This window comes from Ursus americanus, chromosome 16 (assembly GCF_024610735.1).
Source record: "Ursus americanus isolate L20-20 chromosome 16, mUrsAme1.1.p, whole genome shotgun sequence".
NCBI classification, from domain to species: Eukaryota; Metazoa; Chordata; class Mammalia; order Carnivora; family Ursidae; genus Ursus; species Ursus americanus.
In genome coordinates this window covers 5,569,534-5,626,226 of record NC_142142.1, presented here as the reverse complement: position 1 = coordinate 5,626,226, position 56,693 = coordinate 5,569,534, and the positions used below count along the sequence as shown (strand labels likewise).

The following is a 56,693-nucleotide window of genomic DNA, read 5'->3' as shown; positions in this document are numbered from 1 at the left end:
AAAATAGAAAAAAAGAAGTCTTTCTATTTTTAATTGATTTAATTATGTTTGCATTTGCTTTTATTTTCAATTACTTAGGCTGAAACTTTGAAACAAACTCCTGCACTTTTTCCATATCAATATCATACCTATAAATATTCAAGCATCTGGAAACCTGGTCATTTTTCCTGTTAGTTTTACCTATAGAAATAAAGCATAGAATAATTAAATAACACACATAAACCCCAACCCATTAAAAAAGAAAAACCTTCATGTGACATAATTTATTTTTATAATTAATTTCCATGTTGATTTTTTTATATTATGTGTTGATTTTTCAAAATATGAGTGATAAAATCAGTAAAAGTGATACTGTCATTACATCTTAGCTAGTGCTACAATAGTTCAAACATTAACAAATAATTTCTTTTTTAAAGAAATAATTTCCTGAATAAAATTTGAAATATGTCTACTTGAAAACATAGATGTCATTTATTAGGGAATAGATACCAATACTTCAGGAAATATCTTAAAAACAGCATAGTTGATGTGGAATCTACAAAAAAAAAATTTAATAAACAAAGAGCAGACTCAGATCTATAAATAGAACAAACTAATGGCAGAGGGGAATGGGGGGATAAGAAACATGGTGAAAGGGAGTGGGAGATACAGGCTTCCAGTTATGGAATGAGTAAATCATGGGAATAAAAGGCACAGCAGAAGGAATATATTCAGTGGTATCATAATAGCATTGTATGGTCACAGATGGTAGCTGCACTCGTGATGAGCACATCACAACATATGGACTTGTCAAGCCACTAGGCTGTATAGCTGAAACTAACGTAACACTGTGTGTCAATTATATTCAATCAAACAAAAATAACATAATTGGAGGAAATGGTCTTAGCACTTATGTCTTTATTTCACAATGAAGGGTTGGAAGAGATTATGAATGATTGGTTGAATACACTTAGGTTTAAGTGTTTTGTTTAAGATCGCAAGCAGAAACAAAATAGTGATGTAACTGTATTCAGATAAGTGAGATTGGGGAAGAGGGGAGGTAACATAACTGACCTAAACTCTATCTGGAAGAGCATGAGATCAAAACACAATGTCGTTTGTAAAATAATATTATTTAAAAGTATGGCTATACGCAACTAATGAATCATCGAACTTTACATCGGAAACCGGGGATGTACTGTATGGTGACTAACATAATATAATAAAAAAATCATTAAAAATAAATAAATAAATAAACAAATAAATAAATAAATAAATAAAAGTATGGCCAAAAATTAAAACTCCAGAAGAAAAATTAAACAGAGATTAACGAAGGATTCCTTTTTAGTAAGAAAGCTAGAGACAGGGAGGATTGGAACAAGAGACTATCCTTTCTTTGCTTTCAGCCAAAATTAATACTGTGCTGTTTAAAAAACATGCCACTGTAAACAAAGTTATCTTTTTAGAGATGCAAACATATTTTTGAAGAGCAGATCCCAGATGAATCACAATGTATGCATTTCCACTCGTTGATGTATAGACCTATGTTTGTTCAGTCCGCTATTGTCATATTCTTGGCCGTGAATGTCTACTATACCCTACTACATTCTTTCATAAAATGCCTAGTAAAAAGTGTCCCATAAAGCATGTCTTTTTAGCTGGGGGAGTGAGTCAGCCCCTCATAAGGAGGACCTTTAATAGGGAGACAGACTTCTTTGGGGATTAGAATACTAAATAGGCACATTCTTTCTCTCTCTATATATACATATATATATACATACATACATATACATATATAAATTTTCATCCGTACATATGAAATATCTTTTTGACATGAGTCAAGAAGGAGAAGGAGGTGGAAGAGGAAGAGGGAATGACTCATTGTTCATAGCAGCTGGGGCATCTGAACATACCGCACACTCACAGTAACTCAACGTATTGCGTCACACCAGACTAAGGCCTGGGACTCTCAATAGACATAAAGTTCTGACCTACCACAACATGCGATGCACCTCGTTTAAGCTACACAAATACATACGCTGCAGGTTCGTATACACACGTTTTAACCATCTTTCCTCCCTTTGCTTTATCCTCCAGAATATCTTGGAATTCACTCTCCCCTCCTTTGGAGCCATTTTCCCCTTCTGATTTCAGCACTGAGCCTCTAGGACCACCAGCGCAAGCACCCAGGCCACCATCACCACAACGGCACCATCAATGTAAACCTCAAGTATGTGCTTAGTCCTATCGTTAGCTGCTTCAATTTTAATACTTCTCGTGCCTGTATGTCTAGCCCTTTTAGTGAGAATGTCTTTTATTTCAACTAATTTTATTTTTTTCTAGTCACTCTTTAGTCAGATTGGGTGCTTAATTTCACCACATAGGACTTACTCATTCCAACATCAAAATGTCTGTACACTTCCTGATAGGATCTCAAATGTGATCATGCTTTACCTCCACTGATGGTAATTAAATTCATTGATTAAAAGCTAGTCTATACCCAACATTCTATAAAATAGTTTTTTCTTTTTTAAAAAATATTTTATTTATTTATTTATTTATTTATTTATTAGAGAGCACGCACACAGGTGGAGAGAGGGGCAGAGAAAGAGACAGAAAGACTCCCTGCTGAGCAGGGAGTCCGACATGGGGCTCGATCCCAGGACCCTGGGATCATGATCCAAGCCGAAGGCAGACACTTAATTGACTAAGCCACCCAGGCAACCCTGTAAAATTTTCCCATGACTATTTCATATTCCAAGAATTCCTCAAGCCATTAAATCCTTACAAAATGTACTTTTTTTCCTCAATAGCTGGCAAACACCGTATGATTTCATATTGTCTTCCAACTGAGTTTTCCTTATGCAAACTGATTTTAAACACCTTTAAGGTTGCGATTGCACCCTTCACACATGGGAGTAAGGAGAGCCCAACACTCTGGACATTAAAGGCTCATAGTAAATTTTGTTTAAACAAATAAATTACTTGTTAAGAGATTCTTACTGTAGCATAAATTTGCTAACCCCTAGTGAAGATTTAAAACTCACCAGAAATCCAGGATCCCTCTTAAATTTTGATGTACAGAAAGTTTTGGGGGGTCATCCTCCTCACTGAGGCTCATACAGAACTGATGTACTGTATGGTGACTAACATAACATTAAAAAAAAAAAAGAACTGAAGAATAGCGAGAGAGGTGACAATCAGATGGAGAATAATCATTCTGGTATTTATCAATCTGCTCAATTTCCAGTTATCCTTTTGCTAGAGTTCCATTTAACTGTGGTAGATTCCCCAATCTAGCCAGAAAGATCTCTTGCAGGCTATTCCTGGAGAGAAAAAAGACATTTAACTACAAATTATATATGCCCCACCTCCAACCGCCCAAGAAATCCTTTTAAGATGTATCACTTCTCCGGTCTTCTCCCAGAGCCCAAAATCAAACCTTGGTCTCTCACTTATGTACTATGAATACCCATTTTTTAACCTTGAACTCCATAACATACTTCTTGGCTCCTCAATCAGGTGTCTGTACTCTCATCTTTTCCCAACTCTTCCTTTTGGGTTCCTTTCTAAAGGCATTGAGGTTCCATGACCTTCATTTTGAATCTATGGAAAACCTAGATGGAGCAACTCCTAAAGCTGGTTCCTCATCTTTGTTCTTTTATTTTTTTTTAAGTTTTATTTATTTAAGTAATCTCTACACCCCACGTGGGGCTCAAACTCACAGCCCTGAGATCAAGAGTCACACGCTCCTCGACTGAACCAGCCAGGTGTCCCTCATCTCTGTTCTCTTAAAGAACATACATTCAACAGGTCTTCTTCTGGGCGGTACGACCTCCTCACCGTGCAGCCTGCACCTCAGCATGGATTGGCAGGTGAACTGAGAGCACAAGTCTTCTCTGAGACTCGTCTTCCTTGGCACAGAGAATGCATGGATGCTCAGAGGATGTTAGAAGCCTCTGATACGGGTATCCGCCAAGCACTGGACTTATTTACTGCCACAAGTAGAATAGCTTAGATGTCAGGTGCCAGAGGGAGAGGATCAAAATATCCTCATGAGATAGTCATTTCAATGTACCTCACATGAGATATCACAAAAAACAAATCACTTGGAAGCAATGACGTGCCAAACCTGCTTTTCTCAATGCTCTGAAGTCCCTGTAATTAAGCACACATTCCAGCATGAAACCAGTCGTATCTCTACTGTTCACCACAAACATGTGATAAGCTCTTTTTTAAGAAGTAATTTTTCCTGATAAATGACCTTTTGTATCCAGACTTAGTTTGGATCATTTTTGGAGGTGAACCATTTTGAACTACAATTTTTCATTATTTTTTTTTAAGATTTTATTTATTTATTTGACAGAGAGAGAGACAGCCAGCAAGAGAGGGAACACAGCAGGGGGAGTGGGAGAGGAAGAAGCAGGCTCCTAGCGGAGGAGCCTGATGTGGGGCTCGATCCCAGAACACAGGGATCACACCCTGAGACGAAGGCAGACGCTTAACCACTGTGCCACCCAGGCGCCCCTATTTTTTTTTTTTTTTTTGAGAAGTTGAGGGTTGGACTCAACTTCTCAAGGTTGGACTGTTTCTTTCAGGATCATTATTATGAATGTCCATTATTATATTCTTTCTCAACATTGTAGTGCTATAGTGTTTTTGGTTTTTGTTTTGTTTTGTTTTGTTTTGTTTTTTGTTTTGAGAGGTACAGGATCCCTTATGTTAGAATGAGTTAGCGTAGCTTTATTAAAAGTTTTGGGTCTTCCCCCCTATGTCTTTCCTGTGGTTGTAACGTTTTCCTCTCCTTCCAAAGTTTTAATCTCTATTTCCTACTTCATTCACAATGTCTAGAATGGTACCCACTGTATAGAGGCATTCAACAGATCCTTGATCAATGAAGAATAATCAGTGATGAAGGCTTCCGTTTTGGGCCAAAATGGAGTAAGGGGGATTGAATCATCTCCCAATCTCAAACAATCAAAAAATTAGACAAAAGAAATGAAGCAATAGTTTTTAAGACAATGAATCTCTGGCAACAAAGGACTATAACCTCTGAGAGTCAGGGAAACATACAAAATAAATCCTACAATGGCCCCAGCTCACTACTTTGAGAGAATTTCCAGGCAGAAAACCAGACAGAGCCTGTGAACTTCCTGAGTTGAGGAACGATTGCTGAGAATACAAGAGGACAAGATGGTGCATATGTGTAAAGAAACTACCTGAGACCAAAGAAAAACCCTCTGAAAGGAAAATGAAATAAACTTAATGCTCACATATGGGATGAGTAAGTGCCTGTCCCCAACCACACTGGAAGCGCTCAGAGTCCACAGGGCACTGGGCCAAGCATTTAGAAAAATAATGTCCCATTAGTGTGGAGTAGTTAATAATTAATCCTAGGCTAAATGCTGTCTTGTCTTGCCTCATAAATCTTAAGCACAAGAATTTAAGGATCAAACTATTTCCAGGTAATCTAAATGTCATATCAGAACAAAGCTTAAGAATATTTATAAGTATATAAATAAGCTTTAGGAAGATACATTTTAATATAAATTTTATATAAATTTTTTAGTAACTATAAATTCTACTCTTACACCCAACAAGGTAAAATTCACGATGTCTGACATTCAGTCAAAATATGCATACAAAAAAGCAGGAAACTATAGTGACTACCAAGAAAGAGGAAAAAATCAATAGAAACGGATCCAGAATTGACATAGATCTTGGAAATAGCAGACAAGGGTATTACAACAGTTGTTTTAACTCTATTCCACATATCAAAAATTAAATATCGACGTGGAATTAGTATAATCTGAAGTATATATAAGAAGATAAATGGAGAAGTATATTTGGTAACTGTATTTAGCTTAGGAAAGATTTTGGTTGGAGTAGAGCTGTAACAGTCATCAGATGTCAAACACTTTCAGAATGAGAATAATATATCAGAAAAAGAAAGAAGTAGTAGAAATTATCTTGAGTGAATATGTGTGCGTGTGGAGGTGTGTATGTATCCTACACGTACGTGTGCGTACAGTAAAGGAGTCCATAAAGGAGGAGCAGATTGGGAGTAGACCGGGGCACATTTACTCAGAGCCATGTAAGACTTAATTCCATAAGAGATATCATTGCTGGAATTAAATCTCTCCACCATTAACACAGAAATAATAGCTTGTAAAGGGCTGAAATTGCATTGGAGAGCAAGGAGATCCCTCAAGGACGAAGTATGGTAAAGGGGGTGAAGGAACTGATCTTAGAACAAGGAGAGGTCCCCCCACGTAAGAAACATGACAAAGAGGAAAATGCCTTAGAAATCGTTTTAAGGAAAAGATTCCTGACTATTGGGAACAATATTGTTGAAAGACCAATAATACTTAGTCATTGAAAGAAATTTTTAAGAAGGGTGAGATTAGGTGGGCAAATAGCATAAGAAAATAAAACAAGACATCTGATTTTTTTTAAATAAAATTTTTGTATTATGTTATGTTAGTCACCATACAGTACATCCCAAGTTTTTGATGTAAAGTTCAATGATTCATTACTAAGACATCTGATTTTCTTTTTTTTTTTTTTTTTAAGATTTTATTTCTTTATTTGACAGACAGAGAGACAGCCAGCGAGAGAGGAAACACAAGCAGGGGGAGTGAGAGAGGAACAAGCAGGCTCATAGCAGAGGAGCCTGATGTGGGACTCGATCCCAGAACGCCAGGATCACGCCCTGGGCTGAAGGCAGACGCTTAACGACTGAGCCACCCAGGCGCCCCAAGACATCTGATTTTCTAACACAGAAAGCAGTTTTATGAAGACCATGACACTAGATTTCTGGGGATTAAGACACACTCGTGAAGAGCAAGGAATGTTTAAAAAGCTTAAACAAAACTTTGCATTTACAAAAGACCTATATTAATACCTGTTCTTGCTAAACAAAAGAAATCCTCAGACGGTTTTCACTGTTACAAGAAAAGGCAAAAAGTGAAACTAGCATTCAGTGTCTGTGCTGTAGGAGCCAAGCCCTTACAGAGGCAGCTCAGGCCCTGAGCTGCCAGAATGGTGGCACTACCAGGCTCCTTCCCCAGGAATGACACTCCTTCCCCACACTCAGCATCTCAGCGTCAAGGCTTCATGGCTTTGAACTGTGTCTGTGAGCATCTGCGTTTATCTCCATTTATTTCGTGCATCTGTTAGCAAGATGTGTCCTAAGGAATCAGAAAAGCTTAAGAGGCATTATGTTTTTAGATCTGGGAATGCTAACATTTTTTTTCATATAAATTAATAGTAATTGCTTTTTCACTTTTCACCATCTTGGCTTCCAAAAGTTTTCATAGGAATGCTTTCGCCTTTAGATAGGAGGAAACCCGTATTTGTCAAGAATGTAAGATATTAGAGACTCAGCGCTTTCTCTATCCCTAATCAGACTTTATCTGGCTTCTCGACGGCCTTATCTCATTTCTGCAGGGCATGAACTAAGCATATTACACCAGTGTATCTGGCTTTACTATACAGAAGTACACTGAGCAGGGAATTTATGTGCTCACTAGAGGCTAGTATGAACCTCATAACAATGGTTTCCATGAGGGCCACTCCTAAGATAGGAAAGATCAGAGGAAAGCGTATTTCATTGGTGTGGGACCCTATCGGTATTAACAATTTGATCTTAAAAAGGCAATACAAAATCTATGGGTCTACATGAGGTATAGTTATTTATCAGTGCGGACTTAGAGTAACGCGTAGAGAAAAAGTACTTATACATCATTTATTCTTCAAATCAGTGAATGTGAAGATTCTATATAATGTTCAAGCTCTATCTTTTTCTGTTCAGATCCAATAACTGTCTTTGTGTTCTTTATTACTACGTGAACTCTTCCTTGATAATTTCGTATCTTTCACCATGAGAGAAAGGAAAAGTAGCAACACAATTACACTTGAAATACCACGGCTCTTACAGAATCTCTTTGTATTGATGGACAGTAGGACTTGCTGCCTTTTCGGCTCCCTAAAACCACTAGTAAATGTTTGTTACATCATCAGTCATGACCTGGAATCATCCACTGTGTTGCTGGAGTGTACTGGATTCCTGGACAAACTGCTTGTGGGCATCAGAAAGGACCAGGGCTAGAGTTATGGTACAAAGCAGAGACAATCTTTGCCTGATTACACCCGACTGACGCTATATAGTGCAGTGTATCCATAAAGGTATAAAGATCAATCCATTTTCACATTGATTTATCCTACTCCTTTAAACATAGGGTCCTTCTCTCTTGGGATTGAGCCCCACATCGGGCTCCCCATTCAGCAGGGAGTCTGCTTGTCCCTCTGCCCCTCCCCCTGTTCATGCTCTCTGTCTCTCAAATAAATAAATAAAATCTTTTTTAAAAATCCTTAAACACGGGGTCCTTCTTTATAACCTTACAATTGTGGATTAGGTGGGTGCATAAGGCAGGGTTGGATCCTTGCCCTAGAGTGTAAGTATAATCCCTACGGTCCTATACTATTCGCATATTTCACATACAAAAAATAAATTACACTGAACACTTCCTAGCTTCTAATGAATGGTTTTAATTCTGGTGGAAAAGCACTTCTTCTTTTACTTGATCACTCTAAATTTGTATTAATAATAGGGGGTTGCCTAAGAAGAGCATGAGATTTGGCAAAAGAGAATCTGCATTTAACTTTCAGCTGGATTTCTTACTATATGTGCAGGTAAACCAAGTGACTGAACTTTTTGGACTTCAATATCCTCATCCAGCCAATGGCAAAATAAGAGCAGGAATCTTTGTGGTTTTAAAACAATTGTTACATTAGAAATATGCTTTAGGGGCGCCCGGGTGGCTCAGTCGTGAAGCATCTGCCTTCGGTTCAGGGTGTGGTCCCAGGGTCCTGGGATTGAGCCCCTCATCAGGCTCCTCCACTGGGAGCCTGCTTCTTCCTCTCCCACTCCCCCTGCTTGTGTTCCCTCTCTCACTGGCTGTCTCTCTGTCAAATAAATAAATAAAATCTTAAAAAAAAAAAGAAAGAAATATGCTTTAAACTTGGTAAGTTTCATGGCAAGAGTAGTTGGTCTTAACGGGTATTTTTTCCCACATGTGTATCTCCTTTCCTCTACTAGACAGTGAGCAGGGGTCGAGGGTTTTATATTCCTTCATATATTTGTGTTTGACACAGATTTAGCACAGGACAAAATATTTCACTATAAATTGCTCTGTTTCTGTCCCCCATGGACTTTAGGCTATTTTTCAGGATTCTTTTTTTTTTTTTTTTAAGATTTTTTTAGATTATTTATTTATTTGACAGAGATAGAGACAGCCAGCGAGAGAGAGAGAACACAAGCAGGGGGAGTGGGAGAGGAAGAAGCAGGCTCCCAGTGGAGGAGCCTGATGCAGGGCTCGATCCCAGAGTACCAGGATCACACCCTGAGCAGAAGGCAGACGCTTAACTTGACTGCACTACCCAGGCGCCCCAGGAGATAGTAGATTCTTAAGGATCCTATTCCCTTGACACTAAAAAATAGACCCTCCTGCTCGGACAGTCACACTCTCACACAAACTCATACACTGAATAAGTGGAAACCTCAACAACATCCCATATTTCTATGATTTGTGTCTATTAAACAGTCTCGCTGTGAATCCCTGTCATTGATAGGGCAGCTATTGATTCCCTCCTCCTACAAGCCTACCTACTTATCCCATCGTTGGTTCTTTCTTGACCTTACTAAAAGGATCAAGGTCTCAGAAGACCATGGCCGCTTTATTAGTTTCCCCATTTCTCCTGGGTTTTAGGTCTCTTGGGATAGAGAAAGTTATAGAACGAGCCTCTGAGCCAGCGTTGAGACCTCAACCAAGAACACCCAGCCTATCTTGCAGGGCCTCTGTGATTCTGCAATTGCTGAACGAAGGAGGTAATAAGTCTCTGGTATTTCATATTGGACAGTAAATGACTGCTGTGTCCTGAAGGTGTCCTGTGAATCTCAGGTTTTAGATAGGTGTACTCCTGGTGTATATGCCCATGGGGTCATGGTTTAAGCAGATCCATGGTAGTGGTGGAGGCATGTCCAATGCCTGTGAAGTGATACTTGTTATTTATATGAGTACCTGGCTACCTGGCAGACCCTGCTCTTGCAAGCTGATGAGAGTTCATGGAAAGGTTGTTTGTGGCTCTTGACACAGCCAATCTCTGTGAGGAAGAATTATTTCAGAATGTGAAAGTTAGGTTAGTTCCAAAATGGGCTCAGCAAAAGAAAAGGGCCTGCTTTGTTGCCCAACTTATCTGTCAGTTACAGATACGATTTCTTATAGATGAAGAGAGATCCTTGAAATTCCTTTTTTTTTTAATTTTTTAATTTTTTTTAGGTTCTATCCCAAAGATTTCTGTCTGTTTGGTTTTCTTTATTTACTTTCAAGTAGCTGGTTAAAACTTTTTTGGACCAATTTAGTGCAGAAGTGTTTCACCTCATTTCAGCAGAAACAGAAAAGGAGTTGAAACACAAGGTTAGCTGTAGTGGGTATGGAAGCCAGTTTGATGGAAGCTTTTACTTACTGTTTTTTATTTGGGGGGAGAGGCTTATCTATATATTTGGGGCAGGGAAGAATTAAGGTGGTAAATAAAATGGAAATGATAAAATATGACATAAATCAGAAGTCAACGGTATGAGAAAGGTATAAATGGTTGAGAAGAAGGAGGGGAAAAAAGGAGAGCATTTAAGTGAAAATTCCTTCTTGGTAAATAAACCCATGAGCTCTATTGGACTGCATGTGTCTGACAAAGTTCTGGCTATCTCTGATAAGAGGGGTACAGGTTTCTCCGGTCATTTGGCTCATTGTCCGTGGCCTTTCTTGCCATAGTTTATGGATGTGTTCCCACAACTGCAGCAGAATGTTGCTTTGAGTAAGGTAAGCAGTATGAGAGAGAAAGGGAAATGATGTTAATTATAATAGAAGATACTGGGGTTCTGGATGATTCCTAGAACAGAATTAAATTTCTCACAGTGAGAAAGGAAGCCTTGACCATAGACTATGAGGGCCATGTCATCTCTGCTTATTAAGAATTGTGGTTGAGTTGATATCTAAGCTGGTTTTCAAAATTAGCTCATTTTATGCCTTCACGGGATTTATTTTAATATATTAGTACACATTCATTTAAAACGTGGTATTCTCAGTACTTCTGAAAGGAAAGTGAGTAGAGTGGGCACAAGAGAAGAAGAGATGAATGTGGAAGATCACTGCCTACCTGGATTCCTAGAGGAAAGAGATTGGAAAGACCAAGGACGGAATCTCTTACCTGACTGGCATCAGCTGAAGCACCCTCTCTGACCAAACCTGATCTTTCTTTTGGGGATCCTTGACATCTCATAAGTCTTTATGAACCATTTGTCCTTCCAGCCATCATTTCCTTCAACTGCTGGACAATGATGCTTTTCCTGTGATTTGATCCCCTTTCTCTGTTTGGCTTTTCTTGATTCTGGAAAGTTGAACTTTCCTGGTGAAAAATCAGTTGCCCCTCTGGTCCTGTGTAGTCTCTCTTTCTGCCAGGATACCCTTAGTTCTACTATAAAATCTTTCTTTTTTCTTACCTTAATAGCCATCACTACTGTTGGGCAATTGTTTATTCACTCTTATTTTCTGCTCTACGTATCTATTTCTCAATAGTATCTCTTCCAGATTTCTCCTTCTTTTTTCCCCACATGAGCTTTGGAAATAACTCTAATAATCATTGTCTTTCATTTTATTATAAAGATCTGGATCAAATGTGAGCCTTGTGAATATCTTCCATATGTCCCTTAATATTTCTTTGACTACTCTTGGCTTCAATGGAAGAAGAAAAACACCCATATAATAACCTGATTGAGTTATCTTTGTCATCAGGGGGCCTTAATTCCAAAATTTGTTCACTTTCTTGCTTCAAATTCTACTTCACTGCCAAACTCCTCTGACATAAATGGACATGTTCATCTCTTGTTCCAAAGAACACTTCCCAGTACCTTTTGATCCTTCCAGTTAGTGTTTTCCTTTCCTTCAGTGCCAATCTTCTTAAGAGTTGTTCACCACTGCTGTTTTCAGCTATCACATAGCCAACATCTTGCAATCCCTAATCAGACTTTACCCTCACCAATTCCTTGAAATCATACTAGCCACTAATGGAAGTCTAATATTTTTTCATTAGACCCTAGTGAATGTCTAATATTTTTATTTCACATTCTACTCTCACCGCAAAAATTGGGGAGTGACAATGAATCATCATCATCCCCATCATTACCACCACCAACACACTGGAAATTACAAGAAAAATAACATTGGAAAATAGACTCAGAATTGTGAAAATTGTAGTATGTAGATGAGAATATAATGGGATAAAGGCTGATGAAGGAGAGGAAAGTTTGAAGAAGGGGCTGCTCACGAGTGACGAATGAAACAGTGTGCTAAAAGCATGGGGTTTTAAGCAAGAAAACTTGTTCGAATCTTTGCTTGGTTAGATACTAGCTTGGACAAATTATTCAAACTACTTGTACTATAGTTTCCTAAAGTATAAAGTGGAAACCATACTAGTAGCCATTTTGTTGGGTTCTTATTATAATTAAATGGCATTTTGTGAGCATTAAATTATACAAAGTGGTTAACACAAGATATAACTCATAGTAATTACTCAAACATTGGTTAAACAACGTAAGTAATGTGGGGACTACAGCATTTTCTTTGGGGTAAAAACCCAGGTGATGGGAGGCTGTCACTGTGATCAAATAGACTACATGTTGGAGATACAGCTAGAGAAAAGATTTAATACCAGAACTCTTCTCTTCTTAAGTCTTTCTTTTTTGAATCTAATAGAATGACTTATAGTTACACTAAACTGAAATATACATCCTGATATATAGGTATGTATTTTTTTTTAAAGATTTTTTATTTATTTATTCAACAGAGATAGAGACAGCCAGCGAGAGAGGGAACACAAGCAGGGGGAGTGGGAGAGGAAGAAGCAGGCTCACAGCGGAAGAGCCTGATGTGGGGCTCGATCCCATAACGCCAGGATCACGCCCTGAGCTGAAGGCAGACGCTTAACTGCTGTGCCACCCAGGCGCCCCTATATGTATGTATTTTTGAGCTCCAGGTCCATGATTGGATTTTAGTCTTTTGTACCTAGAAGAGAAGTAGCTATGCGCTAGTTCTGTTCCAACCTATATGGACAGAGAGTTTGGAATGGCAAAACGCCTCTACCGAGGTCCCAGTTGCTTTTCGTGGCATAGCCGAGACTACAGCTCAGAGTGCCACGCCCAGTCCAGTTCTCTTCCAGTGCACTATGCAGGTCTGAGATAGTCGGCCAGATTTATTCCCTTAGTTGTTCCATAGATACGTCATATATTAATAGTTTCAAAACAATTGCTTTAACTTTCTCTGAGTCCTACAGCCTCTACGTTACTCCTTATGTTGGTTAGTGGCACCACATTTTTCCAGAGAGTATGTCTCAAAATGTTATATTGCCTTTCATTTTTGCCTCATATAACCTGTCACCTGGGGACGCCTGGGTGGCTTAGTCCATTAAGCACCCGCCTCCCACTCAGTTCATGATCCCACGGTCCTGGGATTGAGTTTGCCTCAGGCTCCTTGCTCAGCGAGAAGCTTGCTTCTCCCTCTGCCTGCTGCTCCCCCTGCTTGTGCTCTCTCTTTCTCTCTCACAAATAAATAAATAAAACATTTTAAAAAATAACCTACCACCTGGAAATCTCTATTTTATTTGCTTTTTTAAAAACACATTTCTTCTCTATCCCCTGTTTTCACTGTAAAAACCATGTTCCTAGTTCTGCTTGGTTTGTTTCAAAAGCTTCCTACAGTAACTGGTAGTTACCCTTCACCTTTTCAGTCCATCTTTTTGCCTTTTATGCCACATTTGCTCAACAAAAATATATTAGATATTGGAGATAGAGTGATCATGGAACTTCAGACATATTGGTGAAAAAATTACAAAACATGCAACTAGGAATTATATCAGTGTGCTATTGGGAAGTAGAGAATAAAAAATAAGCATATTGTCTATCAGTAAAGACTTATTTGAAAGGGTAAATCTTAAATTTTGATCCCATTATGTTCTCCTTGAAACTGTGGTAAAATACTATAGAGATTCCATAAATATTGTTGAATAAGAAATCAATTCTTCGGGGCTCCTGGGTGGCATAGCGGTTAAGCATCTGCCTTCGGCTCAGGGCGTGATCCTGGCGTTATGGGATCAAGGCCCACATCAGGCTCCTCCGCTATGAGCCTGCTTCTTCCTCTCCCACTCCCCCTGCTTGTGTTCCCTCTCTCGCTGGCTGTCTCTATCTCTGTCAAATAAATAAATAAAATCTTTAAAAAAAAGAAAAGAAAAGAAATGAATTCTTAGTGTAGAGAACTAAACCCAAAGCTGTTAGCTTGACTTTTAAAACTCTGAATCTTCAAGGTGCAATCTGTTTGTCCAGTCATATTTCTCATGCGTCTAAGCCTTTGATACACTACATGACTTGATTTTTTACAATGACTGAAGCATTCCTCATTTTAAGTTTTTATTTGTCTTCGTTCTTTTTTCTAATGGTAGTTTCTTGGAAGCCTAAAGGTTTTCTGATAAACAGATCTACGGACAGCATTTCAGTGAATCTTTGCATCACCCCCTAGTTAAAGGTAATGTCTCTTCTGTGTTATATACATGGGCTGCATGTCTCCCATTTTTCTTATCCTGATCTGCTTTGAAGGGTGGTTACTTGTGTCTACGTCCCATGATCCTCACAAGGGTAGGAGATCCTTGAAATAGAGGATAGGTATCGTTTAGATTCAGTTCCTTCTTTAGCATAGTATTAGTCACAGAATGACCTTTAATATTCATTAACTTAAATTCTTGCATGTGTTTGCACATTTTTTTGTTGTTATTTCTTTACCCATGAGCTGCCTTTTCCTTTTTTCCAATAGTAGTATTCAAGTTTGACCAGAAAGAAAAAAAAAAAAAAAGAAGGGAAGGAAAGGACAAATATTCGAACACAAGCTGGAAGGAATAAATGGGAGAAAAAAGCAGTGGAGAAAAGAGAGAATGAAGAGAGGATGCAGTGTATGTGGAAGATAGGACACTGTCTGTTTGCACAGTATTGTTTTAACTGAAACATATGCATACGAGGACTATGGAAAGAGAGAACATGATTCCATATGCATAATGTTAAGTTATGTGTTAAGTTATGAGATAGATTTATCTATCTCTCCAAGTTATTTTCAGTTGGTGATGAAAGACTTTATATGGAATTACAGAAATAATGGTTGTTACTGACTTAGCGGTTGAACTCTCCAAAGGCCACACCAGTATTTCAAACACTTTATTTCTAGAGTGTGTGATTAATCACCAGAAAGAAAGTGAGATTAATCACCGGAATTACCAAACGAGAAGGAAAACCACGATGTGCAAGAGCATTTAAGAGACTTTCAAGTATGATGCTGTCGATAAGTATAATGTATCATAGTGTCTAGACCAAACTATAAATCCATAATTTTTTTTATTATTTTAGTTATAGCCATTAGCATTACCAGTAGCTTCAGCTCTATAACGTCATTGTAACTTTCATGTCAGTGAAGTCTATCTGAATCATCCTTGAATGATCATCCTTGAATCATTACTGATTACCGATCCTTTCTTAAAGCAATAACTTGATTCCAATGCCAAGATTCATACTCAAACCAGATAAAATAACTCTAATTTTTCACTCTCTCTCTCTCTTTTTTTCAATTCTAGCATCCAGTATCAGAGAACAGAATAAAGCATGACAATCTCTTCAAACCACACCAACCTTAGAGATATTTGGTACACCATGATTGGGATCCCAGGACTAGAAGATGCGCACACATGGATTTCCATTCCCATCTGTTCCATGTACATAGTTGCTGTTGTAGGCAACATCCTCTTATTATTCCTGATCTTTACTGAACGCAGTCTTCATGAACCCATGTACCTTTTCTTGTCCATGTTGGCCCTGGCAGACATCTTTCTCTCCACAGTGACCACACCAAAGATGCTAGCAATCTTCTGGTTCCAAGATGGGGGTATTTCTTTTGGTTGCTGTGTGTCCCAGATGTTTTTTCTACACTTCATCTTTGTGGCAGAGTCTGCCATATTGCTGGCCATGGCGTTCGACCGCTATGTAGCCATCTGTTATCCACTAAGATATACTACCATCCTAACCCCCTCAGTCATTGGAAAAATGGGCATTGCATCTGTGATTAGGAGTTTCTTCATCTGCTTTCCCTTGGTTTTTCTGGTTTATCGGCTTACCTTCTGCGGGAGGAATATTATTCATCACTCATATTGTGAACATATGGGCATTGCCAGGCTCGCCTGCGATAGCATCAAAGTCAACATCTACTATGGGGTGATTGTGGCGCTTTTTTCTACATGCCTGGATGTGGTGCTTATCATCATCTCCTATGCCCTTATACTCCGTACTGTGTTTAGAATTCCTTCCCAAGATGCCCGACTGAAGGCTCTGGGTACTTGTGGCTCCCATGTCTGTGTTATCCTACTATTCTATACTCCAGCCTTTTTTTCATTCTTTGCTCACCGATTTGGGGGCCACAATATACCACTCCATGTACATATCCTCCTTGCCAATCTTTATGTGGTCATACCACCCACTCTCAATCCAATCATTTATGGAGTTAAGACCAAACAAATTCAGGAGAAGTTTATGCAGGTGTTTTCTATGAGCAAGAAATTGTGCTGATATTGACTATATATAACTTAATTTTTCAGTTTTCTATGTAACTCCACTAATTGTAGAGTACTTCAAATTATATCAGACATCTTACATCATGCCAGCATTAGGAGAGGACAGTAAGAATAAATTTTTGAGATCATGTTAAAAACTTATTTATTTATTCATTTATCTTATTGCTGATTTTGTCAGGACAGTATCAGATCAAGGACACCTTAGACTCTGTGTAAATTTTGAGATTAGTTACAACAGACTAAAAGCACAATGACTTAATAACTATCTTCAATTTCATATTGACACAGAAAAATAGGAAAAGTAAAATAATAGGAAAAGTAAAAACACAACCCACACACTAAAAAAAAATGGATAAAACAGAATCCCAAATCAACTTAACAGGTTTTCTTTCCATTTCCCTATATTACCTTTGTAGTTAAGAGAAAATAGTATGTATTTAGCATTATGATAGATTAGTTGAGCATTTAAGCTCTAAGTTCTGAATTTCAGATTTCTTGCCTTATTAAAGAGTATTCACCCTTTCTGGGTTTCTATATATTTATCTTTATAGTGAGCATAAAATATTACATATTTTATAAGGTTGTTGAAAGTATTAAATAAGATGATTTACACAAAGCTTGTAAAACAGTGCATAACACAGTGAGAATCAAAGAATGTCACCTGTTGCTATTATTATCAGTAGTTTATTCAGTCTGCGTCCCACAAACACTGGACCTGCAGGATAGAGAAAGGAGGCTCCTTATATCACATAATGTCAGACATTCCGGGACATAATGATTTAGGTAATCTTGGGGGCAACAAACCATTTTAATTTCTCAGTGTGAATGCAGAAGAAAGATTTTGTCCGAGATAGACATTTAAGAATTATCAGATCTATATGAGCTGAAGCATTAGAATGGATCAAAAATCCGTATCTGCTCCTCAAATGGATATTAAAGTAGCAGTAACCATCCTGGTCTTTATGTGAATGCAGTGAACTACATTTTTTTCATGATAGGAGCAATAACTATTGCTGTTATAAGTAACAGTAAAAGATATTCCTTAGGGAATTAAGGCAACAATGGCATGTCAGATGACATAAATATTTAACAAAATAATAAATAATAAAGGAATTTTGCATGTTCACTTGCACGAGTACTCACGCAAATTTACAAATGTGTGTTTGTTTGCTCGTACCATTGCTGTTGAAGGTGAAAACTAAAAACATAAATGCACAGGAAGAATGCATTACAATACACTTAAAATATAGTGTAATTATTATTACAGAAAATTACAACAAAGTGGTAATACGGAAATAAGCGAAAATTTTTTGTTGTTTATTTTTTGTTTTTTTGTTTTTGTTTTTGTTTTTTTTTAAAGCAAGAAGGAGGGGGAGGGGTAGAGAGAGGGAGAGAGAGAATCCAAGCAGACTCCATGCCCAGCCAGGAGCCTGATGCGGGGCTTGATCCTACAACCTGATATCATGACCTAAACCAAAATAGAGTCAGACAATTCAACCGGCTGAGCCACCCAAGCACCCCTAAGCTTAATTTTTTTTAAAGATTTTTTTATTTATTTGAAAGACAGACAGAGAGAGCCCAAGGGGAGGGACAGAGGGAGAGGGACAAGCAGACTCCCCGCTGAGTACAAAGACTGAAGGGGGCTCAAGCCCAGGACCCTGATATCATGACCTAAGCCCAAGTCAGATGCTTAACCCACTGAGCCACCCAGGTGCCCCAAGCTTAAAATGTTTTAAAGAGAAATTACAGGTTATAAGATGGAACATATCAGGTAATTTCAAATAAATGGGTGTACGCACACATACATAATCATATAAGGAATCATATATACATGTATATTTGCACAAAAATTCTGAAAGAATATATAGAATTCTATTAATATTGTATAAATTTTTGAAAGAACTATTTACTTGATTCTTTTATTTTAAGGGACATATTGAGGTTGGGAATTGATATAAATGTAGTACAGTAGAGAAAGCTTACTTATGCCAAGAATACATAAACATTATTTTATAATAAATAGAAGTTGCCAAATTTGAGAAATATTACCATGAAGAGTTAGTTGAAACCTATCAGCATATATCTGTATATCTATATTTCATAAAGATATATATATATATATATATATATATATATATATATATATATTTGAAATACCAAGGTATTTTGCTTTTTGAAAACCATTGATTTTTCTTTTCCTGCACTAAGTCTACTGTCATTAAGTGCTTCTGTTAGAGGGTACCAGCTAGAATAAGGGTAGAGAGGAAGGTTTAGATGCAGAGGAAGGACCTTTTAGACACAAAAGAGGAGTAGGAGAACCCCTTTCAGCGTGAGATGGGGAAGAGACACAGATGGGAAAGGAGAGGGAAGATACAGTCTTCAAGGTCCTAGTTTCAGCTGCATACTCTCTGACCCTCATTAAAAATAACATACAAAACCCATAAAAAACATACAAACCCAATGAGTTTTGAACAGGAAGATAAAAGCAGGGGGAGATGAATACCTTATTTCCTGCTTTAATATCTGAGGGAGATTTCTTAGCAAGTTGTCTCGTACCATCATGGGAAAGCAGTGTTAGCGTAAAAATGATCGTGTGACGTGTTCAATCAGAGAACTGTTTTCCTTCTGTCTCACAAGGGCAACAAATGAATTTGGAGTTCTTCACAGCACTGTGGGGAGCATAAAGATCATGGCGAATGCTGACTAGGAAAGTTGAAAATGCAGTTGCTTTGGCTAGGGAAAAAAGGTTCTGTAGCCAAGGGCCATAGACACGGATGTTAGAGTTGGAGAAGTAAGAGAAAATGGGTCAGGTTTCAGGGCTTGTAGATTAAGATCCAATGTTTTGGAGGCCTCACTAAGGAGATCCAGGAGAAAATTATCAAATTTCAGCAGAAGCTGCAGAAAGAATAAAGGTCCATGCAGAGTAAGGAGGTAAGATGAGGTTCGCTCAACAAGGCTCAGCCAAGTACTACAGACGCACACCAGGGGCCCATCCAGTTCTCTCATCCAATTCCTCAGTGTTGGCTGGACATGTTGGCTTCCCCTTGAACACAAGCAACAAGGAATTGTATGGGAGTGGGAATGAGTGGCAGAGAGCTCTCAAGGAAAGAAATAGTCTATCAGAGAGCATCAATTTCCAACTGACAAGAAAGTTACTGAAGTAGATACAGAAAATACATTTTTTAAACTCAAAAACTTTAATTGACCTGTATAAGTGGGAAATTGGAGTTTCAGACAACCATTGACACAGATAGAATCTCTTGGAACAAGATTAAAAATCAAAACAAAGGCAAAACTCACCACATTTGACTTTTTGAGTATAAAGTACACAGACTATTACGTAGGATTTCGTATATCATAATCCTGGCTGAGAGAAGAATGGCCTATTAAATAATTGGTTCAACTGGTAATGCATTTAAACCTGTATTTACATCAATACACAACTTAAAATTCTTTTTTTTTAAATTTATGTTCATATTGTCTGTGGTACTTTCTTTTTTTTTTATTATGTTCAGTTAGCCATGTATAGTACGTCATTCATTTTTGATGTAGTGTTCAATGATTCATTGAAAACTCTTAACTCACATCATGAACGGAACCACCAACAAAAACAAGCTGAACAATGGGATGTGAGGCGATGTAAAATGAAACCATAGTAACAGAGATAATAGTGGTGTGAAGCTGTACCGCCCTGTAGAACTACTCTGAGGATTAATAGCAAGAATCACTGTCAGGGTAGTGTTGCCACGGTCCCTGGCATAAAATAGGCATCTGGTGAATATAAACTAAACATTATTTTTACGGTGACGATGATGATGATGATTACTATCACTGCAACGATTGTCATATTATTAAAAGTAAAGATATAAACATCAAAGGTAAACTCTACCGGTTTGGGGAACACAGTTTTACAATCGTATAGTATGTACGCTTATAGCAGTTTTATTCCAAATGAAAACTGTAAAGCACAAAATGTCCATCAACTGATACATGAACACACAGTTTACTCTATGTGGTACCATGGAGTAAGATTCAATCATAAAAACAAACTGTGCATATAGGAAATATGAGAATGTATCCCAAGAGCATTATTGCAAGGGAAAGAATCCAGATATAAAGATTACATTATTTACAATTTAATTTACATGACCTGCTCTTAAAGGGAAAACTGAACGACAGATTGATCAGTTTAGTGACTTCCAGAGCCTGGGGTTGTGGGAGAAGATTGACCACAACGAGATAAAAGGGCACTTTTGGGAGTGATGGAAATATTCCATATCTTGATTATGGTGGTGACTACATGACTATAAATGTGTTTCAGAGCTCATCAAATTGCACATGCACATCTAAACAGAGCAAATTACACTTTGTAAATGTACATCAAAAAAACTTGCCTTAATTATATTACATAGATTACATAACTATAATTGTAGCAATAATATTTTGAGGAAACACACATACCCACAGAATCTAAATATGTACACTATGTTACCATCCATGATTTACTTTAGTGATCTTTCTGTTTTTATTCATGAGATATTTTTATGATGGTTGCATAATCATTTTAAAAAGTACAGAATGAAAATAAGAAAGCAGGAAATGTCATGTCATTTGAAACTAAAGCAAAGAATATCTCCAACTTCCATCACCTACTACTCCTCAAAATTTGACATATCATTTAACTTTCATGTGTTTTAAACTATTCATATATGTAATAAAAATAATACCTACCATAGAGTCCTGATGTGGATATAAATTAGGAACATGAAGGGGTGCCTGCATGGCTCAGTTGGTTAAGCATCTGACTCTTGATTTCAGCTCAGGTCATGATCACAGGGTCCTGAGATCAAGCCCCGTGTTGGGCCCCTCGTTGTGTGAAAAGCCTGCTTGAAAGTCTCTATCTCCCTCTCCCTCTGCCCTTCCCCTGCTGTCTCTCTAAGAAATAATTCATTATTTTTTTAAAAAAGAAACACATTTCTATTAGTTGGCCATAGTAACACTTTATGCTCTCTCTCTCTCTCTGTTTTAAACTGGGGCAGGAAATTTAAATGAGATGCGGACTCATAGGAAGTATTTTCAAAGGGTTTTCAAATGGTAGTTGTTATTTGCATTATTTGGATAAACAAACTAATCACAGAAGTCTACTTCATTCCACCCTGGCAATTACTGTCTGTCAGTATCTTAGTTCAATTACTAAGGAAGTTTCGCTAGGGAAAGATTGCTTGGCTGGTGAGTAACTTGGTATCAAGATTAGTTTTTTGTTGTTTGTCTCACTACTTTTTAAATGATCCAAATAGTCCAGTTTCTTTATGATATTTACTCCATTACATGACCATATGGCTAAAGTGGTTAGCGGGGAGAATGGCTGAAAAATAAACAAGAATGTGGCCTAAGTTAGTGGAAATGGACTAAGATCATTGTTGACCCTTTAATAATTACTTGAAGGACTTTAATCAGTAAAATTCATCTTCTCTATAATGAGTGGATCCCAAACTACCTTCACTCAACTGGATATAGTAAAGTATACATTTTAATGGTGAATGTGCCTTATACATTAATATGATTCTCAGCCCATTATATATGCATTTTCTGATTTATAAAATTGATCACAATATAACCCATATGAGTTTCACTGACTCATGGTTGTGGGGGAAAATGGAGAGGGAGTAACATGGAAAACATACAAATAAAAGTCATTCAACACATTTATATTTACTGACTCTTACTCTTTCAAGCTCCACTTATTGACTTTTAAATACATTCACATTTGATCTCAAGACTTACATTCTTTTCAGATAAAACAATCTCTGGACTCTCCTTCGTATTTGTTGGGTCTTGATACTGTAAATAATGGGGTTCATCAAGGGTGGGAAAAGGATATAGATGTTGCCCATGAGGACATGAACCAATGGTGAGAGGTGTTTTCCAAAGCGATGGACCATAGTCAGACCAATGATTGGGATATAGAAAACTGAAACAGCACAGATGTGAGATACACAGGTCTGCAAAGACTTGATTCTCTCCTCCCGTGACGCAATAGCTAAGACTGCATGCAAGATCATGATATAGGAGATAAGAATGAGCACTGCATCCAACAATAGGTTGCTGATTACCAAGGCTAGACCATAAACGCTGTTGAAGCGGATGTCTGAACAGGCCATTCTAATTAAGTCTTGGTGCAGGCAGAAAGAGTGAGAAAGGATGTGGGGGCGGCAATAATTTAAGAACTTTAGGCGAACGATGACTGGAGGTATGAGTAAAGAACTCCTACATAAGATTGCCACCCCAATTTTCATGATTTTGTCACTAGTTAGGATGGAAGAGTAGCGTAGGGGGTTGCAAATGGCAATGTAGCGGTCAAAAGCCATAGTAAGGAGGACAGAGGACTCCATGAAGGACAAACCATGGATGAAGTAGGACTGGGCAATGCAGGAATCCAGGCTGATCTCACGAATGATCCCCCACAGGACCCCCAGCACCGTGTACATAGTGGACAGCCCCATGCACAGGTCAGTGAGCGCCAGCATGGCCAGGAAGTAGAACATGGGCTGGTGCAGGCTCGGCTCCGTCCGGATCACATGCAGCACCATACAGTTTCCCAGGAAGACCATGGCATAGATGGAGGAGAAAGGGATGGAGATCCAGAGATAGTGAACTTCAAGGCCAGGAAAACCAGTGAGAATAAATCTGGAACTACTGATGTTCAAGATAGAGATGGGAGACATTAGTAGATAATTGAAAATATTCCCTGAGAGATGTTATAAATTAGATCAGTTTATGATCCCCTGATTTCTAATAATGTTTGCCTGCTTTTGAGAAGAAAATAAATTAAAATATTATACAGTTTCCTTAAGTGTCATAAACTCAGAAAAACCGAGACCTACTTCTGTATTCTTTAAGGCAAAAATCCATTGTCTAGACAGAGATTTTTGAGGACTGGTGACTAGATATGCCAAGAGACTAGGGAGTTTTATGCAGAAACAATGATGTTAATAGGTCCATGGGATTTGGATTTGGGGCAGAACTTCTGGGAGTCTCCATTCATTCCTCAAGGAAGATAATATGTGATCTGTGTGTACTGTTGCCAAGGCTGTCATTATCCTCAGTAAAATGTGAAATGCATTGCTAATTTTTCTCTTGGGTACCACAACTGTTTTTTCACTATTCCCATGGGGCTATAAGACCCCAGAGGAAATGGACTGATTAAAGTAATCTAACTTTGCAGAACATTACAATTTAGCCACGAGAATCCTAACAACCTAAGAAGAATCAGAACTTTTTTTTTGCACATTCCACATTGTTTAGCTCCTCTCTAAATCATTTACCCTTTTTAGTTGTACTTCATTATATTTTCTTTATTTTTATGTATCTTGTTATTCTGTATGAGATTTCTCCTTTTTCTGACCCTCCAGGTGTTTTTATCTCTTATATCTTTTTATATAACACAAATGACATTTTAAACTGCAAAGTACTAAACAAATACTTCATCTCAGGTAATAGCTAGAAAGAGAATAGCTAAATCATATGGTACGTATTTATTTAACTTTCTAATATACTTGCCAACGTGTCTTCCAAGGCAAGTTACCATCTGGCTTTCGGATCAGTAATGTATGAGAATTATGGTTCTTCCACATCTAGGCTGATACTTGGTATGATCAGATTTTTGTTTTCTTTTGTTTTGCTATATTAATAGATATGTAGTGATATATCACTGTGGTTTTAACTTGTACTTCCCTTATGATTTTTTTGCATCTTTTCATGCTTCTTTGTTCTATACACACGTCTTGGTGAAGTGCTTGTTCCAATAATTTTCCCTTATGTGATGAAGTTCTTTTCTTACTGAGTTTGGAGAGTTCTTTACACATTTAAATTACAAAACCCTTAGCAGATACTTGATTTGCAAATAGTTATTTTCGGGTTGCAAATTGTCCTTTATTTCTCTTAACAGTGACTTTTGCAAAGCAATTTTTTTTTAATGTTGACAGACTCCCATTTGTATATTTTTTTTCTTTGAAAGTATATGCTATGTTATATCTACAAACTCAGTGTCAAATCCAGGGTCACAAGTCTGCCCCACGTTTTCTCCTAGAAGTGTTACATTTTATCTTTGGTTCCATAATCCATTTTTTTTAAAGATTTTATTTATTTATTTGACAGAGAGAGAGACGGCCAGCAAGAGAGGGAACACAAGCAGGGGGAGTGGGAGAGGAAGAAGCAGGCTCCCAGCAGAGGAGCCTGATGTGGGGCTCGATCCCAGAACTCCAGTATCATGCCCTGAGCCGAAGGCAGACGCTTAACAACCGCGCCATTCAGGCGCCCCCCATAATCCATTTTGAATTAATTTTTTTAAATGATGTTGAGTTTATTTTCATCTTTCAGTACTTCCATTTTGAAAAAGACTACCCTTTCTCAATTGGTTTGTCTTTGAACTTTTGCCAAAAATCAGTTGAATGCATTTATGTGATGTATCTGACCTCTCTATCCTGGTATTAATCTACGTCTTTCTTCTTTCATCCCACTACCCTACCTTGATTATAAGAAAAGTCTTAAAATCCAGCAAGGTCCTCTAAATTTGTCCTGGCTACTATTGTTCCTTTGTCTATACATATAAACATTGGGATGCATTTGTAAGTATGTACATAAAACTTGCTGAGATATTCATTGAGATTGTGTTGAACCAAAAAATAAAACTGGGGAAAATTAGCTTGTCTTCCAATCCATGAAAATGGAATACATTTAAATCTGTGTATTCTTTGTTCTTCCCATTACTATTACGTAGTTTTCATTCTAGCATTTTGAACTTTTTTTTAGATTTAATGCCAAATATTTGATTTGGGGGATGTAATTATAATGGTATTTTTTTAATTTTAAAATCAAATTGTTAGGCTTCTGTTTTCCGTTCTAACATGTAAAGGCCTTGGAAGTTATTACTCTCATTTTTACAGCAACGACAATATAAACTAAACAAACTGAAAATCACACTTCTCTTGAACCCATCAGAAAACTGATGTTACAAGGCAAACCAGGATCCAGAAATGCAAAGAGAAAGGTGAATAAAGAGAATGACAAAAGAGGCTGAGGGAACTATAAGTACTTAACAAAGCAAAATAAAATACTTAATCAGCATTTTTGATAAATTTCAGGTGCTCAGTATGGGTTAGCATGACGGAGTTCTGCGGACTCTAATAATGTGGCGATGTATTTTCATGAACTTTAGCTGTAAGAAACACACAAAGTTCTTACAGTGAAAAGCCAGGGGAAAAAATCATCTTATGTGTGTAGCAGGTGGAAGGAGAAATTAGCCATTCTGAAATACATCCAGCGTGGTGTCCACAAGAAAGGCCTGCTCTCCAGTGAGAGACTTTGCCAGTGCCTATCTCAGGCAGACGGAAAAGGGGAATTACCCAGCTCCAGCTCTCTGTAGCCTTCCTATCTCACCCAAAAGGGAGGGAGAGGCAAATTAACACCAGTGAATGGCTCAGCCTAAAGACTCAGGCCCACCAAAAGACAGATTTACTGTAAGGTTAAAGAATGTTTTCCCTCTCCCATTGCTTACACAGTATCAAGAGGGCCTAGTATATAAACAGTGGTTTACAGCTGAAAAGCTGCAAGGGGCAGACTCTAATTAAGGCATTCTTAGGAAACCTAAAGACTACAGCAGAGACAAAAATAAAAAATAGAGGAATTGAAGCCTCGGCACATATGACTCTGGCAAATGCTAATTTGATATAAAACCACACACTGAATGGTTATGGCTCTTAGTACCTATTATTGATGTATTTTGTCCATCTTTCAACAAAAGTTTATTGCTAAATTCCTGCTAAAAAGAAACCAAGATACAACCTGAAAAGACAAAGCAAACATCAGAACCAGACTCAGATATGAGTCACATTCATAGACAAGGTTTAAAAATTACTATGATTAATATGGTAAGGACACCAATAGAAAAAGTATACAATATAGAAGAACAGATGGATAATGTAAACAAGGAGACGGAAATTCTATGAAAAAATCAAAATGAAATGCTAGAAATAAAAAACACTATGACAGAAGTAACCCATATCAGTAGACTGCCAATGCTGAGTAATGAATCAGTGAATCATATATGTCAATAGAACTTTCCAAAATCAAACACAAAAAGAAAAAATAATTTTTTTAAGTTTTAATTTAAATTTCAGGTAGCTCAGTGTTATATTACTTTCAGGTGTACAATACAGTGATTCAACAATTCCATACATCACCCCGTGCTCGTCACAAGTGCACTCCTTAGTCCCCATCACCTGTTTCACCCACCCCCTCACCTACATCCCCTCTGGTAACCATCAGTTTGTTCTCTGTAGTTAAGAGTCAATTTCTTTGTTTGCCTCTCTATTTTTTCCCCCATGATCTTTTTTTTTTTTCATTTGTTTCTTAACATTCCATGTATGAGTGAAATCATACAGTATTTGGCTTTCTCTGACTGACTTATTCACTTAGCATAACACAGACACACAACTTTAAGAGAGAACAGAATATTCAAGAACTGTGGGAAAATTTGAAAGAAACTGGAATGCCAGGAGAAGAAGAAAGAGAAGATAGAGTAGAAAGACAAGATACAGACGTAGTGAAGAGAAGGGCCATATGCACCCCAATGTTCATAGCAGCATTGTTCACAATAGCTAAATTGTGGAAGGAGCTGAGATGCCCTTCAACAGATGACTGGATTAAGAAGATGTGGTCCATATATACAATGGAATATTACTCAGCCACCAGAAAGAACGATTACACAACATTTGCAGCAACATGGACAGGACTGGAGGAGATTATGCTAAGTGAAATAAGTCAAGCAGAGAAAGACAATTATCATATGGTTTCACTCATTTATGGAACATAAGAAGTAGGAAGATCAGTAGGAGAAGGAAGGGAAGAATGAAGGGGGGGGGTAAGCAGAAGGGGGAATGAACCATGAGAGACTATGGACTCTGGGAAACAAACTGAGGGCTTCAGAGGGAAGGGGGGTGGGGGATTGGGATAGAGAAATGGATAAGGAAGATGTGTGTGCATGTGTGTGTGCTCTCCCCCTCTCTCTCAAATCAATCACTCAGTCAATCAATCCATCAAATCTTTGTAAAAAAAGGATAAGATATTTTGCTATTATTGTTTTTGCCATTTGTGATATGGACGGACCTAGAGGGTGTTCTGCGAAATGAAACAAGTCTGACTGAGAAAGACAAATACCATATGATATCACTTATATGTGGAGTCTAAAAAACAAAGGAATAAACAAACAAAATGCAGGATCGGAGCTAGAAATACAGAGAACCAACTGATGGTTGCCGAGGGAAGGAGGGTATGGGATGTACAAATTGGGTGAAGGGGAGTGGGAGATGCGGGCCTCCAATTATGGAATGAATAAGTCATGGGAATAAAAGCCACGACATAGGGAATACAGCCGATGATACTACAATAGTGCTGTATGGTGACGGATGGTAACTACACTCCTGGTGAGCATAGCATAATGTATAGAGAAGTTGAATCACTATGTTGTACACCTGAAACTAATGTAACATGTGTGTCAATTATATGCAAATAAAATAATTTTGAAAAAATGATTCTTCTGATGGGCATGTGCTTGACTGAGGTCAAAGTGTTACTCGTCCTTCTTGTTTCACTTTTCTGCTATAAAATTAATTGTCCTTTTCCTGGTGTATTTAGTGCCATGTTTTAAGCATTTTTGTGCTTTGGGTGGTAATTTTACTCTTTGAAATGGCCTCCAAGCATAGTGCTGAAGTTTTGCCCAGCATTCCTAAGTGCAAGAAGGCTACTGATGTGCTTATAGAGAAAATATGTGTGTTTTCACGAGATAAGCTTCCTTCAGACACGATTTATGACACTGGCGTAGTGAGTTTATGTGAGTTCAATGTTAACAAATCAATGACATGGTAGTCCCAGAAAAAGGAAACGAGAATTCTCTAATCGGTAGGGGAGGATTCCCCAGAAAGGGCTAAAACAATGTCTGTAGTGCATAGGGAAGCGACGGAAAAGATGGAAAAGCAGGTACATTTGGGGACTCATGAGATGACAGCTGACAAAAGCTGCAGAGTGGGCGTCCTTGTGAGATTTAGAACTTTAGGGTCACCATACCCATTAGGTAGGAAAATGTGAACCCCACGTAGCTAGCACTGGCTGGTTTGCATGTTTCAAAAGGCAATACGGCATGAAAAATGTGAAACTTCAGGCAGGGTAGTCAACAGATCAGGAAGTAGCAGAAACTTTCAATATCTGCTAAATGTTATAGGAAAAGGGTTTTGTGCATGAATGGGTTTTCAACGCTGGTAAGACTGACTTGTTTCACAGCGACATTGAATATAGGGCAAAAGTATACTGAATGTACCATTATATCAAAGACTAAAGAAGTGTTAAAACAAATGTATAACACGATAGTGTTTCTGTTAAATGCTATTAAGTGTAGAATGCTGTTATACTCAAAAATGTGACTAAGGCTTGAAGAAACTTTACCTGTTATTTTCTTAGCAGAAATAGTTGAGTATTTATTGATTCAGTGTTTATGGCAACTTTATAACCATTAATAAAGAGAATTGACTGTGTAAATGTGCATTAAGATTTTCGATATACGTATGTAGAGAAATACATACAGATGTAATAACCTAGCTCAGTTCTGAGACAGCCCGAGAACAGTGATTCCCCTATAGAAATGACCCATCTAGCATCCACATCTTAAGCTTCTAAATAGCAATCTGTATGAAAAGGGCCTCTAGTTTTTTGGGAAAGTGGATGCTTATAGGGCCAGTATACTGAATATAGGGCAAAATTATACTGAATGTACCATTATACCAAAGACTAAAGAAGTGTTAAAACAAATGTCAAAAAGAGGCAAAAGCCAAATTATGGGGCTCTTACTGATTAAATCTGGAACCAATTGAACATTAAAATATGATAGTGACTGATAATTACCTATTGAATAAAAGAAAAACAATAACTATATTTCCATAGTGTCAAATACTCTCTTACAAAGTACTTACTAAAGTCAAAGGAAAATATATAACTTCACTGTAATGATCCCTGGAACACCCAACCTTAGCAAATAATCACGTTGATCGTCATGAGAGTTCAGACAAATTCAAACCACATGCAGCCTGACTCTATACATGAGAAGAATGGAGCCCCGATGTCATTACACAATCTGAGTCTCACCATGAGGATGAATCAAACAAACTCAGATGAGAAACATTCTATAAAATAGTTGACTTGTAATTTGTAACAATTCAGGAGTTATACAAATCAAGGAAATCTGAAGACATTTCACAGGGAAGAAATTGAAAAAGATAGGAATACCAGTACACACATGATTCTGAATTGCATTTTTGTTTACTGTAAATTACATTGATGGTACAATTGGAGAAAGTTTATCTGGAGTCTGAAAATTTGGTGATAGTAAGATGTCAGAGTTAATTTCATGATGATGATTATATTATAGTTACGTTGGAGAATGTCCTTGATTGTAGAAAACACACACCAAAGAACTCTGGAGTGATAGGGCATTGGGCAGAAAACTTACCATTGAATCGTTCATGAAAATGTTCTTCATACTCAAAGCTTTCCCATTAGAAAAAGATTGTTGAAAATGTCTCAAAGGAAAAAATGAAATGTGAAAGAAAGAGTTATCTATAATTTTATTTTCTTGAAGGTATATTTGTTTATTTGAGAGAGAGAGAGAACAAGTGCACATGCATGAGTGGGGGGAGGGGTAGAGGGAGAGAATCTTAAAGCAGACATCTCGCCAAATGGAGAGCCCGACATGGGGCTCGATCCCACGACCCATGAGATCATGACCTGAGCCAAAACCAAGAGTCAGATGCTTAACCAACTGAACCACCCAGGTGCTCCATTTCTTTTTCTTTTTTTCTTTCTTTCTTTTTCTTTTTTTTTTAATTTGAGAGTAAGAGAGAGAACACGTAGGGGGAGGGGCACTGAGAGAAGGAGAGAATCTCAAGCAGACTCCCTGCTGAACAGGGAACTTCCACAGAGGGCTTGATCTCTTGACCCTGAGATGATGACCTGAGCAGAATCAGGAGTCATTTGCTTAACCAACTGAGCCACCAAGTTGCCCCAATTATCTATAACTTTATATACAGCACAGGTGAATTATTATACACATATAAAGAGAAGAAAATATTTTAACTATTTCACCCATGAGTGCATCATTAATGTTGTACTACTGACACACAAGTAAATGGCAATATGCTTCATGTCATTTTTACAGCATTTTTTCCGAATGTTTTATATATGGTTCTTCATATTATGCCTGTCAAAAAGGAGACACATTTCCCAGTGGCTCAGAAAAGAGAGAAATGTTTACTGAGGAATTCAGCGAACAATAAAGTGAAATTTAGGGAAAAACAACAAATAAGCCTCATGTAAGCCTTATGTAAATATTTCAGTTGATTTCAGACTGAAATAGAGACTAAAAATTCTTCAGAATTCTGATACTATCTTTTCCCCTTGCGTGTTTACTTCTTGTGTTCTGAGTAAGTATTAAATTTTCAGTCAACACAGTGATTCTCTCTCCCTCCAGGATTGAAAAGAACTGTGGACTCCAGAAAATGTGTCCACTTACCATTCCTCTCAATCCCAGGGAACACCTAGTTTGCATTGAGTGACCAGGTGGGATCGTTTCACTTGCATCAGCCTCCACGTGGGAATAGTGGCCTCCCAGGAGCCCAGGTCCTCCTGGACCAGATAATCCTCTTCATTCCTTCCTCATAAATCTGAGCGTTCTGATTCCCTGGGCCACTAGCACTGGTGACAAGACAGCGTTCGAGGGCTTCCTTGAAGAAAGACTTGAGAGAATGAAGTTAATGATCTAATCTGCCCCAAATGGTCAGGACAGTGATTTGCTTCTACAACTGAGACCTGCTACCAAGGAGCTTCCCTGGGAAATCCTCTTGAGCTGTGGCTTCTCCTGCAGACTGGAGCTGCCCTGGGATTCTACCACGTGCTTTGCCCGTGCTACAATGTGAGGGGCTGTGCATTCTCCACTGCTCTCACACAGTGGACGGCTGGACAGAACTGGTCAGTAAATATCGACCTTCTCTGGAAAATTACCTTCACATGATCATGTCTGCTGCTTCTTCTATTATCAATTCCTCCATATTCATTCTCACGGGGTTCCCTGGCCTAGACCAGTACTATCCCTGGTTTTCAATTCCCTTCTCCTCCATCTATGCCATGGTCTTCCTGGGAAACTGCCTGGTGCTGCATGTGATCCGGACGGAGCCGAGCCTGCACCAGCCCATGTTCTACTTCCTGGCCATGCTGGCCCTCACTGACCTGTGCATGGGGCTGTCCACAGTGCACACAGTGCTGGGAGTTCTGTGGGGGCTCAGCCAGGAGATTGGTCTGGATGCCTGTATTTCACAGACTTACTTTGTCCACGGACTTTCCTGCACAGAGTCTGGAGTCCTTCTGGCCATGGCCTTTGATCGCTTCACTGCAATCTGTGATCCTCTGCGCTACACATCCATCCTGACCAACAGTAGGGTCAGTCATGTCATGGGGGCCATTTTGATGAGAAGTGCGTTGTCCATTCTCCCCGTCATCATTCGCCTGAAGTTCTTCCATTACTGCCGCCCCCACATCCTCTCCCACTCTTTCTGTCTGCACCAGGACCTCCTGCGACTGGCCTGCTCTGACATCCGCTTCAACAGCTTCTACGCCCTGGCTCTGGTCATTTGTACCTTGTTGTTGGATGCTGTGCTCATTCTCATCTCCTACGTTTTCATCTTGCATACAGTGCTGGCAATTGCATCCCGGGAGGAGAGGCTCAAGTCCTTGCAGACCTGCGTGTCCCACATCTGTGCCGTCCTGGTCTTCTACATCCCCATCATTGGCCTCACCATGGTGCACCGCTTTGGGAAGCATCTCTCACCTTCCGTTCATGTCCTTATGGGCAATATCTATATTCTCTTCCCACCCCTGATGAATCCAATCATCTACAGCGTAAAGACCCAGCAGATCAGAAGCAGGATGAAGAAGTGGTTTTCCCTGAAAATGAAGTAGAGGCCTTGGATTTTCTCGTTGCAATATTTTAAGGTCAATAAGGTCAGTAATGCTACTTCTCCTATGTGCAACAACTTGCAATCTGAATAATAATTATTAGAACATTTTACTGTTTAATGAGGACCTACGTATGAAAAAACCTTAAGAGGCTTTTTAATGTAAGAGGCAAAATAGAATTAATTTTTGCCAATACACAATCTAGAAAAGATTTCTGAATGTCTGCTGTAGAATAATCATGGTCATCATGTAGGAAACAAGTGTCTCTGTATTTTGTTGACATGTTCTTGAAGCATGGCTGCTATACGAAGATTATGACCTTCAGTTCATCAATATTTCCATTCCATGTAGACCCTCTTCCACCTAAATTTTGGAAACATGCTTATTGATTAGATTATGTCATGAATTGGTCCTTATATCTAAATACATAGTACAGTGAAATTGGACTTTCTTCATTCCCACAGGTGAGGTGTGGGACATTTGAAACTATAATACTGAGCCTTCCCCCACCTCTATTACTTTTTCCCTGCTAGTGACTAATGAATGTCTATCACAGGGATTTTGAAATAAAAAGATATGAAATCCCGCTATCCCAAAGATTTTGTTCTTATTTTTTTCCCATGCTATAAAAATATAACCTTTTCCACATAAAATTTTCATTCTTCACTTTTTCAGTGAATATCATTGGGATTTCTTCATGGTATTTTAAATTCTTCATAGTCTACAGAAAATATTTTAGTTTAGAAACTCCTGCAGAAGCCCCTTTGAGAACTGATGGTGCCTCTCTTAGAGCAATGATTGTGAAAAAGGAAATCAGGTAAGGGATAGAATCATATTTAGGACCTATGGACACACCTTAATAACTGCATGTGTCTTGCTGAACAGAATAGTTTCATAGTTGATGCTCATGTTTCTGGTTTGTGAAATCAAATTGATGGCATGTCCTTCAATGAAATAGTGACAAAGTAAGAGTATTATTTATGCAAGTGGAGATAATGGAACCTACATTGAACACATTGAGTTTGAAGTATCAATGGTGCATTAATAAAATCCATTACAAATATTGAGTAAGTACCCCCAGTGTTTCAGACACAGTGCTAGGCACTGCTCAGGTACAGGAAAACATTGAAGGGCAAAAAGGGTGTTTTGCCTTCAGTGTAACAGGTCATACAGACACAAATTATTAAGCATACATCCAAATTAAAAATTCTGATAAATATCAATATTGACAATTCAGGAAAGCAGTGACAAGCCTAACTGGGGACTTCAATCAGAGTACAGAGGAATTGGTGACAGCCCTGAGAAAGGAATATGTAGTCGAGGCTTGAAAGCAACCAGAGGAATATAACAAAGAAGGAATTTTCAGGCAATCAGAAGAAGAAACAAAAATACTGAGACTACATCAGACTGTATGAAAAGCAAGTGAATAAGTGACTATGAGATTCAGGCATAAAAGTTGAAATGTAGACAGGGGCAATGTTAGGAAAGATGAGTTTTAATCCTTAGGGCGATACGCAACTACTAATGAATTGCAATCAGAATGGTGAAATAATCAATCATGTATGTTAAAAGATCAGTCCTGTACCAAATAGATGAGAAGGACAAGAGGTGACAGCGGAAGACAAGAGAGGAGTATCTTAATAAAAGGATACAGTAGCAATTGAACAAGGGTTCACTCAGGGAGTTGCAAGAAGTGGGCATGTATTTAATAGTTGGGGTCAAAAGGTCTGGTGATCGATTGACTGTCAGGGATAAGGAAATGGAGGTGCCAGTCATGTTTAGATTTTTGAAATGAGAAACTACAGAGATCCTATAGCCATGTACTCAGATAAGCAAGGTGTGGGTGAATGGGACTTATTTTTGAATCAGTCTTTTTAATTTATTTGTTCTTCCCAAGGTACATTGAAGAAGAGATGTCCAGCAGGGGTTTGGTAGAGGTACCAGGTAGCTGATGAGAAGAGTAAAGATGGATAATGAATCTGTAAGGCATGGTTATAAACATGGTATTTGAGATCAGGAGGGTGGATGACTTGATCAAGTATGAGTATCCTAAAATACTTGAACATTAAAATAGGATATATTTGAATCACCAAAAATAGGCTGAAAAGGAAGTGATAAAAATATTAGGGGAGCATTATATCAATGAATCCAAATGGAAAGGTGTTTTAAAGATAGGTATGAGTATGTCAATAATCATGTGAGAATGACCTTAATTTAATGAAATATAATTAACACCACCATGGAATTCACCATTTTTAGTTTATTTTCAGTTTTGCAACCATCTCCACAATGTAATTTTAGAATAAGAATCACCCAAAATAGAAAACTTGTACCTACTTAGAATCACTTTTTTCGCCCCTAATCTCTGCCTACCACTTATCTACCTACTGTCTCTATAGATGCTCCAGTCTGGATATGTCTTACAAATAGAACCATACAAGACGTGTTTTTTTTTGTGTTTTGTTTTTGTTTGACTTCTTTAACTGAGCATAATGCTCTTGGAGTTCAACCATGTTGTAACACATAACAGTTCCAATTCTATGCTGAAAAGTACAATATCATATGTATATATGAATAACTTTGTTTTATGTTTAATTATTAAAGAGTGAGCACTGGGTATTATATGCAACTAATGAATCGTTGAACACTACCTCAAAAACTAATGATGTACTATGTGTTGGCTAATTGAACATAATAAAAAAATAAAAAAATAAAGAGTTAATATTCATCAAGACTAGTACCATTTTCTAATGGGTGGAACTGTAATGGGTTATACTGTGGTGAAATGTACAGGATGCCCTTGCTCATCGTTTCCTCAGGACCTGCGTGCAGAGCGTCATGTTTTCCTTCTGGCGTTCTACTGGTACTCTTCGTTAAGTCCAATGCTTCCATGTATTCTTTAGTCCATGGGCATTGTTTCCCCCATTTATTGACTCTTGTGAATAAAGCTGTGATGAGCAATCACGTACACGTCTTTGGGCAGACATATCTTTCAATTAATTCTGCCGTGTAGACTAACACATGACCTAACAGTGGGTCATGTGACAATTCTGTTTTTTAACATTTTGAGAAACTGCTAAACTGTTTTCCAAACTGCTGCAATATTTTCATTCTGGCTATCAGCATATTATGGTTGAGATTTCTTCATAATGTCACCAATACTTATATGCTGTTTTTGAATATAGCCATTCCAGTGTGTGTGAATGGACTGGTGGTTTTGGCACACACTTCCTTAATGACTGATAACTTATGATGGTATGATTTTGTTCATATTTTTATTATTGAGTTTTAAGAGTTCTTTACATATTCTGGTTGAGTCACTTATCAGTTATGTGATTTATAAATATTTTCTCCCAGTCTCTGGATTGTCTTTCACTTTTTTAAGGGTGCCTTTTAAAGTGCAAAATACTTTAATTTTGATTTAGCCTAGTTTTTCTATTTTTGTTCTCTTATTGTTCAGGCTCTTGGTGTTGTACCTAAGAAAGTATTGCCTAATCCAAACTCATAAAGATTTATACCTATTCTTTCTTTGAACGGTTTCACAGTTTAGTATTACATTTGAGTCCGTGATGCGCTGATAGGAAATTTTTGTGTATGGTGTATGTATTCAGGGGTTTAATACACTTTGTGTGTGTGTGTTGAGAGCCAATTGTCTGGCAGTTTATCAAAGACTATTCTTTTCCCCTTAAATATTATTATTATTATTATTTTAAAGATTTTATTTATTTATTTGACAGAGAGAGAGAGACAGCCAGCGAGAGAGGGAACACAAGCAGGGGGAGTGGGAGAGGAAGAAGCAGGCTCCCAGCAGAGGAGCCTGATGTGGGGCTCGATCCCAGGACCCTGGGATCACGCCCTGAGCCGAAGGCAGAGGCTTAACGAATGAGCCACCCAGGTGCCCCTCCCTTAAATATTTACTGGGAGTCAGCTGACCATAAATGGATCACCTGACCTTTATGACTCAGACATCCAATTCCAATCAGTGCTCATTAGCAAGCTATAATCTTTCAAGAGGACATATCTCATAGACATGTCATAACCTAATTTCTAAAACTTCAAAAGAGAGTATCTCCAACTGAAAGCTGCTTTCTTTTGTATGCCAAATAAATAGTTTTTTAAAAAGCACCATTTTGGCTGCTTATTCTAACTTTTCTTCCAGTTACTGGATAACAACTATTTTTTTTCCAATTCTTTAATGGGCAACAAAGTGGAGGAATATAGATTACTCGTGTTTGCTACCAGCTCCCTCGGACTTCCCTCATATACTGTGAACTGGTGTATGAGCTCGTATCCTTTCCTTCCACCAAACCATGCATGTCACAAGACCCCATCCTTGTTGTCAAAGTTAATACATTTTTTGTTTATATTTTAACTGCTTTACTGAGATATAATTCATGCACAATAAAAGTCACCCATTTAGACATACATTTGAATAGCTTTTACTATATTAACAGAGTTGCACAACCATCTCCACAATCTAATTATAGAACGTTTTCATTAGTAGCAACTACCCATGTCTCCCTCTCTGAGCCCCTGATAACCACTAATCAGTCATTCTTCAACTGCTAAGATTTGTCCTTCACCCCTGTTGCAAATAATTTTTGTTCAGAAAGTGCTGTTTATGCCGAAGTATGAAAGTTATCATATGGCTTCTCAACACATAGGTGCTTAAGAACCAATTCAAATACACACTCCAAAACTTTCGAAGTGAGTAACTTTGAGCAACTTACTTATTTTCTGTGTGCATTCATTTCCACACCTACATGCTGGAGGTGATGATAAAAGTAACTAATGAGATAATAGCTGTCAAGTTCTTAGAGCAAAAAAAGCATTCAGTAAGTACTAGCTTTATAGATAGGGAGCTTATTATAGTTTCTGTTTGAATAAGAGGAACTTGAGGCTTAATTTGAATCCGAACTTGAATTTTGATATTCAGACTCCTTGGTAAAAGTATATCTTGGACAATGGTCCAAATTGGCTTTCCAGTAAGAAACACTATATGAAATAAAATTATTCAATAGCTTTTTATTGCTCTTAAGATAAGGTCCAGGTTTCGAGGATTGCCATCGTCTGGTAGAACCTGGCTTCCTTACATTATAGTGTAATCCAGTAACGTAGGTCAAGATCTTCCAGCCTTACTCTCATTTCTGACCATACGTCATGTTCTCTCTCATCTCCACATGAATTTCACACTTTGTCTGGTTAATTTCTACCCATACCCATACCAAGGGAAAAGCATTTCTTGCATGTTATGTCACTTGGGTTCTACTGTTTCAATATGCATCACTCCTGCATTAATTATTTTTTCAGCTTTATTGAGGAATAAAGGAATTTATAGAGGAATAAATGTATGGACATAGAAAATTATAAGATATTTAAAGTGTACATTGTGGTGATTTGATGAACTTAATTTTTCTGATTATTTTATCTTTTAGACTATAAATATTTGAAGGATGGGTCAATTCTGTTTTATTTTTTTACCACTATATCCTCGATAACGTTAACCAGGATTCAAAGTGCACTGTCAGTATAATTTTTCTTTAAAAATGAATGAGTAAATGAATGCTGAATGAATATATTGGGCTGTTACATATTTTCCCATGCCTTTTTGCATTTTTGTGTTTTTAGGAAGATGGTGAATTTCATCTTTGTGAAGAATACATGTCCAATGATGCTTATGGGGCTCAAAGGCATTAATTTAGCATGAGCTTGTCCAGAATGGTCTGTATTCTGACATGTTTGGAATTATCTTTAAATTTATATGCACAGTGGAATACTTGAACCATATGTATTTTTTAATTATGTGGGCAAGTCATTAGCTAACTGCCCCCACCAATTGTAGTATTTTGTCTTCTAGACAGAAGAAATAGCAAATGATGTTCTCACCATGCCTCTGCCAAGCAAATCTTAAATACGACCATATTGCAGAAGAGAGTTCAGTCAATAAAATCATAATTCCATAGGTCCATAAGGATTTCTAATCCCATTACACAATGATCTTGAATGTATTGTCTAAGCTACTTGTTTCACATAGGATTTTTAATGCAATCCAGAAATGTTCTATATTTCTGTTTCCTTTTTCTCCAATTAGATGTGAAACATCATGAGGACAAAGGCAATTTCTGATTCATCTCTACGCTCCTTGTGTTTTAGAATCCAATTATCAAATCTCATTGAAAAGATCTCACTTCGCTAATGGACCCTTTTGATACTGCCCTGTACTAGACTTGCTGCAAGCATTTAAATCTCCAAGATTTAAACTATCTTCTATCAATATAACAATCTCTATAGGATTAACCTTGCCTCATCCTGAAAGCCGCGTGTGCTTCTCCAACTGATTGTAAGATATCTTTGTATAAGTTTTCTATTGCTGCTATAACACATTACTGCAACTCTAGTGGCTTAAGAAACACACATTTATTACCTTACAATTCTGGAAGTTAGAAGTCCCAAATGGGTCAGCAGGGCTCTGTTCTTCTAGAGGATATAATGGAAAACCTGTTTTCTAGAGGTGGTCTTCATTCCTTGGCAGTAGCCTTAATATGACCTTTACTTCTGTTGGGTCTGACCCTTAGACCTCCCTCTTCCAAGGACATTAATTACATTAATTCTACCTGATTAATGCGGAAAATTTCTCCTGTCTCAAGTTCCTCAACTTAATCACATCTGCACCCTTTTACCATGTAAGCTAGCTAAAATATTCATAGGTCCAGGGGTAAAACATAAATATTTTCAGCCTAGCACAATCTCCATTTTGAAATTTCTGTATTTAACTCCTTTGATTTGGAATCCATAGGGATATTTTGGTTTGTTTCTTTTTAGTTTAGGGGGAATGTTATAAGGACTTTATTTTTGTTTTGGTAAAATATACATAACACAAAAATTTACAATGGTCACCATTGTTCAGTGCACAGTTCAGTGGTATTAATATATTTGCATTGCTGTATAACCATCACCACCATGCATCTCCAGAGCTTTTTCATTATCTCAGACTAAAACTTTGCACCGATTAAACAATAAGGGCTCATTTTTTGCCCTACCTCAGCTCCCGGCAACCACCAAACTCTATTCTGTCGCTGGGAGTTGACTATTCCAGGTACCTCATTTAAATGGACTCATACGGTAATTTCCCTTTTGTGTCTGGTCTATTTCACGTAGTATGATGTCTTTAACGTTCATTCATACTATAATCAGTGTCAGAATTACATTCCTTTTTTTTTTTTTAAAGATTTTATTTATTTATTCGACAGAGATAGAGACAGCCAGCGAGAGAGGGGAACACAAGCAGGGGGAGTGGGAGAAGAAGAAGCAGGCTCCCAGCGGAGGAGCCGGATGTGGGGCTCGATCCCATAACGCAGGGATCAGGCCCTGAGCTGAAGGCAGACGCTTAACCGTTGTGCCACCCAGGCGCCCCTACATTCCTTTTAAAGGCTAAATAATATTCTATTGTATGAATAGATCACATTTTGTTTATCCATGCACATTTGTATTGTTTCCACTTTTTAATTATTGTGAACAACGTTGCTATGAACATTGGAGGGCTAACACCTGTTTGAGCCCCTGCTTTTCATTCATCTGGGTATATGATCAGAACCGGAGTTGTTAGATCATATGGCAATTCTATGTTGAATTTTTACAGGAACTGTATACTGTTTCCCCCAGCATTTTCTATACTAACTAGCAATATCCAAAGGTTCCAGTTTTTCTGCCTGCTGCCTAACACTTGTTATTTTCTTGGTTTTTGTTTGTTTTTTGTTCACAATAGCCATCCCAATGATTGTAAACTGACATCACATCGAAGTTTTGATTTTTATTTCACTAATGATTAGTGATATTGAGCAACTTTTCATGTGGTAACTGTTCAATTACGTATATTTTTTGGAGAAATGTCTACTCAAGTCCTTTGCCCACTTTTTAAAATTTGCATTTTTGTTGTTGTTAAATTGTAGAATTTATGGGGTGCCTGGGTGACTCAGTCAGTAAAAGCAGCCAGCTCTTGGTTTTGGCTCAGGATGTGGTCTCAGGGTCCTGGGAAGAGCCCCACGTTGAGCCCCAACGTTGACTTCCAGCTCCAAGCTCAGCCGGAAGTCTGCTTGAGGAATCTCTCTGTCCTCTCCCTCACCACTCCCTCTGCTTGCACATGTGCTTTCTCTCTCTCTCTCTCTCTCTCTCTCTCTCTCTCAAATAAAGAAAAAAAGAGAGAGAGAGAGAAAAAAGAATCCTGAGATTTATTCACTCCCCCCTAAATGCCCCCTCACATAAACCTGATGGCAAAAAGTTTTCTTTATGTTATTTTATTTTCCAGTGATGTAGAATTCTGCCCAAATACATTGGTAAACGCCAAACATAGACCAAGGTCCTATTTACCCCTATGTCCAGCCTGTTACCTTTGTGGCATTCTTTGAAACAGGTATGAATTATAGGATAATTGGTTCTTTACTAGTTAATAGCTTTGACTATTTGTGATCATATCAATTAACTATGACTTGGATGATGTTGGAAAATGTAAATTGAATAATGTTTGATAAATTGTTCAGTATGTGAGCTTATGGTAGTTTACTGTGTTTGCAGTGGGTAAGTAAGCAATGTTTAGGAAAATGGTTTCATGTAAAAGCTAAGGAGAAGAAAGATTTCACCCATTAAAGAGGGAAATCAGTTCAGTTTAGTAAAAATAAACTGTCCAAAGACATAGCAGCATGAAACCACATATTGATTTTGGAAAAAAATACTAGTACAAACAATGGTTTTCTTTTTTCTTTCTTTTTTTTTTTTTTAAAGATTTTATTTATTTATTTGACAGAGATAGAGACAGCCAGCGAGAGAGGGAACACAAGCAGGGGGAGTGGGAGAGGAAGAAGCAGACTCATAGCAGAGGAGCCTGATGTGGGGCTCGATCCCATAACGCCAGGATCACGCCCTGAGCCGAAGGCAGACGCTTAACCGCTGTGCCACCCAGGCGCCCCAAACAACGGTTTTCTATTTTTCTTTTTCAATTTTATGCTCATCAAGAGTTCCATTTTTTTTTGCTTCTTCTTTATTGTCTTACAAAGTCAGAGAGGGTAGCAAACGAAGAAGTCTTGGACTGCCAAACTCTGGACTTCAACATGACAGAAAAAATTCAAACGCACTCTCAGTGACATCTCTTCCACTAGCGTGGCTTTTACTAACCATCTTTATGACAATGAGCTCCAAAACTTTATCCCTAAGATAGATCAAGTACCACAATTATATCATAAATAAAATACTTGCCATTTCCAGTTGAAACAAACAAACAAACAAACAAAGCTGAAAGGGGAGAACTGCCCAGAAAACAGTTTTAAGTTTATGGAAATTCATGACATATAACAAACACATGTACATTAGCCATCATTTATTGGGTTTGTTACATGTCCTATTGTATGTCATGAGTTTTCATAAATACCCATAATTGTTTTCGCAAGTCTAAATATTATTGTTTTCATAGGTGAGAGGAATACCGTAAGAAAATTTAAGTCATTTGGCCATTGCCGCACAACTGGACAGGCAGACCTTGGTATAAATCACTGTTTGATAAGAAGAAATTAATGATTTTTATTTTGCCCCCTTATCTCCTTCAGAAATACCATTGATAATTTTACAGAAGGAATCCACCACACAGAAGGAATCCCAGACTTAGAATTCTGTCCTCACATTCATTATTTTATGATAACACTGCCTTTGCTCTCCCACTGCCATGTCCTCACTGCACACAAAATCTAAGCCAAGTCTGTGTAACACATCTGTTCTCAGTCTACTTTAGTCACAGTGGGAATTAGGAAAAAAACAAAAACCAGTGTATTTATAATTTACATGAAGAAAAGGCTGGAACATGTTTCCTTTAGACATTCTTTCCTTCAACAATGAAGATGAAGATCTTTGCCTACAGACTTCTGTCACACTCCCTGCCTGGACAGGTGTGGTTGGTGTCTCTTTGTACAAAGCGTCCAGCATCACACTTTTTGTATATCCTTTCCCCATATAAAACAGTAATAATAATAATAATAGGATAATTGGATAAACTTGTGGCCTGTGGCGAAGATGATTTTGTCACTTTCCATTCCTCAGGAGAATTGCGTCATAGTCCTTGCTCACAAGGGCTACCTGCTCACAAGCTGCTACTGTTTTTTGTTCCGTATTGGCCTATGAGAATGATTTCTTCATCCATGATAAAGCACGAGGAGGCATATACATAGGAAGGTTGTGAGTATGTGTTCTTATAGGTGCTTGCGAGATCTAGGGAGAGGTATGGAGAGGAAAATATCGTACTGGTTTCTTCTTGGTCTACTGGGTATTTCCCCTTTCTTTTCCTTGCTCAACAATAGTGAAATTCTTCAAATCTTCAACTGAGAAAGGTGTGGATTCTTGCTCAGGCCAACATAGGAAGGTAAAGCTATAATAAAAACATGAAGTTTATACATCAAGATACAAAGATTCTTAGTGTTTTTCCTAGATTCAATCTCATTTTTCCTAATCCTAGCCTTTTATTATCCCTTACAGATAGACACCTGGCAAGACAGCAAGTGGATTTGCATCTGCGTTAAAGTTTGTATATTTTTGATATTTAATTAATTCAGGGAAATTAAACTCAAATTTTTTCATTAATTTTCAATGCATTGTAGTCAAACAGTCTATCTCTTCCGTTGAGGACAAAAAGGAGGTATAGGGGGGCGCCTGGGTGGCACAGCGGTTAAGCGTCTGCCTTCGGCTCAGGGCATGATCCCGGCGTTATGGGATCGAGCCACATCAGGCTCCTCTACTATGAGCCTGCTTCTTCCTCTCCCACTCCCCCTGCTTGTGTTCCCTCTCTCTCTGGCTGTCTTTATCTCTTCAAATAAATAAATAAAATCTTAAAAAAAAAAAAGAAAAAAAGGAGGTATAGGGACTTTGACCTAAGGTCTATGAGTCCTTTCGTAGAGGAGGTGAGGCTTGAGCTGAGGGATGAATAATGAACAGGTATTTGTTGGGTGGTAAAGTCATGGGGACAGGAGAAAATCTGAAAGAAACAGGTTATAAGCACAGGAAAATGAGATACGTGTTGGAGCATTTAAAAATGTTTTATTCCGAAGGAGTTGAAACTCTATTTCCAGAATCCATGATCTGAACCACTAAACAGAAAGTGGTCTGTGTGGGCAGAGTACAGAATCCAGGTAGTTTCCTGGAACCTTGATGCTGGAAGTATAATACTCTACAGCTATGTAAGTTTTTATATTTCATTTAAAAAAGAAAAGCCTTTGGGCTATACAGTGAGATGTGAATTAGGAGATAGACAGATCTAAGTTAGAGAAAACAACAAGAATAAGCCAGAGACTGAAAAAAATCAGAGAGATGAGACAGGGAATGGTGGAGGTGTTCAGAGGCTGAATCTACGTGAGTCAGTCATTGAATAGGTGGCAGACTTTGAAACAATGGGAACACATTCTGGTCTTTTTTGTCCTTGGGAAATTTGATATTTAGCTGTCATTTAAAAAATAGACATCAAAGTTTTCTCTTACAGAAATCCTAAATCCACTGTTACATAGGGGTTGTGTTGATGGTAACATTAAATTGAAAAAGACTAAGTGAATATAAAGCCAAATTACCTTTTAATTACCTTCTCATGAATTAAACAGGCTTCCTTACCATTCCACAGTGAGGTCATCTATCACGCATAATCAAAAGTAGAATCCAGCCTTAGGACTGATCGTTGTCTCTCAGACCGTGTTTTCCTGTACCCCAGTTATAAAATGGTATGCCTTTTTATACTTTTATCTCTTTTAGTTCCGAAAGTTTAGATGAAAGAAAATTTTGAAATCAGAAATCTGATTCATCAAGCTCAACTCACCCCTCTGCCAAGAAAGAAATATTCCGCAAGGATGTGCGGGGTGGGGCGTTAATGCCGACTCTGACATGGACAAGATGCTAAGAGGACTCCAAGGGTATGGGAATTCCATTCTGCATTAATTCTATGGGAATTCTATTCTGCTTTTAACCAGTTTCAATATATAAGGGAAAAATAACCTTACAGGGATTATAATGCCTTTTAAATGGGAATTGCAAGCAAATGCATGTATTGGAACATATGCTAGCACTTCCATAGCAGGAAGAATGGACTTGAGGAAGGGAAACTGAGTTATGTGATTCTATCTAAGAGTACCTTGTATGGGAAAAGATAGTCAAAGGAGAAATACAATAGGAGAGAGATGTGTTAGGGATATGGAAAATCACCACACTTTCATTAAAGGTGTAATTCCAAATAATTTGAATTTATTCTATTATTTTAATACGTTTATGTATCACCTTATCCAGGAAAACCTTATTTTTTATAATTTCTTCAATATTGGATTTAGTAAGAATTGTGAGCCAGTCTATCCCATTCTCTTGGAACAAAGAATAATTTGACTATATGTTATGAGTAGCAATTATATTAGTAGCAAATATATGGAAACTGGTCATTTTTACTATGAGTTTGTATATTCCTAAATTGAATCTCACTGAAGAAATATAATTACCTTTTCAATATTACAGTGCACTTGAAAATTTTTATTCCTCATTTTCATAATTTCATATTTTTAGTATTTTGCTAAAAATAATAATGATTAAGACCGATTTTTCCTGGAAACATTTTCAAATAAAGTTATTTTTATTGATCAGATTTTAATAATAGAAAAACTTCTGAGAAATAAGTAGAGAGCAACCTTTGTTTTTTGGACATTAGTCTATCAAGAAAGAATTTTCCCGTATCAAAACCTGCAGTTCTAAACTTTCACAAGAAATTTACATTCATGTATCATGTTTATTTTCTCCCTCTAAAATGCCTAATTTTATTCAAATTTCTGGAGGAAAATTCCCTGGCATCCACTTCTGGAATAAAGATAGAATCTAAATACTGTGTCACACCACTTCTGTATGCTTGTTATGTATATTTTAAATATTTTTCATATGCTATTATCCAGTATTGTCTTCTTGACATTAAGGATCCTAACTTATAATTCGTATTTAACCCAGTGCTTCCTATAGCACCTGGAATAGCGAATATTCCTTTCATTGTTTTCTGCTTGACCACAGCACGAAATGTTTTTGGGGTACAATAGAGAATATGTAATATATCAGTTAAATACCCATATCCTATTAACAATAAAAACCTAACTTATATTCAATGGGACAGTTTTAAACTGACAATACACAACCCTAAGCCCTCATATTAATAGAAATGTGTTATCTCTTAATAGTGGGTACACAGATGCCAGTTAGTATACAAGTATGTGTGTGCACCTGTGTGTGTGTGAGAGAGAGACAGACAGACCTATGGAAATGAAGAGAATCAGAGACAGAAATGGAAAGAACAGATGTTGTGAGGGTGATGAAAAGACAGAAAAGAGAACTGAAATGTGAAATAAATTATCCAGGAAGCCTATCTGCATTCCTGGACCCACTTAATTGCCCTATCAAAAAATGAGTATGTCTGGCAAAGTGCCACTGAAACTATATTCAGCCTCTGATTGACTCTAGGTGAGAAGAGAAAACAGAAGACAGATACTCAGCACATACTGCCACTTTGAACCAGAAGCTCTAAACCAGGGGTCTCTAAGCCAACATGTTCAAGCTCAACGGCACAGTCTTCATGCCCTCGGTGCTGACACTGATCGGGATCCCCGGCTTGGAGTCTGTGCAGTTCTGGATTGGAATTCCTTTCTGTGCCATGTACATCATTGCTCTGTTTGGGAATTGCCTGCTCCTGGTCATCATCAAATCTGAACGCAGCCTGCATGAGCCCATGTATCTCTTCCTGGTAATGCTTGGAGCAACAGACATCGCTCTCAGTACCTGCATCCTACCAAAAATGCTAGGCATATTCTGGTTTCATCTGCCAAAAATATACTTTGATGCCTGTCTCTTTCAGATGTGGCTTATCCACACCTTCCAGTGCATTGAATCAGGAATTCTGCTAGCCATGGCCCTGGACCGCTATGTGGCCATCTGTGATCCCCTGAGACATGCAACCATCTTTACGCACAAACTTCTCACTCAGATTGGGGTTGGCGTGACGCTCAGAGCAGCCCTCCTTGTAGCTCCATGTCTCATCCTCATCAAATGTCGGCTGAAACACTACCTGACCACTGTGGTTTCCCATTCATACTGTGAGCACATGGCCATCGTGAAGTTGGCGGCAGAAGACATTCGAATCCACAAGATCTATGGTCTGTTTGTGGCTTTCACTATACTTGGGTTTGACATAATCTTCATCACACTCTCTTACATCCAAATATTTCTAACTGTCTTCAGTCTGCCTCAGAAGGAAGCTAGGCTCAAAGCCTTCAACACCTGCATTGCCCATATTTGTGTCTTCCTCGAGTTTTACCTCCTGGCTTTCTTCTCCTTCTTTACTCACAGGTTTGGGCTCCATATTCCACCCTACATTCATATTCTTCTGTCCAACCTTTATCTGCTTGTTCCTCCTTTGCTCAATCCTATTGTGTATGGAGTGAAGACCAGACAGATTCGAGATCGGATGTCCAAGATTTTCTACTCTAAAGATCCTTCTTGATTTCTCATTTAACTTTTTCCAAGTAATAAAAATTTTTATTCTCAATTGGAGAAATACTAGTTTGGGGTCAGATTTTGTGCTTTCTCAAGTTTATTTGTCCTGCTGAAATATACAGTTCTAGATTTTACTTTGGAGACAGGATCTGATTCCTATTTAAACAATTTTAACTTTAATGGATACAGAATCAACTCCTCAGTAGACAATACAAAAGGCAGAAAACATGAAGACTTGTTTCTGGCTTAGACAATGAAAACCTTTATTTAATCCTTCAGTGAGGAACTTTCTTAAAAACACAAGTAAATTGAAGTGGTTAGCCTCTGATTAAAAGTATTACGTTCACGGGGTTCTTGAAAAACAATAAGTTCATTCTAAAGTTGATAATTCTGATGATCATGAGCTAACTACTTTTTGTTCTAATTTTGATTTCAGTAATCTTTCTCCTCCACCTCATCATCATAATTTTATTTTATATTTGTATTTATAATTTTAATTATCATCACCATTCAAGTCTTCAGTTATTTTCTGACTTACATTCATCTGAGCACTAAGAAGGTTCAGGTGTTTAATTTTGTATTGGGATGCAAATTAATACATTTTTAAAATCCAAATGATTTGGATTTACAAAAACTTGCATATGTAGTTACTGAGAGTTCCCATAGACCCCCTACCTAGTATTCCTTATCATTGTCCTCTTGCATTAATATATGTGTTACAGTTAGTGAATCAACATTGATACACTATGATTTACTAAAGTCCATATTTTATTCTTGTTTCTTAATTTTTACCTAACTTCCTTTTTTTTTTTCCTCCCAAGATCCCATCCTGGATGCCACATGTCATTTAGTTGTCAGTTCTCTGTAAGCTGCTCTTGGCTGTAAGTTTCTGAGACGTTCCTGTTTCTAATGACCTTGACAACAGTGAAGAGTACTATTGAGGTATTTCATAGGAATCCTTTCCATTGGAATTTATCTGATGTTATTGTAATGATTAGATTGGAATTATGTGCTTTGGGGAGGAAAATCATACATGTTAAAGTCCCATGTTGATCACATATCAAAGGTACATATTGTCAACATAATTTATCCATTGTATATATTGACCTTAATTACTTGTCTGAGGTAGTGTGTGTCGGATTTCTCCTTTTTAATTCCCATTTCATACTGAACTTCTGGAAGGAAAATCACTATATGTAGCCCACACTTAAGGAGTAGGGATTTATGTTCCTTCTCCTTGAGGATGGAGTAGATACATAATTTAGTGAATTATTTAGAATTCTTTTACAAGGCAATTGATTTAGTCTCCCTACTTATTAATTTGTTCAATCATTTATTTACATCTGTATGGACTTATGGGCATTTTTGTTATAATTTGAGTTATAATCCAATGTTATTTCATTTTATTGTTCATGTTGTTCCAATTTGACCATTGGGTGCCCTTTTGTTTGGCTTTTGGTCCATTTTGGCTTAACCCCATTGTGTGTGTGTGTGTGTGTGTGTGTGTGTGTGTGTGTGTGTGTGGAGTACTTTTAGCTTTATGGCATTAAAAGATGCTCCAAGTTCATCTTGGAGATTTCCTGCCCCAGTCCTAGAATTACCATTTCTCTGGGAACTTTTGTTCTTTTCATTGGTGAATAGCATTAGAAACCAGGAACTGGGTCCCAGGTATGCTTGTGGCTACTTGGGTATATCTTTCTTTGGGTTCTCCCGACTGACAGAGCAAGGAATCTAGTGTGTATGCTAACCTATGTTTACACACATATCTATAGATATTTCTATTTGTAAACACTTATATCTAAATTGAGTTAATCCAGAGTTCTTACTAATATCTGCAACATTAATTTATTACCACAAGGATCTTTCTAACTACTTCCCTTTGCTTATTGGTAAAGTCCCACTCCAACAGTGAAAAATCTGGCTTCAACCATCTGTCACCGATTTACTTGTTAATTTCCAGTATGCTTCTAAAGCCATGTCAGAGTTGTTAATCCTTGATCCTGTGGGAAACAACTTTATCAACTAGAATAAAGGGTTTACGGACAGTCCCTTTTGCTTTTTATGCCTACGCTCCACTCATTTCCAAAGTTAGTTAAGTCAATACCTTTTCCCACCATCCCCTTCACTGAAGCTATTTCATTTATTTAGCATACAGGTAGATTATTTATTTTTTTTATAATCTGCATTCCCTCTTGGAAGACTCCAATTTCCCAAATAATTATTTTTAATTTACATATGCTAAGGTCCGTTCTATGCTGTAAAGTTCTCATTTTTTAAAGGTGTGTAACATCATGTACTCGCCATGGCAGTATCACACAAAAGAATTTGATCTACCTAAAAATTGCCTGTACTTCATCTGTTCGTCTATAGACAAATGGTTTTATTCCTTCTTTCTAAATCTGTATACATTTTATTTTTTGTATTGCATTATTTTTCTAGCCAAGACTTTCAGTATGATGCTGAATGAGAATATTGAGTGGTGCCATATTTTCCCTGTTCCTTATTTTAGAGGAAGAACTCCAGCTCTTCAGCATTAAGTATGATGTCAGGTAGAAAGATTTTGTAGATGTTCTTTATGAACTTGAAGAGTTACCCTTTCATCCTAGTTTACTGAGAGTTTACTTTTTCCTGCACAAGCAGGTGCTGGATTTTGCCAATGCCTTTACTGCGTCAATTGATATGATAATATGATTTTTCCTCTTCGGCCCGTTGATGCAGTGGATAACATGAATTGATTTTTTAATATTGACTATATTCCCATTAGTGGTTTACATATTTACTTTGAGCTGAAATCTGATATCCAAGCGCAATGAATTTTAAAGTAAATTGTCATAACTATAGGTATTAGTTTAAGAGAAAAACTATTAATTCTTCAAAGGAGACACTTCATTTCTGTATTATATATGTCCATTTTGGCCACTGACATTTTTGTATGTTCTTAGAACTAAACTATAAAATAAATTTCACACATGAATGCGTATATAGGAAATACTGAGTGATGAAGTAGACCTCTATCTCTTCAAGAGTTTAGCTGTAAATGTTTCTGTGGCTTTTATAAATGGCTCTCATAGAAAATTTTGATAGAAGGCTGAAAGCTTAAGGGTAGGTCAATAAAGACAACTGTACAGGAATATAAGACATTATAATGCAATTAACTGTTTTTCTAAATTATATACCAGCAAACTTTTTATGTAGAAGGACACACAGTAAGTGATTTAAGCTTTTTTGATCATGTGATCTCTATCCTATTTATTCAACATTGCTGGTATAGGGTGAAAGCTTCCACAGATAATACATAAATTAATGGATGTGGTGATTTTCCAATAAAATTTTATTTACAGATAGAGGCACAAGCTGGATTTGGTCTCTGTGTGATGGTTTGTCCCAAGGTTTCGGCATATTCGTATTCTGTGTGATTGATCAAGAACAGTGTTGGCTTTATAAGTACAAAATATACTGTAGCCATTAAATTAATAAGTTCAGAGTTTGGACTAGATTTATCACCTGAAACCAGTGTCATGCCCCGTACACGAGATTGTATGTACCTTTCACCATTATCATTGTACTGTCCTTTGTTTCCCAAGGTGACCAATGACCTTCATAGGCCACACACCAGATCTTCTCTAATTGGATGTCCCAACTTCTTTTCTAATTATATGTTTTTCCTTGAAGCTTTATTCTTCTTTTGCTTTTATTACATCACTGTCTTCTGGATGCATTTTTACTTTTCTTACTACATCTATTCACTTCCATTGAGATGTTACCTCTACTTGGAAACCCTTGCCTTTTTACTTGGTAATATTATCATCACTATTCAAGGCTTGAATCAGCCTTTTCTTGACATCTCCTCCAATATTCTTCAATTAGATTTTTTCTCAGACTTGGTGTTGTTTTTGGTGTTCGATAATCATCTACACATTTTCTTTTTTAAGTAGGCTCCAACATTGGGATTGAACTCATGACCTTAAAATCAAGACATGAGCTAAGATCAAGAGTCAGTTGCTTAACCAATGGAGCCACCCAGGCTCCCTATCTTCTATACATTTTTAACTATATTATATTTAATTTTTTGTTTATATTATCTGGGATGGCTGGTGGATTTAATTTTCTCTTTGCTTAATTAATTTTTTTTACCATTTAATTTCTCATGTATCTTTGGCCTATATTTGACACTTAATAAATACTTGATGACAGTAACTGTTGTGTCACTAATTTCAGTGACTTGACATATTATTCCCTGAGATAAGAAATTTTCTTAGGATGGTTTGGGTGGGGGAATAAGTGCAAAATGTCTACTTTGGGGCATGTTGAATTGAAGAAATAGGATCTTCTTGTAGATATATCCAGTTGGGAGTTCTATTTAGACATTTGGAAAAATATCTTTATTAATTGATCTTCATATTTTCAATGGCTATCATGGCAGTGAACATTGGTGTATATGGGAGATTGTGTTGACTATTTCGATAATTATGTTTCATCCATTGTCTCATTGAATTCTTACTTTAATGCTATAAAGTATAAAAACCATTTCCCACATTTACCAATGATGAAGTTAGGATTTATAATTAACCCAGCTATCAGTGATGGAAGCAGTATTTAAATGACTTTTTCCCCCAAAACCCAGCTCGAGGATATCTGGTAAACCCACTCAATATAGACTCATTGAGGAAATGGAAGAACTACATGATTATTATAAAGAAACACAACTATTTACAACATAAACATGGAGATGTTGATAAGATACCTGCACAGTCATAACAAATAAGAATACGGTTGTAGATGATACACCTAAAAAGGTAAAGTTTTTGAGGAACTAATTCATCGGAGAACACACAAATGTTCATGAGATGTCCACAAAATATATACCACTCTTGATCAAAAACCAACAATTTCCAATTCAACGAACACTTCAACCCATGATGATCTAAAGTAAAAGACCATTTTGAACAGAGCATTTTATAGATACGCCCAATGTAGTTTCTTCTGTGTTCCTGTATAATAAAATTAACATTAAATTAAGAAGTGAATCATTTTCACCTTCAGCACGAAATGAATGTGACCAAAACAAATTGATAGTCACTGAAGTGAAAAGAAGAAGGAAAGGAAAGAAAGAAGGCAAGAAGGCAAGAAAGAAAGAAAGAAGAAAAGGAAAAGGGGGAGGGGTATGACATGTGGATAAGTAGTGTTTTCAGAGTTTTTCTTAGATTTTTACTTAAGTCTGGAAAGCATAGTTATAATGTTACCAGCCTGAACTGATTGGATATTTCTCTAGTAAAACAGAAGCAATACTTGCTTGGGGCCTTGTCAAAATACTGTAATAGATTTATCACTTATAAGGAGTTTTAAGGAAACTTAAGAAATCTACCACATTATCTAAAAGAAGAGAAGATGTAGGGGGATAAAAAAAAATGAAGTGTTTAGACTATTAAGCTCCCATATTCGTAAAGCAAGTAAGTATAAGTATATTGGTGGATAATATCGCATTATAAAGAGCATATATTTTGAAAGCCAGAGTCCCTGGGTTCAATTCTACATTGCCATGTGGTAGGTGAGTTACCTTTATGCAATTTACTTAACCTTTCTGTGATCCAATTTCCTACTTGGTACAATGAGAATAATAATACCATCTATATCACAGTATAGTTTTGTGGACTAAAGGAGTAAATATATGTAAAGGGCTTAATAAACAGCCAAACCCACAGTGATCATTATTTGAGTGTTAAGCAATTACAACTATTACAATAAGTAAAATGAAACTTGAAAATAATGACTTTTACTCAAGAATTTTTAATCAGTTCATGTAACAGTGTGAGTTGCAAAAATTTGTTTTTATAAATTACATTGTCCAATGTACTGAGAATTTTGAAATTATTACAATGATTAGCTTAGTTATTTCAAATTTGTATTATAAAATATTATCCATAAATATAGAATACAAAATAATGTCAATAATAAATAAACAACAGCTATTGCAAATATTTATGGAAAGCTTCCCATGAAGCTTATTTCTAAGAGAAAGAAAAGGAAATATTAAAAGATGAAAATAGAAAGAGATCCTGCCAATATGGGTTTGTATTTATATGTTTTAGTTTTCAGAAAACTTCTTGCTTGGGAAGAAGAGACTAACCACTCGGTCACGAATCTGCTTGGTCTTGACACCATACACCAGGGGGTTGACTGCAGGAGGCACCAAAAGATACAAACTTGCAAAAATGATGTGAATGCTTGGAGGTACCTTCTTGCCAATGCGGTGAGTTAGGAAACTAAACAGTGCAGGTGTGTAGGAGACAAGTATAGTGCAGACGTGGGCAGCACAAGTGCCCAGGGCTTTAGAGCGGGCGTTCTGAGAAGACAGCCGGAAGACTGCCTGGAGGATTTTGATATAGGATGTGGCTATGAGCCCTAGGTCCAACACCATCACTGAAAGGGCCACCGAGATTCCATATGCTCTGTTAATGAGGGTGTTGGCACTGGCCAACTTCACCACAGCCATGTGCTCACAGTAGGCATGATTGATGACATATTTAGTGTAATACGGTAGCCTTTTAATAAGAAGAGGACAGGGCAAAACCATAAGGCTAGCTCGGATCATACCAGTTAGACCCATTTTAAGGACCACTGGTGTTGTCAGGATGGTGGTATAACGCAGTGGGATACAAATAGCTACATAGCGGTCAAAGGCCATGGCAACCAAGAGGGTTGATTCAACTATGCAGAATGTGTGAATGAAATATAACTGTACTAGGCAGACATCAAAGTCAATCCAATGTGCATCCAGCCAGAAGATACCAAGCATCTTGGGGGCTGTGGAAGAGGTAAGAGCCATGTCATTCACGGCCAGCATACAAAGGAAGAAGTACATAGGCTGGTGGAGGCTTGGTTCTAGTTTGATGGTGCTGATGATGGTGCTGTTGCCCAGCAGGCCCAGGGCAAACAGGACGAAGACAGGGATGCCAAGCCAGCAGTGAAAAGCTTGCAAACCAGGAATACCAACCAGGAAAAAAGATGAGATGTAGCCATGTGTAACATTGTCTGCCATGTTAAAACTGGAGAGCTTGCAAGCTTGGATACAAAGTAGATGGGCTAGTCTCCTATGGGCAAAAATCAGGGTTGACAGAATAATTGATTCAGTATATGGAAATCCCAGGCATACTAAAACAGGCTATCTAAAGGGGTGACTCTTCTCTGAAACTTCTGTAAGCTGTTGGGTCAATCACTTCACCATTAGGAACCTCAGGATCTTCATTTGCAAATAAAAAGACTGACTCAAGTTCTTTTTGAATTTTCTCTTCTCTGTTCAGTGTTATTCTAGTCTACTCTTTCATCTTCATTATCTACTAAGTATACAGGTAGTGATAAAATTTCTGCTCCTTTGTGCCTGGGAGTTTTCTGAGTTGTGTGATAAAGACATCAGCTTTGCCTTAAGAAAGTCAAAGACCACTCCTCTCAGGGAATTTTCAATCAAGTGCGGAAACACGTGCAGGCATGCACAAACACACAGGGGTCTGCATACATATGTATAATAATTGCAAACAATGCAAAAAGCAATTGTAATTTTAACAACATGGTAGTCTACAGACAACTTAATCAAATAGGAATGCAGAATAAGAAATCCAAGCAGCTTAAATATAACCAAAATTCTTGTGAATGTTAAAAATAATAAGACTTTATTCTCACCATGGCACATGCTTTCTTATTTCAGAAAAGATCTTAAGGATAATCAGAAGGACAGTATATTAGAAGCATGTTCAAAAATGAGGAATATCAGCTGAAAGCAGTAGAAAAACACAAAACTGCCGTTAGAGTTTTAAATTAATATTCTCCAGAAAACAGGTTTTTTGCAATGGCTATATCTCCACAACTTTTTATTTAATTCAAAACAAGTACCTATATGACTGCATTTATCAATCTGTCCAATTTTATTAAGTATATACTATGTTTCAAGTAATAAGGAAAAATTGTTTTTTTCTGAGCCATCCAAGGAAAATTAACTTTATTCAACATCTCATAAAGTTACCATACACAATTTTTATAAAGATTGACATGAAAGTTCATTTAACATTTTAAGTGATGGGGGGGGGGAGTTGGAAATAAGTTACCTGCTCTCAGAATTTTTTTTGGAAAGCTTTATTTCTTCATTCTTTCAGATAACCGAAACACTGCTATCAACACACATTTTCAGCTAATGGGAAATAACGCAAGTCCATTTGGTGTTCTGCGCCCTCTGACACCTAGTCTCGATCCTGGCTTTGCAACCTGCCTAGTGACAGTGAAGGGCAACTCAATCTCCATCCAGTCCTCCAAGTCTCAGTGCCACAGGCATCTTTTCATGATCATTCACTAATCTGGTCCTTTTGTTCTAGTAATTGCCCTCAAACCTTCTTCTGAGGATCTAATTCCTCCTAATATCGTAATTCTGAAATGCATACCCCAGTCTTCATTACATGTCTTTTTAAAACTTGTAATTGTTCCCAATATCTGCTCCTAAGCTCAGCTGATATGAAAGTTCAATAAATATTAATAAATGTTCCTATTGATAATACCTCTTTGTTTGAACGTCACATAATATATGTGAGGGAAAAACTTTCTGGTTATAATATGCATGTTGTCCTCTTAAGCATGTGCTACTCTGGACCTATGTGAGTAAGTATCTAAGGTGTTTCCTTATAAGACAGCAAGAATTCAAATTTGAGTTAATCATTATAAGTATTTCAGAAGAATTCAGAATTTAAGCATTACCCAAAACACAAAGACCCAAAGTTAGGTTAAGGATCACCACATTGGATGTGAGTCCCATAACCTCAGGTAGAATGGTATATATAGAGAGTTTGATGAAAGATATCAAAGAAGCAGGAATTTCAACAAACCCAAAAGTGGGGAAAACACAAAGAAAGGCACACTTAGGCATATCATAATCAAACTATGAAAATCAATGATAAAGGGTGATTGGAACATTCATTCTAAGGAACAACAAGAAAAATGATGGCTGTTTTCTCATCAGAATCAATAAGGGTCAGAAGATAACAAAACCATATATTTGGAGAAAAAAATGACAATCTGAAATTCTATATGCAGAAAAAATATCCTTCAGCAGCAGGAGCATAAGGACTTGGTGCAAGAAACTAGAAGTATTGAACATTTAAACTATAAAAGGTTTTTAAGTTTAATAAAAAGAGTACTTTGATACCTTTATAGGTTTTCCCATGTTCCATGATTTTTCCTCCTTTTGTGAAAAACAAAAATTCAAGAGGATGTTGGGCAGAGAACTAGGTATGCAGCAAGCAAATAATACACCTAGAAATACAAACATGATTTCTAGGTATAAAAATTACATAGAACAAAATATAAGCTTAATTGTTTTGTGATACGTTCATACTTACTAATAAAAGTAGGTCTACAAGCATCAG

At 37.4% G+C, this 56,693-nt stretch overlaps 5 protein-coding genes across 6 annotated transcripts; 3 read left to right on the top strand and 2 right to left on the bottom strand.

Moving 5' to 3' along the window:
- Nucleotides 1-11,864: 11,864 nt before the first annotated feature.
- Nucleotides 11,865-16,690, top strand: LOC123782628 (olfactory receptor 52Z1P-like). Of its 2 annotated transcripts, XM_087868542.1 has the most exons (2): nucleotides 11,865-11,900; nucleotides 15,755-16,690. In XM_087868542.1, the coding sequence occupies exon 2, from the start codon at nucleotides 15,782-15,784 to the stop codon at nucleotides 16,688-16,690; it is 909 nt and encodes a 302-aa protein (XP_087724668.1). In that variant the 5' UTR covers nucleotides 11,865-11,900; nucleotides 15,755-15,781. The 2 variants fall into 2 exon arrangements, with proteins under 2 accessions (XP_087724668.1, XP_045638836.1); XM_045782880.1 differs by lacking the exon at nucleotides 11,865-11,900 and having other exon boundaries at nucleotides 15,734-16,690.
- Nucleotides 16,691-22,475: 5,785 nt separating this feature from the next.
- Nucleotides 22,476-23,420, bottom strand: LOC123782634 (olfactory receptor 51V1-like). Its single transcript, XM_045782885.2, has one exon. It carries the CDS (start codon nucleotides 23,418-23,420, stop codon nucleotides 22,476-22,478), a length of 945 nt encoding a protein of 314 aa, XP_045638841.2.
- Nucleotides 23,421-31,806: 8,386 nt separating this feature from the next.
- On the top strand, nucleotides 31,807-32,754 carry LOC123782657 (olfactory receptor 51V1-like). Its single transcript, XM_045782908.2, has one exon. The coding sequence runs from the start codon at nucleotides 31,807-31,809 to the stop codon at nucleotides 32,752-32,754; it is 948 nt and encodes a 315-aa protein (XP_045638864.2).
- Nucleotides 32,755-46,342: 13,588 nt separating this feature from the next.
- Nucleotides 46,343-47,293, top strand: LOC123782622 (olfactory receptor 52A5-like). The gene has a single exon (XM_045782873.2). The coding sequence runs from the start codon at nucleotides 46,343-46,345 to the stop codon at nucleotides 47,291-47,293; it is 951 nt and encodes a 316-aa protein (XP_045638829.2).
- Nucleotides 47,294-53,371: 6,078 nt separating this feature from the next.
- On the bottom strand, nucleotides 53,372-54,325 carry LOC123782590 (olfactory receptor 52P1-like). The gene has a single exon (XM_045782841.2). It carries the CDS (start codon nucleotides 54,323-54,325, stop codon nucleotides 53,372-53,374), a length of 954 nt encoding a protein of 317 aa, XP_045638797.2.
- Between the last annotated feature and the right edge of the window lie 2,368 nt (nucleotides 54,326-56,693).

Bases quoted from the DNA above. Each gene is read 5' to 3' on its own strand.
- LOC123782622 (XM_045782873.2), top strand. From the start codon at position 46,343: ATGTTCAAGCTCAACGGCACAGTCTTCATGCCCTCGGTGCTGACACTG.
- LOC123782628 (XM_045782880.1), top strand. From the start codon at position 15,734: ATGACAATCTCTTCAAACCACACCAACCTTAGAGATATTTGGTACACC.
- LOC123782657 (XM_045782908.2), top strand. From the start codon at position 31,807: ATGATCATGTCTGCTGCTTCTTCTATTATCAATTCCTCCATATTCATT.
- LOC123782634 (XM_045782885.2), bottom strand. From the start codon at position 23,420: ATGTCTCCCATCTCTATCTTGAACATCAGTAGTTCCAGATTTATTCTC.
- LOC123782590 (XM_045782841.2), bottom strand. From the start codon at position 54,325: ATGGCAGACAATGTTACACATGGCTACATCTCATCTTTTTTCCTGGTT.